This window comes from Arachis hypogaea, chromosome 20 (assembly GCF_003086295.3).
Source record: "Arachis hypogaea cultivar Tifrunner chromosome 20, arahy.Tifrunner.gnm2.J5K5, whole genome shotgun sequence".
NCBI lineage: Eukaryota > Viridiplantae > Streptophyta > Magnoliopsida > Fabales > Fabaceae > Arachis > Arachis hypogaea.
In genome coordinates this window covers 122951967-123024055 of record NC_092055.1, presented here as the reverse complement: position 1 = coordinate 123024055, position 72089 = coordinate 122951967, and the positions used below count along the sequence as shown (strand labels likewise).

The following is a 72089-nucleotide window of genomic DNA, read 5'->3' as shown; positions in this document are numbered from 1 at the left end:
GGTGAAGCTTAATTTTCACTCTAGCATTTTGATTCCTTGAACCACTTCTGTGTTGTAAGCTTAATTGAAAATTTGATACTAAAATATATTAAGCATTTTAAAATAAAAACAACATGAGAGAATGGTTATAATCTATCTTCTGAAAATCGGTTCGGACCGGCCGGTTGAACCGGTTGAACTATGAACCGCTACAAAAAATAACTCGGACAAATGTTAAAACCCCCAATTTCAAAAACCACAATTGAACCATCGAATCGGCCAAGAACTGGTCGGTCAAACCGAACCATCACCTGGCCGAATTTTTGGAATAAGGGAAAAACACAAAGTTCTGAAAACGGTTCGATCCGACTGGTCGAACCGGTCAAATCGTGAACCGAGGGGAAAAGCGGTTCGGACCAAGATTCTGAAAACCAGTTTGAACCGATTGGTCGAACCGTGAACCGGTATAAAAAATGAATCGGTCATATATCAAAACCGAAAAATTCAGAAACCGTCGTTGCACCGTCGAACTGGTCGGTCGAACCGAACCGAGACCCGACCGGTTTTCTAAAATTTGCTCAAAACGGTGCCGTTGGTTAGAGGAACCCTAACCAGTAACTAAAACGCGCAGCACCTTCTTGGCCTCTCCTCTCTCACAGTCTCACTCAGCCACTCTCCTCCTTCCTCTCATCGAGCTTCTCCTCACTCCCTCACTTCCCTCTCTCTGGCCTCTGAACAAACACACTGAAGAACACAGAGAAGACAGAAGAGAAATCGAATGCAGCTTGGAGGAAGCACCGAAGCAGCCATCTCTCGTCGTCGTTCCTCAACGTCTAGCCACTGCCACTGCTACAGCTTTGGCGCAACGTCGCCCTTGTTTGCCACGCATCCACCTCCTTTTTGGCCAAGCTTCTACGTCTATTTTTTGGCCAACCCTTGTTCTGCCCTTTTTGGCCAACCCTTGTTCGAGCTGCTTAGCCCTCTGTTCAGTCCTCTACGCCGCGTGTTTGAGCCTCTGTTCAGCCTCTGTTCCACAGCCTTTCAGCCACCGTTCCACCATTGTCTGCCTCCATTCAGCCATCTCCGTCGCGATTTAAAGCTTCTCCCTTTTCCCTGTACTGTTTGAATTTCAGAACTGCTCCATCCTAGGGTGATTATTTTTCCTTCTTCTTGTTCTTTCTTGTATTAATTATTCAGTTATTGTTTTTCTATTGTTGTTTTCATGGTTAGTATGTTTTCTAGTTCTTATTTTGTTGTTAGTTTGCTGTAGTTTAAAATGTTAATTGTTCTTATTATTTTGATTTTCAGTTTGAATTGATCTTATTAACTTGTTAATTTGATAAATTATTATTTTGGTGTTGTTCTCTACCTTTTGATTGTTATATTGTGTTTTGTTGTGGTTGATTTAATAAATTGTTCATTGAGTGGAAGATGAAAACTTGCCATAGTAAAATTGCTCCTGCCATGTTAAAACTGCTTCCCTCCTTTCTTCTGCATCTCTTGTTAGAGACTTTACCACTGGTGATAAAAACTCGGTTTCTGCCATCTTCTCCTGCACAGTACTATTACATAAGATAACTAAGTAATTAACAACAACAAATATAGGAACTACAAGATCCTATCCCAATTTATTTTTGGGGAGTTTAGATGTACCTCTGAATTAACTTATTTGCCAGTTGTGTTATTTTCGATATTGCTGCCTTGAAATGTTGTAAGGCCTTTGTTAATTTCTCTTTGGCTTAATTAAATATATCATCTCGTGCTTTTATATACTTCATTAAATTCATTGTATTGGCTAACTTTATATTCATTTTGTTCTTCTAATGGGTAATTCTCTACAAAAAGATTATACAGTGGAATAGTTCATGGTGTTAAACATGTGCATTTTATATAGCTTCATATGGAAGTATAATCATTGTTGTCTTAGTCAACACATGGGTCAATGATTAACAGAACAATGTATTTTATTCAATTTGCTTCTAGAGTTGGCGTGTTTGGAGAGTCTTGACATTTCTTGCAGTAAAGTCGCTAATTTTGGCATCAGCTTTCTAAAAGGTACTTTCCGTTTCCTTGTATTATTGTGGTGTTTCAGAACAATCAGGATTTTTTATTTTATAGGTTCAACCTAGCATTTTCATCTTCTTCCATGGATTTTTCTTTGTTTTATGTTTTTATGAGAATATATGGTTATAATTCTAAATGCAGCTATCAACCAATCAGTTTGTCTTTTCCGGGGAAAAATTTCAGTTATATATCCAATCTTCCTTGTGCTTCATTTCTTTGATGTAGACTTCAGTTGTATAAATCATACTTGGAAAAGTCTCTTTGTTTTTCCTTTTGTCCTTGTAATTTCTGAAGTTGATATTGTTTATGTTAGTCAGTAGACATGTTGCAGTGTGAACTATAAACAGTACCGATATACAATACTAGCATCTTAGCTTGCCAGTTTGAACAGAATTCTTGAGTTTCAGTATTTCATAATTATCTATGCTTCATTAATTTTCGATGATGTCCTGGTTCATTTCAGGGTTGCAAAAGCTTTCCTTACTAAACTTGGAAGGGTGCCTTATAACAGCTGCATGCTTGGATTCTCTTACAGGTTTAATTGCTTGATATACTTTTATGCTTATTATGTTGCTAATCTAGAAAATTGGTCGCTTTATTATATTCCCTAGAAACAATACAACTGTACAACTACTAAACCTATAAACCAGCCAACATATTTAAGGATATCCTTCAGTGGTGCCATTGTGAGAATGGTTGAATTCTTGTCTTCTCTCTCTGGAAAATTTAATTTGTACAATTTGTAGAGTTGAAGTTCAACAAAAGCAAGAAAAAGTTGCCATAAACAAGAATAAGAAGAGAAAAAGATGATACTTTTATTTGCAAAATAAATAACTTGAGTGGTTTATACACTCTACTGTACAAATGTTATCCTCAATTATCAATACAACCTAAGATATTATCATATTGCAAGCTCAAAATTGCTTCACCAAAATTAATAATGAATGAAAGAATGATTAGAGAGAACTCAATAAGGGCAACCTCAAGCAGGAAGATCATTCTAACATTACAATGCACCCTTGAATTCTTCCAATTTGCCCTCGAACTGCAGGAAGATCAAAGAGTTCTAGCAGCAGTCCCACTGCTTCCCTCCTCTCTTCTGCATCTCTTGTTAGAGACTTCACCACTGGTGATAAAAAATTCGGTTTCTGCCATCTTCTCCTGCACAGTACTATTACATAAGATAACTAAGTAATTAACAACAACAAATACAGTCAATTTCACAAGAAATGTTGCCTTATTTTCAGAATTCTACCTTTGTCTCATCTTTGCCCGAAGCCATATTTCGTAACAATTGAATGATGTTAAGCTTCTCTTTTCCATAATCATATTCATAGAAAACTGGATTTTTTGGAGGAAAAAAGAAAAGAAAAGAATAATCAGTTACACAAGTATTAAACCGTAACTGGGAAACACATGATAAAGGAATTAACTTTATAAGAAACTAATGGGAAATTGAGAGCAAAAAAGGAAAAATCAATCACACATTAGTCTCTAAAATTTGAACTATTAGTCTCTAAAATTTGAGTTAGGTAATTTAGTATTTTTAATGATAATGTTTAGGATAAAATAAATTTTTATGATACATATGTAAAATTTTAAAGTTAAAAAATAAAAGAGTTTATTTATTATATTTATGTTTATTATGAATTTTTTATTTATAAATTATTTTATTTTAAAATATTTTATAAAATTTTAAAGAATTTAAAAAAATAAATTATTCTTCGTTATAAACATGTTTATTATAATTTTTTTAAGTTTTAAAAACTGTTTTAACATTCTTATGCACTAATAGCTCTTAGATTTCATAGAATTTGATTGACTAATAATTTTAATAAGAAAAAAGTTTAGTTCATTATGCCTATTCCATTCTCCTAGCATTTAGTTAGTACCTAACTTGTTAAAATTTTAAGTTCAGTCATGGAGAATGATGGCAAAGAGTCGTATAAGGATGGTGATCAATCTGAGGATTTAAGTGTTGAGTATGAGTGCAGTTCCGATGAAAGTGATGATATGGTAGATGTAACTGTAGATGAAGCAGAGGCAGATATAATTAATGCTGATGGTTTTGAAAAGTTGATAATTGATTTGACCATTGAAGACATATGGGAACTGGTGTTTGATACAGAATATCAAGTTTGTGAATTTTATGCCAAGTGCTATGGATTTGTGTCCCAAAAGGACTTGAAGACGGTGGATGCTAATGGAAACATTAATACAAGACAGTTGGTTTGTAATAAAGCAGGAGAAAGACATTGGAAGCACCTTAAAAGGGACAATCGGCAAAGGGAGCATAAGGCAATTACTCGTGTCAACTACAGGGCGAGGATTTGATTCATTCGTCACTATAGAACGGGTAAGTGGAAAGTTAGTGTCTTTGAGAGTGAACACAATCATCCACTGTGTCCACCTAAGTACAGACATCTCATTGCCGTGAATCGTAGGCTTGATGAGACCGATAAAACACAAGCAGACAGCTTACGAGCATGTGGTATTAAAACTTGCCACATAATGGGTTACATGGTTTCCCAAAAAGGTGGATATGATAAAGTGGGTTTTACCAGCAAAGACTTACATAACCACATTAGTAAGACTAGGCGTGGCAAAGTGAAAGACGGTGATGCATTTGCTGCGTTGGCCTATCTATTTTCTAAGGCAGACAGTGACCCATTATTTCTAGGAAAGTTCACCTTAAAGGATGGTAGGTTGGATAATTTGGTGTGGGCTGATGGAGAAAGCATTGTTGATTACGAATGTTTTGGCGATGTACTGGCTTTTGACACCACTTACAAGAAAAATGTATACAACAAGCCCTTAGTCATATTTTCAGGGACCAACCACCATGGCCAGACAACTATCTTTGGATGCGCTCTGCTCTCAGATGAAAGGTCCGAAACTTTCAAGTGGGCACTGAAGGAATTTTCGGAAATCATGTCAGGAAAACTACCTGGAGGCATTGTTACAGACGGAGACCGTGCTATGAGAGAGGCTATCTTAGAAGTATTTCCTGGTATACCACACCACCTTTGTGCATGGCATCTCCATCGTAGTGCGGTACAGAATATAAAAAAACAAGCATTTTTGGGACGATTTTAGTGTATTATTGTATGGACAGTTTGCCGTACAAATATTTGAACAGAGATGGAACGAGATCATATCCAAATACGGACTTGCCGAGAATGAATGGGTCCAGGGCATTTATAATGATAGAATGAAGTGGGCTACCGCATATTTGAGGGAGCACTTCTTTGGCCGCATAAGAACTACATCACAGCGTGAGGAAATTCATTCATTATTGAAGAACTATGTTGACAGTAAAACCAGTCTCCTTGAATTCATGCATAATTTAGTGAAGTACTAAGGCATTACCGAAACAACCATCTTACTGCTGACTTTAAAACCTTTTATAAGTTTCCTGTTTTGACTACGTGCTTGAAAAGTTTTGAGAAACAAGCTGCTGAACTTTATACTAGAAATATTTTCAAACTTGTGAAAGATGAGATAGAAGCAGCAGGTGCCTTAAATGTGACTGAATGCCCAAACAGTGGAGACATTGTTGAGTACAACACGAGTGAGTATTTTAATCAGCAATGGAAATTTAAAGTATCTTACAATAAAGACAAGGACCTATTTGCGTGTGAGTGCAGGCTATTTGAGACTCATGAATTACCGTGTTCCCACATCTTTGGGGTCTTGAAGCATCGCAATGCAAAATGCATCCCTACATCTCTTATCCTGAAAAGATGGACAAGAGATGCAAAGAGTGGTTTTATATGCTCAATTGGCGAGCAAGACACTGCTGATGATATAGTGTCCACACTTAGATGCGGTGCAATGGCATCTATTTGTTGGAAGCTTTGTGATATTTCTTCCAAAAATTCAGCCGACTATAAGAAAATCTCAGGTGAGTTACTTAAGCTAATTTCGAAGGTGCAAAATAAAGGTGATGCACAAGCGAGGCTTTCCCCCACGTCAGCGCTAATAGGTGATCCAGCTATTGTGAAGTCAAAAAGGGCTCCAAGAAAGGTTCCAAAAGGCCAAAAGAGGCAAAGATGTTCGCATTGTAAGTCAAGCAGGCATTTCCTTAGGACATGTCCATTACTCGCCAAGGAGGACTCCCCCGCCGAATACTCAAATGCTGAAGATGAACCAATGGTATTAATATAATGCCTTGCTTAAGGATATACTTTATGCTTACCTATTATTTTAGTGTCTTTCGTAGAACTATTAAATAATGCTATATTTTGAGCAATTTTTAAAAATTTTTTAGCAGGTTGAAGAATGTGATGCCAATAAACAGACTCCCGTTTAGAACACAAAATCAGTAGAAAATACACTCGTGCACAATAACAATAATTTTAAAGTAAGCACTTGTCCATGTTATACCATCTATCAAATTTATTGTCATTTCAATTCAAATTTGCAACATATTATTCTCGTAGTGCTTATATTGTTTCTTATTATTCTATTACAAAAAATTCAAGGGTTGTGGAAGCAAAAAGTCTGTATCTAAATTGACAGAGACACCGAAGATTAGAGCAAATGGCAAAAAAAAGTCGACAGAAGGTAACATTTCGCATATCTAATAATTTATATTAGATAATTCAAGAAGGAAAATTAAAGTCTTAATTTGAATTTAAATTATTTTAATCCAATACCATAAGTGCAACTGAGAGTTTAAGGGTGAGTGAGGCCAACACTTTGAGAAAATTCTTACTCGACTCTCGCTTGTCTGACTAGTTTCTTTATTTATTTTTTTTAAATTCTGTATCGTAATTATTTAAAAATTATGATTTATGTTTAGACCGAAGAAATCACTCTAACTCAAGAGACATTAAAAGATAAGACCAACACATTAGGAATAGAAGTGACCGAAGTTCCAGATGCATCCACAACCAAAATACCAGGATTGCCACAATATCCTATGCATCATTATCCAGTGGTCCTTCCTTATCAACCTTATGGTGGAGTCCTCCCTATTCCTTTTCATCCTGTTCCAAATGGCATGGCGTACTTCAACCAATATCCTTCTACTGCCGGAATTACATCATATCCTCAGTTTTCTCATGTCTCGTCGTATTCTAGTGGACCCAGTGATAGCAATACATGGGCTGGACTTTTGAATGATGTCATCAACAACAAAAAGCCATAGAGTTATAATCTATATATTATATTTTTAATTTATGCATGTTAAAATTGCTGATTATATCTCCCTTTCAAGTGCTTGTGCTATCAATTTATAAAAATTAGGGCTGGTTCCACAGGATTAGATTTACAACATAGGATATTTTTTATTATTTTTGTTTTTATTATTTTCTTGTGGGCATATGAACTGTCTAATGACATACGACATTATATTTTGTTTACGTTTGTGTTGGTATTTGTTTGCCAGATTATTTAATGTCTCCATTTGACTAGAGATATAAGTATTATTATTTTTAAGGTTGGGTTTTCTTGACCATCATTATTACTTCTATGTTTTATGATTTTTCCGCTAGTGGTGCTTATTATTATGCCATTTTGACATTATGATTGATTTGATCATAATTAGATAGATTCAGAATCAATACATATTAGCTAATATTAGTATCTTTGATATATGAATTGAGCTCTGTTGGGATTTGAAGTGAAGATTTTTTCTATTACTTTTGTTTTATCTTATTTATTTATTAGCTCTAAGGGATATTTCTTTGCATTTTGATCATTCCCTCTTGATGTGGGAGTTCTAGTGCAAGTGGAGTTTTCCCTTTTTTCTGGAATTTTGAAGTGGAAGTGAGAGTTCGAGTGATTTGGATTATACCCGAGAGAAAGGGCTGGTTGATGCAGCTTTTGTTTAAATAATTAAAAGTTCATTTATGCTCAATTTTGAATATGCTGCCTGATCAGGGAAAAAAGGTAAAGTTACTCAGCTCATATATGTGTCTTTCACTAATCTATTATGTTTCACTCAGTAAATCACTATTGATGTCTTTGTTATTTATGGTTATCTTTCAGTAGTTTGTTAAACTACAATTCCCAAATTCACATATTTTTTGTTTATTAGGCAGTCGATGACAAGCAAAATGAAGCCATCACAGCTGCATCTAATAAGTTGGCCAAAAGAAAAAGCGATCTTGAAGAAAATTTAAAACTTTCACATGATTTAAAAGTAAGTATAGTTTCATAATGATCTTAGGCTTTCTATTTCTTGTATTTGTAATTTTCTTGTTCTGCTACTTACTGAAAACTATTTAACTGGGTTGATGGATTCTCACGCTCATACATAGCTGCTGCCTCTCCAGAAGTTGTTAATACAAAATACTGACTTCATGTGTTGTTGGGCTTATTGAATGCCTGAAATAATGATTGCTTAACTTAAACTTAGAAGTTCACATTTTTCTTGGGTTGGGAATGGTTCTTATATGTGGTATACCTCACATAAGTAGAAGTTGTTTAGGCTGGAAGGATGGATGAAGCATTGACCCCTTAACCTTGTATTGAAACATAATATGTCTAGAATCAAAGTGGCATTTCATGCATTTTCTTAGAGTATAGTCTTGATCTAAAATTAATATTAGAGTGCCCACTAAACTCTAGTTGCTGCCTTGCTTTGATGAATTCATAACTCTTAATTCCATTGATAAATTCTTGGTTTCTGATTGATTATGTCACTCATTTCCTTAATCCTTAATTAGGATTAGGATTTCACTTCATTATAAATAGAGATAGTATTCCTCTCTTGTAAACACATCATGTTCTATTAGACTAATACGTCCATATTTTTTAATAATCTTTCTTCTTCTCTTTTCTTTCTCTTCTGCTTAAAACTTATAGTCTCAACAGGCAACTATATGATATTTTTTCTTGTTCCAGGTGTTAACCAAATATTTTTTGGTCTCAGTAACCGGTGCAGCCACAGTCACAATAGCAGGGATAGTCAAGGAGGCCGTCACCATATTGGTATGAACTATGATTCGATATTGTTCTTATCTTTTGATATGAATATCCAGTGGTTCCTCTTAATCTTGTATGTTTATTACCAGATCCTTTCGGTATCATTTTGTCAAGATTACATTGCTTCAGTATATGAATTAATTTAGTACTATATTTTTTATAACTGTTGCACGTTATGTTCGAATAGGATAGAGGTTTCTTAGTGTTGCGGTTGCTGATTGTAGATTTACTTGCGCTTTCTTATTATATGCTGTTTATGTGTAGGTTGCGGTATTGTACTTTTATGATAAATTTACATGGGTGAAAGGACTCGGTCTCTGCACTATTCTGTTTGGTGTCAGTTTATTCAACCGGTACAAGTAAGTCATTAGCAAATTTATCTTCCAAAATTCTTTTTCCTTTAGTTCTATTATGCTTGTTTATATGTTTTTTCGGTATATTTTTCTATTTTAGATATCTGAAGCTTCAGAAGGGCCATTTTGGTGAAGGCGAGGTGGCAGTGCTTCACACAACAGATTCTGCTGGCAAATATGTTATTCTTAAGGAGATGGATTAGCAGGATATCTGAAACCTTCATAGCAACATCTTTAAAGTAAGTCCCTCAGTTGGACTATTGTTAAGTGATGCATGAAGCTATAATAACTTATTTATCTACAGATATATATAAATTGACTTTCCCTTTTTAATCATAAGATCATTAGTGCTTGTCTTGGTCATCTCAGGGCTTGAATGTTGATGTTATCAACTACTACTGCTATATGGCACTCATTAATACTTTGTCAATAGAGAAATGTACCACTTTTATTGTGCACCTTTCTTGTACACCTTTCGTTTATGATATAAAAGAGGAATTTTTTTTATCTTCTCTCACTTTTTATCAATCACTTTTAATAGGTATATAATAGAAGTGTATACTAACTACTAAGTAGTGCATATAAGATCTCTCAATTGCTATATTTGTGTAGCTCCTACGACTCGCCTGCTGACCGACTTCATGTCATATTTTCAGTAGTTACCTCTTGATTCTTCCATTGGATTTGTGATGTGAAGGTGCTTTCCAAGTTTATCAGACCAAAGGAAACAAATCGCCCAGCGATGATTAACATTTAAGCCCAATCATTCATCACTTCCATTTTAAAATTTTGTAATTGAATATCTTGTATTCTGTTAGTGTTTCATCGGTAGCACAAATTTTGGTATTCTTGACTTGAATTGTCAAGATATATTTTGTAGATTAAGGCAGCAGGGTGTAGTAGATGAAAGGTTCATTTTTGTTTTAATGTATCGAGTTACATGTTACTATTTTTTGTTCTTATGTAATAAATATAACTCTTTGATTTTGTTCATCTAATTCTGAGTCATGTTCAATCTTATAAAAGGGGAGTATAGATTCTGAAAAAAACTCAGTGGGTAAAAAACTCAGTGGGTAATTTTGAGTCATCTAACTCTACTGTTTATATGCACGCTTTTATAGTCCTCTATCATTACTCAATATGATATAAAACCAAATTAACAAAAATGGGTTCAAGATACAAGACTGAACTCACAGATTTGTCTTGAAATAAGACAAGTTCTTGCTTACATTTTCTGTTCAACAGAACAACCAAAGCAATAATTGAGACCAGTTAATAGAGCTCCAACAAAAGATACTGCCACAGTAGTTAATGAAATTTTGAATTGAACCTAAATTTAAATTTCTCATCAAATTTATGCCTGGAAGGAAAAATATACAACATCTTATCGCTAAAATGGAATAACTACATCAACTACATTCCTAATTTTTCTTCATTAGATATATAACTACATGCTTTTTATTAGACTAAATGGAAATAAAGATTGGCCTTATGAAATTGGACCCTATAACATGAGGATGAAAAAAAACCAACCTAAATACAGGCAAATAGAAATTACAATGGCAGTGGGATGGATCCTCTGAGAGATTCCCAAAACTATCTTGGAGATTTTGAAGAGAGACATCTCCCATATGAGACTAACTTCAGCAATGCTCTTGGTTTTCGGGTTCGAATTTTCAAGCGGGACAACTGCCAATGCAATCAAATAAATCAATAATGTGTATAGTAATCAAAGCAAATGCAAAACAAAATATAAAAATATGCAATTTCACCAACACAATCACAATATATGAAGCTGAAGCATAAAAACTACAAACATATGCATTAACACTGCTGTATTTCTAGTTAATAGTCTTGCCTGAAAAGTTTGAATATATTCTTGATGGTGGATAAAATATTATTATTTTTATTTACTTCAAAGGAAAAAGGTTCATGTATGAATTCTAACATTAAGTTTAGATCATGCAAAATATGATTACCTTCTGACGGGTTGCTCTTGATGCTTTCCAGCAAAGTAAGCTCCTTGATCTTGGTTCCAGTTTTCTGCAGAGTAAGAATTTTAGAATCAATAGGCAGTTACAAAAGAGACACTACTAGTTTACCGAAACAGAAAAACACTACTAGTACCCAGGCTAATGGAGATTCTAAGCAAGCTACCATCCTTGAATTACGAAGTGTACACATCGAAAGAAAATGAATAAAGAAGCAACATACAGATTCTCTAGTTCAAGCGTTTCAGCAATAGAAACTACTTTGCATTTCGACCACCCACTTCGCTGGCTTTTTGCCTGCTGGATTACATGAGCAAGAGATACCTTACTTTTTACAATACTTTTACTTTGACCTTGTTCCCTAAGCTTTCTGCAGTCCAAGTGAGACTTAACTATTGGATTTCTTTGGGAAGCTGATGCTTGCCCTATACTTGAACCTTCTACACTTCTGTAAGATGTTGCATGAGCATCAACTTGCTGTGCATCATTCTTGTGCTCTGATGGAGAAGCTGCTTCTTCTATAATTTCACCCCTTGGATGAGCTCGAGCGACACCGACATTGACACCACTTAATTCTCTAATGTGTGATGAACTATCATCAGTAGCAGGCAATGTAAGAGGAAGTTGAACAGCTGAGCCTGCATCTCTAGTTGACTCGCATCTAATTTCTATCGTTACAGATGTTCCGAGGACAAATTCAAATGCTTGTAAAATGTGACCTGTGAACTTCTCAGCCGTAGATTTTGTCATTTGAGAACTAAACATTAGCTGCACAGTTGGAGCTGCACAATATTGCATCCTCTATCATTAGATAAATGGTAACTAATTGTCAATACAAACAACAAAAACAGGATGGAGACACATAAGCAACCTACCATAATAATAACAACAATATCAACACATTAAACAAAAAAGAAAGCTACTTATGAAAGCAAATAAAAAGCTGCATAACTGGATTAAAAATCACTATTAACTTTATGACGAACCCAAAAGCAAGTTTTCAATGCATTTTGCTACAAGGCCCTTCAATTGACTAACATTAAGTGTAATCAAGTACATAAACCAGTTTACCTAATTCTTCACAAAGCAACATGCAAAAATAAACAGCGAGAAATTGATGTTTACCTGCCCCAAAACTGACAGAGATCAGCTTGCCTTCTTTATAAAAAAATTCTCTCAGTCCAGTAACTTGAATCCTCTCAAGAACCTCTAACCACATCTCTTCAATACCTTTATGGTTTTTACTCAATATCTGCCTTTCATTCATTCTACTCTTGTTGGGCATATGGGAATAAGTTTGTTGAGTGGCAGAACCAGACACACTGGGAGAGGCGCCAGAAAGGGAGAGGCGCTGGACGACGACGATTGGACGAGGCTCGACGATGGAGGGCAACGGGGCTCAACGATGGAGGGCGAAAGGGCATTCAAAGAACTTCCATAGAGGAGAAAGACACAGTGTTTGCCGAGTTGAGTGGTTTAGCCTTCCTTCTCCTTTAGGTTCTTTAAATTCCGTGGGTAGCTAGCTACCGAGATCAATGCAGTCAATTATTGCTAGGGTTTTGCCGTTTTGGTGTGCTTCAGAGGGGAAGGGGGCACGAATGATATTAGGAGAAGATGAAGAACATATTGATTTTTTATTTTTTTGATATGTTTTGCTTTGCTTCAGAGAGGGGATGAATGATTAGGGGAATTGGAGAAGACGAAGAACAATTGATTTTTGTTTTTTTTTTATATGTTTTTATTTTGTTGTTTAAATTAATTGAAACTATAAAATTAGGATTAATTGAATTCTAAAATTTGATTAATTTAAAAGGGTATTTTTGTCTAATCAAATAAAATAAGGATGTTTAAGACTTTTTATAAAATTAAATAAAAAATATATTTTTATTTTTATTTAATTAAAGAGATATATTAGTAAAAGTGCTGATATAATATATATTTAAAAAAAATTAAATACTGATGTAAAAAAAAATACCACATAATTTATTACTATTTATCCATATTTTAAACGTATCGGTACGTGTGAATTTATTATCATACCGTAGCAAACACCTAAATTATAATACTCCATTCAAAGTCAAATTCCACTTCCAATTACATTCATATTATTTATTGATACTAAACTAAATGATATAAACGCTCAATTTAAAAAACACAGAGTAGATACCAAAAATATAAGACTAATTTTCGTAACCTAGCTAAAAGAGTGGCTAATAAAACAAATATAAAAATACAATACATATAAAAAAACCTTATAATCTACCCTTTAACAACTCTAACTCATAAAAATACCATATATTTTGTTAATTCTAACCATCTATTTATATTACTCCTACGATGATATACAAGAGAAAATGTCACTTGTTAAGCTTAACAATTTATAATTTCTAATTCAGTAAAAAAAATTACAAGATTTAGTTGATACATATTTATTGATAACACTTTATCTTTGACTTTTTCAAACTTTTTAACTTAATTTCATCTACATGCTTCTTTATATTAACATGTATTAAAGAGAATTTTGTTTTAGTTTCACAACTCGTAAATCTTAACATTACAATCTTTGACCATTTGATTAACTTTTATTTCCAGCTCATATATAAATTAAAAATTATTTTGATTTCTTTACGAAACTCATACGGATTTATGGTGGCAATTAATCCACATCATTTATTATGATAATAATTTGAACTTATTAAATACTAAAAGAATAAATTGACAATGCACAGATCATAAAATAACATTGATTTCAAATATAGACTTAAAAATCAATGACACGAGATTGCATAAATTAACGGGAATAAATTTTTTCAATTGTCAAAAAAAAATAAGAGCGTAAAGTGTAATCTCTAATTTTTTATTATTTTTTTATATTTATTCTTAGTCCTACTATAAAATTAATGGTTAAAAATCATACTTTACTCCCTCAATTGTTAAAAAAAAAATTGAAAAGATTCATTTTCTAAATGAACTTCTTAAATGAAAAGATTTATTATCAGGATGTTTCCTTTTAAAGTGATACTATAAAAAATTTGATTAGAGAATTGATTAGCATGAGATAAGATTTATAGATGCTAGGTAGCCAAAAAATAATTACAATATAAAAATATTATATAAAAATTTTTATTCTCTTGATTAGCAAGTGACATACACATTCTTATCACTTATCCTCTTTATCACTAACCATTTTGTTGCATGCTTTGAGTCATTAATGTTCTTTCCAAAATCAATTTCAATTTCTCCCAAATCAAATCCCTAATATTCTTCAATCACGTTATTATCCATTAAAATACAATAATTCTTTGCCAAAATTATAAAGGTTAAATTAAAATTTTTAACAATTTCTACTATACAACTTATATTTTACATATAGACTATTAAAAAATAAAAAATAAAAAATAACATATAAAAAAAAATTAAAAAATAATTTTTTAAAATAATTATTAACTCGTCATATTAAAATCAATAAATAAGCATACATATGAATATTAAATAAAAATATTAAAATAATTAAAATCATGACCTATTAGTACACACATGAGATAATGTGAAAAATACAATAAGACGTATAGTTTAAAATTTGATAATATTAATTATAAAAATTTATAAATTGTAGACATCATATGTATGAAATTATGAATATTATAAATACAAAATTATGGATGTTATTAATATGAAATTATGGATATTATGTGTATCAATAAAAGAATAATTTATTAAAGAGTATTTTGGTAGGCAAAATTTAATGATAAAAAATAAAATTTTTGTTAATGGATATTTTTTCAAAAAATAATTTATTTTTTCTTAAAAAATAAATAAAGTTAACATTAGTTAACACAAAAAGTTTTAAATGGATTAAAGAGGAGGTTTTTTAAAAGTTAGAAAGGAGGAGAATGTAATTTATAAAATAGAGGGGAGGGGAGTGTCATTTTAGCATCTCGTAGGAGAGGGGAGTGGAATTTTCTCATTAATTTAAGAATTTGACATTTTTTTTAATTCAATTATGATAAAATTTAAAAACATATGTGTTAACTTTATAGTTACTTATGCAATAACTAAAAAATGATATGTATGTATATAAATGTAATATCTAATAAACATGAATTTAATTTTTAGATGTTAGTTGTATGTAATTATGGATGTTATGTATATGAACTTATGAATGTTATGTGTATGAACTTAGTTAGTACAAAATAATTATAAATGCACATAAAAACACAAAAAAAATTAAATCAATTTATTACCATATCTCATCAAAATTAGTGTGCTTTTCCATATTCTCGAAAATTGGTTGACTGACAACAACCTCATCGGGTGAGTCCGTCTGTTGTTCAAATTCTTCAGCACCTTCTACCATAGGTACCGTATTAAGGTCGAATTCAAATACCATACTATTTACAATGATAAAGACGATTTCTTGTAAAATTCTTTGGCCTATCCTAATTGTGTTTGCAATGGTATTAGAATTGTGAATTTTGAATGAAAATAATTGAATTAACGGAAACAAAATCATATTAGGATAGCTTTCAGGTTTTGTATCTCCATTGAATGATGATAAATGACTTAACATAAATAAAAAATCAATTACAATTAACTCATTTAATACAAATTATCATTACCGTTCTTTATAATTATTATTAGTTTTATTGTATTCTTAAATATAAAAATCAAATTATAAAAGTAAATATTAAGTATTGATTACAAGAATGTCTAATAGTAAGGAATATGATATTATAATGGTCCATCTAGTGTTCAGATGTATCTTTGTACAGATTTACAGATTTTTGTTTTTATTGCATCTCCTGTGGACACGTGGTGTTTCTCTCTGGCGGGAAGTAGCTAGCTGTGAGGAAACTGGCGAGGCTCATTGGAGGATTGGGCGAGCCGGTTGGATAGGTTAATTCAGAACAGGATTTCGTTGTAGAGAGTTCTGTTTGTGCCATAGTTGGGCCTTTTAGTTTGATCCTAAAAAAGAGTGGCTGTAACCCAAGAAGTTGGTTCTCTGGGCCAGTTTTCTCCTTTCATCAAAAGGAACCCTATCAGCGTTAACGAAGACCGCCGCCGCGGGTCTCATGACTCTCACTGTCTCCGACAATTGGCAAATGCGTCTGTTTCGGGTGCTCCTTCCTGATCAATGACTTCTCCACGGATGCCAATCTCCAGCTCATGCTTCATAGCCAGGTAGCGGTGGTGCTCACAGACATCATGTTGGTCAGGTGCGCATGTCCCACAGTCAATCGTGCTGCTCGTCCTCCGCCGTGCTTGTCAGTCGAAGGTATGAGCTGCTCTGCCCACTGAATGATCTGCTTTGAGTGTTGGCTTCGAAACGTGTTCAGGTTAGATCGAGTATATGTATTGCATTTGAAACGTGTATTGTGAAGTTCTAGTTACTGGTATTGGCTTGAAGGGGAAAATTTGAAATGCTGCTGATGTTGTGGATATAGGATTAGGAATCCATGATTTTAGTCTGATTGGAGCTTGGGTAGTTAGTTAAAGACTGAGTCACATTAGATCATTCTTCTTCTTTCACAAACTCCTATATGAACAAATTGTTAGATTCCTTAGACATATGTTTTAGTTAAAAATTAGTAAGTTCAATATATTGTGGGTTTGGAAAATTGTTATTGCTACAGATACTACTAATAAGCTAGGCATGATAATGAATACATGGCTGTTAAGAAGGCACTTCCTGTTACTGACCCATAGGTGATTTTCATGTTTTCGTAAGAACTTTGATGGCTCAGATTTTCTCCATGGAGATTGAGTTAAACTGCTAATTCGATGTAGTCATATTGTAAAGTAGTTTTTTTTTTCAAAATGTAATGTCCTTTTCATGTTTGCGTCTAAATATTGGAGCTCTTGTAAAATTGAGGACTTGTAGCACTCTACTAAGCATGGGCACCTTCATAGATACTAGAGACATAGACATGGTAATTTCAATTTTTTGTTTCGTAGCAGACATGCCACAAATATATCATGTAAAGCAGGTCATAAATGATTTATAATTAGATCTTCATATGTTTTTTATATTATAAGACCCCGTTGTTGTTTTTTTATTTTTTAATTCTTGCCGATAAAATGTGGAAAGGGTTTTTACCCTGTTGTCTACAATTCTGCTGGGAAGCTTGTTGAACTTATGGTGCTCTGTAGGTTCTTAATTTTTTTTAACTTCATGAAGATGCGCTAAAGTTGGTGAGCTTTGTCAAGGAAAGAAATACTTTATTCAATCTAATTTTTCATTCTACGAAGAAATAGATGAATTAAACTAAAGCAGTTAAGTAGAAGACAAGATGAGCGAATATTTGTTGTTAGTTTGGTTAACTCTGTATTTTTTGTTTTTGTTTCTGGTGAATGTCTTTATGAATTCAAAAGCCATATAATATGTTTTAATTATATGATTATAACTTCAGTAGTGGTATAATCTATTTTTTTTTATAATGATGCAGTGGTGTTTGCCACTTTTAGTCATTGCTTGATGGGATTCGTTCATGGAGTCATGTAGTTGTCCGAACTTGAGGGTTTATATCGTTCCATGGGTGGTGGGATTCATGTGCATTTTTGTAGGGATCAGGAGATATGGTTAGGAATGTGTACATGGATTGTTGCTGTCGGGGTGGGTGTTGTATGATTTTCACATTGAAGTTGGAGTAGCTGAGATTTTCGTGCAGGGGTGAAGAAATTGTTTGCTCAGTTCAGGATAGATACTCAGGTTGGGTTCTTGTAGTTTAGGAATGTTAAGGGTCTTCGATTAAAAGAATTATATTTTGTTTAGTCACTTTATGTTTAAACAGTTATAATGCAGGTTATGCCTTATTTGTGGAGTAAGATATAGTCTCTTTGGGATAGTTGTGGTTGATGTTTTGACTGTATCAACGGCGCGATTATGAGTTATATTTATCTATTTTGTATGTAATCAGGCTAGAAGATTGCACACTTGTTGCTAATGGATTTCAAGTGCATGTTCAACAGTGAGTGTGAAGACCTCGAGTGATGATAAATGGGACGATGACGAAGGCCTCAAGTGCCATGAGGGCCATGAATCCGGGGAAAATAGTGTAGGGGGTGCCGTCGATGGTAACAGGTCGGCTGGTACAGATGACGTGGCAGAGGGTGGTCTCAGTCGTCCAGTCGGTGCGCAAGACTTCTTGGGAAAAGAGTTTGCAACGAAGGAGGATGCTTATGTTGCCTACAAGGAGTTCGCTAAATTAAGGGGTTTTGGAGTTCGAAAAGGAGATGTAGCTCGTGTGAATGGGGTGTTGATTAGGAGAGACTTTTTCTGCCATCGACAAGGTACAAGACATCCTAAGCACTATGACCGTCCTGAGCGAGTAAGGGAGGAGAGGTTGGAGAGTCGCACGAACTGTAAGGCAAAGTTGAAGATTTACTATGATATGTAACATAGCGTATTGGAGAGGGTTTTTTGATTTACTTATACTCCACAACGACTTCGTTAAATAAGATAATACGATTCTAGACTTTCCCGAACCCACACATATATTTCTTAGGTCTAACAATACAAGATAAATTAAAAAAGAACAAATACAAAGACAAATCAACAAAACAGAACCACAAGTTGAAAATGAATAAAGTAAATCATTTGTTAAATGAGTAACAGCGATTTTTATAATTATTTATGGAATTTTCTCAAGATTCACGTCATTCATACATTAAAAAAATTAAGAAAAATTTACACTCCTTTCTTTTGAAAAATTTTAAAATGACACTTTCTTCCTTCATAATTGTAAAATAAACATTCTCCTCCGTTATGACTTGTAAATAATCTCCTTTTTAATACATTTTAAATTTATTGTGTTAACCAATACTAACCTCATCCATTTTTCAAGAAAAAATTGTTTAATTAAAATAAGTGCAGGATTTTGGCTAGGTCGAGCTCCAGAGTGTCTTTGTGTTGGTGCAGTCATACACCCACAGACGAACTGCGGTATCCGAATTGTCCTTGTGCCATTTAAGACTACAGAGATGTATGAAATGGCATGCTTAGCTTTTATGATCTGTAGCATTTGTTTGGATATTTGAATGGTTCAGTTCTAATATGTTGTATAATGAGATGTAAGGGGGCCTCCGACAATCTGCTTTTATCCTGATGAGGGAGTTATCATGGCGTTTCTTTGGCCACAAAATCGACTGGCGAAGATTGTTTCTTTTGGCGGCTATTTCGACTGTCTCTAGTATTTTCTTTCAGATGATTGTACATAGGTATTTACTAAATGATCAATCTCCTTATGAAAATGATTCATCACACCCATCCTTGAATAGCAGTACCACCAAAGAGGCGATACTTCAGCAGGTTCGACTCATCCTTCCTTACTCTGTTATTTTACTTAATTCATCAAATGAAGTAGTCCAATCAGTCGCATTTGAGTCTGAGAGAGCAGAAACCTGCCTGAATAGTTCTATCTCTAGAAGTAAAAGGGAGGACAAGCTTGCTAATGCAACAAAAAATACAAGGTTTTTTCTCCCTCTTGGTGTTCCTTCTTATAAGCAGGTAGAAATTGGTGAGATCTTGAACCTACCACTTTTCTATAAAGTCACCAATAAGTTGATGCATATATATTTCTCAGAGACACATATAGTTGTTGCCATCTCATGAGGCCCTTTTGTATGCAAAGAAAGATTTGATAATACCCCTTTGGTTAATGAAGGTCCTGATCTCTATGCCCTTTTAGGGTGAAAATATAGTTTCGCAAATGAAGATGTAGTTTCTTGTACAGTAAAAAAACATATATGAAGTTGCATTGTATATAATATGTATATTTAGTGTCCATAAATCAAGATTTGTTTTCAATATGTTAGAAAACATTGCTTGTGAGCCGTATGCCTTGTTCTTTATACATATGTAATATGTGAGCCGTATATCTATGTTCACTTGTGATATTATTTATTTTATGGATTCAGAGGCATTACTTGTGTTATTCATATGAAGTTGATAGCAAAAAATCAGTAAATAGTTTGACTAAATTATTTTCTAATATTGTATGTGGATTTTCACCATGTCCTAATCTCTCAAGTATGCTACTAGTGTCTATAGGTTGGAGTGTTGGACAACTTAAATGATAAATTTAGTTATGAACTTATGATCAAGATGTTTTGCCTTGTTGCCTTGGACACAAAATTCTCACTATTTCACCTAATAATGAATTGAATTCATACCATCTTAAAATTATAATAAAGTTTGATTTTTATTTGTTAATTGAGTAATTGGCATGCCAAATTTTAAATATCATTGCACCTTACAATTAAAGTCTAAGAAGCATAATATTCTATCTATTTTATACTTGTTTTATTTTTAGTTGTTACATCTGTTATCGTATGAAAAATACTTTAATTCCTATAACAACTCCTATCTAAATATGGTTACAAAACATATAACAAAAATTAAATTACAATAGAATTCATTTATTTTTTTGTGATATTAAAATTAGAAAATACAACATAAATATATGTATCAATATTAATATGTTCGGTATATTGTTTTTACTAATTTATTTTAAATAAATATATTAAAAATTAGAGTTTCATATTAAAAGAATTTAAATTTTGGTATACATGAGCTTTTAAAAACATAGTAAACATGCAGGTTTTTAAAGATAATAAAAATAAAAAGAGTCGAAAATATTCCATGTTTACAAAGCTCCATTGATAGTCCATGATCTATAATATTTTTTTAATAAAATTACCTTCTTATTTTTTAGAAAAATGATATCCGATTAACTCAATTCAACTTGTATTCTTACATTGTCTCATTTTTATAACTTCCTATTATTATCCTTAAGTTCAAAATTCCCGCTAATACAATACGTCATTTTCATTCCTTTACAAATATTCTTTTGCGTAGTTAAATAAACATTCAAATTTTATATTATTTTATATATTATCTAATATATCCTTAAATAGGATTGTTAGCAATAAAGGAGGTCCTAACTCCCATGGCCATGCATATAAATGCGGAAATTTACCAACACGACTATGCATGGCTCTTAGCCTATAGATCAGAATTCTCTTCTGAACAAGGTTAATAATGGTAACACATGCAGCTAATAACACACATATGTCATGATCATGTTAATGAAATATCGAATAATTCTTTGTCATCATCTGTCCCAATATGAACTTGAGATTATAACAAATAACAATAGTAAATCTCAATATTCTCCCCTTTTACTAATATTGGCAAAGTCCATATTTTCCTTTATTTCTAACCGAACGACTTTAATTTCATTTTGTCTTTGTAACAACCTGCAGCTATCATGAGATCATCATAATGTAAAACCAACACATAATCATTTAACAATTGAAAAAATTATTTGTCCCATACGAAATCTCTATCCTAATACAACCGTTTTCAATCATAAAATGCGTGTTACCTGCGAATTTGACTAAAAATAAATTTATAGATACACCGAAACATGCACTAATTTTATATTTAAAAAATATAGAAGTTAATTTTTTTTGAGTTTTATTTAGAACTAGTAATTTTTGTATGTACGATGTAATAACTTTATATGCCATTTGAAGACATTTTTCATTTAATTTCCTTCTTCAAGGCATCATAATTCTCTCTTTTATTTTTTTAAATATCACAAGTACTCCTTTATTTAATTTTTCTTTATTTCATTCCATTTTTGTTTATTTAAAATATCCCATGAATTTTGCGAACGCTGACAAAAGTACCCATCAAACAAGAAAACTAATGTTGTACCCATGAAAGATGGGTTCCGTGTGACAATAGTATCCAAACCGTGATTTTTTGTTGACTTTTTAATAAAATTTCTAAATTACCCCTTTTATCTTCTTCTCCAAATTCTAAATTTCACAACCCTCACCCCTCGTCTTCCTCCTCTGCTGCTGCCAGCCACCAGGCATGAAGAATATAAAATTAATTTCCTTTCATTTAATTCTTCAGCTATCACACAATTCCCAGTCATCCTCCTTCCAAAGATCCCATTTTCTGAAGCATTAAAATTCATGAGATTTCAAAGACAACACAAATTTGGAAACCCGGAGGACAGAACATTGAACTTCATCAAAACTTGAATAAACAAGAATAGATATTAAAGCTGTCAAACACACCAGAAGATAAGAGAACAACACAATAAAGAACCACCTTTAACAAACCACCACCCCCAGAAAATCTTCTCAATCCAAAGCAACACCATCACCTTTCCGTTGACTCCAAATCTAAAAAGATAAAATTGATAGCTAAGACACAAAGAGAAAAAGGGAGAAACAACACATACGATCGGCCCTGGACAAGGCTGCATGTGTACTGATTGAGAACGATGATAGAACCTCTCTGCAACTTGTCAGAATGGATCAAATCGTTCTTCTGCATAGCGAGCATGCTTTTCTGAGCCATAAGAGAGAACCAAACGGAATCTCTCGGTATTGTTCTGTTGCGATTGCACAAGTTTGAAGTCCATTACTTGCAAAATCGGCTTCAGATCCTCAGCTGAACTGGAATTCTCGCACATCTTCGTAATCACCGATTCGGTGAGTTTCACCTCCATTTTTGGGAACCCTAGCAAGAAATTGAAACCACGTTTAGTGATGTAAAACGAAACTCCGAAGTTTGGTTAGAGTGCGCTGAAGCATTTTAGAGAGAGAGAGAGAGAGAGAGAGAGAGAGAGAGAGAGAGAGAGAGAGAGAGAGAGAGAGAGAGAGAGAGAGAGAGAGATTTGAAATTTGGGGAAGAAGATAGAAGGAGTAATTTGGAAATTTTATTAAAAAGTCAACGAAAAATTACGGAACCCATCTTTCATGGCTATAACGTTAGTTTTCTTGTTTAATGGGTACTTTTGTGGGTACAAATAGTAGTTTTTCCATTCAAAAATAAAGAGCTGAGTTCTATTTCACATTCTATCTCTATTTTTAGACAAAAATTTTGTAGGCACAAAATAATTCTTCCTAAACAAAAATAAATAGCATTTTCAAGAGAATAAATGAAAACTATTTATGTTGTACACAAAGGGACAAATTAAAAAAAATTAAAATTTTAAATATAGAAAAATATATATATATAATAATTAACAAAAAAATAATACAAACACAAGAGTCCCCAAATATATATATTGGATATGAATATTATTAAATTACTTTTTCATCTTAGCCCATAACAACAATAAAGAAGTCTCACGGCCCATAAATTCAGTCCAACATAATAAACAAATTCAGTTATAATTTTAGTCTTTATTATTATCTTATCTTTATCTTATCTTTATTTGCTTTTACCTTTTATAGGCCAATGTTCTATATATATTTAGTTTTACTTTCATAGTCTACAATTTCAATCAATCAACAATCAATAAAATTTATTCATTTTTTCTTTTCTTTTCTTATTCTTTCACAATTTTATTATTTTTGCGTATTCTTTATGTACTCTTTCTGTTTTATTAAATATAAATATAAAAATTTTTATATTAGTGACTGGGATTTGTTTTCTCATATGGATATAAATAAAAATATTAGATACTGTAGATTAGTCTCTTTGAATTTATTTTAGAAATATAATAAATATTATTGCTCACAAATAAATATATCACAAGGTTAAGAATTATTTTATAGATAATTTAGGTAACTCCATCTAATAGATCTCTTTGACAAATCCATTAAATATTTTGCTTATAAACTGATATAATAGAGATGTTTCTTGGGTCCCTTGACCCTTTATCACAAAAAAAAATACTAATATAGTTGAGACTAGAGAGATCTTAGATGTAGTCGTTCTTATAGTACATCGTCCTCGTCCACTAGTTCAGGAGGTTCAGCAGGTACATTCTCCTCGTCTACCAACGTTGTCGAAAAAAGTGCATTCCCATCCCCAATGCGGCGTGTTCCACAAGCCCAGTTGATGACGTCCTCCGCAGTGGTACCTAGGCTAATAACAAATTTCAACTCCTTTCTATCCGAGAAAATTACCTTTAATTTTGGTAACACGATGCTTATCTGAATAAATAAATCAATCAATCAATAACGATTAAGAAAGGAAGAAAGAAAAATAAGTTATTTTTACTATTAAAGAGAATAAATTATTATATTTTATATATTATATATTCTTTATGTACTTCTACTAAATAAAATTATAACAAATAAAGTTATATTTATTATTGATAAAAAAAATAATATAGGTAACAATAATAAATAAATAAATTAAAAAAAGAAAACAATTCAGTTAACGAAGATTACCGTAGAGAGAATTGCAGTAAATTTGATTGGGAAGAATGAAGGAGATGCGGGTATATATAAAAAAATTTTAGTTGATTTTTTCTTTAGAATTCTCTCTGAACAAGGTTAATATAATAGTAACACATGCAATTAATAACACGCACATATTATGATCATGTTAATAAAATATCGAATAATTTTTTGTCATCATCTGTCCCAATATGAACTTGGGATCATAACAATTAATAACAGTAAACTTCAATATTCTCGCCTTTTATTAATATTGGCAAAGTCCATATTTTGTTTGCAACAACTTGCTGCGTGTCATGTGATCATCATAATGTAAAACCAACACATAATCATTTAGCAATTGAAAAAATTATTTGTCCCATATGAAATCTCTATTATAATACACTAACTGTCTTTAATAATAAAATGTATGTACTGGAATACTAAAGATCCCTGGAGTGAAGACTAAAATGATGGAAAGAATAATGACCAAACTACTAGTTGGTACATATATAATGAAGAAAAGAGTTTGGAATTAATTGAGACGAGAAATGGTAAAATAAATCAAATAAAAAATTAAATAAATTTCTTTAACATATAAAAATTTGAGTCAAACAAAAAACGTTTTAATAATAATTTTTAAATTTAATTAATTAAAATTCAATGTCAACATAATTTTTTTTTGCATATTTTTTTATTTAAAAATAATTTTTATTTTATTCAAGTACTAGAATAAAATTCCTTTCTAAAGAAATATATAATTATTAACTAAAATAACTAAATTTGTATAAAATTTATAAAATTGACCTGAAAAATTTTGATAATTTTAGTTTACTTATTATTAGTTTACTTACTATTAGTTTAATGAATGAGAGTTATTGAGTAGAGAAGTTTTTGTGTAGTATTTATAAAAGTAGTTTGTTAATAAGATTTAAAAATTGAATTATATTGAATAAGAGCTTAATTGAAAAAGACCGTTAGTATTATTTAAATTACTTAAATATAAATATTAATGCAGTATCATGTATACTATGAAAAATAGTTCAATAATAATAATAATAAAATAAAGGGTCGCTCTATAATAAAGATGTAAATTCATACAGATTTACAGATATTCCTCTTAAATTCACCTTAAAATGACACGTGTGTAGCTATCTTTTTTAGAGGAGCACCTCACTCAACGACCCAACAGGAGCATCAGCTTGTGGAGCCAATTAGTGTTATTACTTATTACTATCCGTTAAGGTAGTATGGCTAGGTGGACTTTTTGTTTGGATCGAATATTCATGGACTTTTTAATTGTGAAAAATTGGAATTAATTGTTAAAAGGCAGAAAATATTATTTGTTTTAGAGCAGGAAATAATAAAAAATTTTTTAGCCATTAAAATTATGCGAAAAAATATTTTAAATATAAATTTTTATATTTGCTTCAAATTAAATAAAATAAAAATAAAATAAATTACAAATATTTATAAATTTTTACCATAATTGTTACATATAATAACAACGTAATAATTTTAGTATTATATCTAAATTAGTTTAAATTTAATTATTTTAAATTAAAAAATTAAAATAACTTATAATATTTTTGTTTTTATTTATTGATAATTTATTATTTATTAATTTTTTAAATTTTTTAATTTCAAATTTATAACTTAAAAATAAACAAATTAATTTTTTAAAGATATTAAAAAATTCTAAATCCTAAATCCTTAAAAAATTAATCAAAACTTTAAAGAATCATAAAAAATTTATTATTTGAAAAAATAGAAGTTCATCTAAAGAAAGATTAAAAATTATTGCAAATAGTATCGAAAGTAGAGGAGTTACTTAACAATGTCAACTTTTTTATAAGTTAATAGTTTATGTTTATAGTAACTAAATTAGTAGTATCTATATAATATTAATTTTTTAAGAGGATATAATATATTTGATATTATTTTAATATCAATTTTTATTATATTTCATCGCCAAATTTTATTATATTTGATATTAATTTTTTATATAATGTTTATGTCAACTTTTATTATTTTTCATCCCTGACCTTTTCTCACATACAGAATTGTCTCTAAAGTTCAAGGTAGTTTTAAAATTGTCATTTTTCAAAAGATTAATACTTTAGGTGACAAAAATGCCCCTCTCTTTTTTCTCACCAAAACCCCCCACCACCCCACCCCCCATTCCATCACCATCTGCATCGCCCCATCGACTATCATCTCATCACCATCTGTTCATGTATCAGACAAAAAAATCTAACCTACATAAACAGCTATACATAGATCAACACCAAAACAACAATTCATCACCTAAACCATTGTCCCTAACAAGAAACAAGAAAATCATCATCGTCAAAATTCAAAACCATCAACACAGTTTAGAACTAAAATTCTTCTTCTTCCATTAGCAAAACTCATATCCAATTACAATAACCAATAACCCCCAAATTCATCTTCAATTGCAAGAGACCGAAAATTCGTAACCCTAATTACCAAGAACAATGAACGAAACTTAGATGAATTGCTTGTGACCGCCCTTCCATTGAGCTAAAGGTTTTGATCCCTCTAAAAATATTTATTGTAAATTTCACACACAAGTCAGAAGGAAGAAAACAACCATGCAATTTTTTCCAATTTTCGTTCATAGCTGACGTTCTTGAAAGGTTACACTACTATCTTGTGGTTTGTTTTGAATGTACTGTCTAAAGAAGAGATATTGCCGAAGGACGCGAGGAACACAACAACCACCACCACCACCCCGACAACGACAATGAACCTGAGTTCAACGGGCCAGACATGTCGTTGCGACTTGCGAGAAGACGGCGACTCGCAGCAAGGCTACAGCGCAATCCGTCGCGAGTGCAACGTGCTGCGAGGCGCGACTGAAGGCAACGACGACGGAGATAATGATATTTGAGTGAAGGTATAATTGTCCAAAACACGATTATAAAACTACGTTCAACGTTAGGTATGATTTTGTATGCAACAAAAAATTGGCAATCAAAAACATTTTTCACCTAAAGCATAGGGTTCACAATTGTAATTAACCCTTCCTCTAACTACTATCATATTTTTGTTAGACTAATATAAGATAGCAGTAACAATGCTTGGCTATTTAATTGTACTCATAAAATTCAATTTAAATATAAATTTTTATAACTTTAAAATTTTTAATTAATTATTTTCTTTCCTAACTAACCACCCATCTTTTGTAGAAGTAAAATTAATAATCCAAATTTTGTGTATATTTATTTCGTTTGAACTATAAATAAAATATGTAAAATTCTAAAAAAATATAAATACTTCTTAAATTAAACATATTGATAACACAATATTTATTTCATTAATTTATATATAAAAAATTCATATAAAACAATATTTAGCATTATTTTCAAAAAGTCTAAATAATTCAGTCAAAAAATACTTCATTAAATCATTTTAAGCTACTTTATTTTTAATTTCGATAATATTTTTATTTATATTGTTATATTTTTTCACGAATTTAACTTAAAAGGTAGATAAAAAAAACAACATGACATAATATATGTTCATTTTTCATCTTTTTTTCTTTTACTTTAAATCATTTCAACCCTACTTTATTTTTTACTTGATCCTCCTTAATTTTTATTTTACTTCAATAATTAAATATGCTTCACATCATTCATGTATATTTTTAATTTTTCTATTTTATATATATTAAATTTTATTTCATTGTATTCTATTTTTTTTATTTTCATTGTGTATTTTTTGTTATTAAGAAACAAAAATCACCTCAATACTCTGATCAAATCAAACAAAGACACTGTAATGTATCAGTTTCATTCTATAGGCAATTTTTTTTAACCGTTTCTCTTTTGTATTTTTTTAACTCTATACAAGGAGAAAAGAATAACAATAAAATGTTATAGAAAACCCATTTTTTAGGAGAAGAAATCCAATCCAATCAATCCTTGCGTTTGGACAGAGGTTATGTGAGGCGCCCTTACACCAGTTGCAAGCCAGCCATAAAGAGCCCCTCTAAAACCAACCTGTCCCGTTATTTTTCCACAGCTTAATTCCTTAACCACGTGTTTCTCAGGCATTTACGCAGAAAGAATAAAGGAATCTCTGTATACATATTGATTTGTATATTATAATTCTCCTATTATAATTAATGTCATTAATAAGTAAAGTTGATAAAAATATGATAAATAAAGTGATAGTAAAATAAGATAAAAAATAAAATTATTGTTAAGTTATATAAATGAAGTAAATTATAAAAAATTTTGCTAATTGTTACGGTGGGTAACCAGAGATTGGTGGGCCGGATGACGTTGGTAGGCCCAAACGTGTGAGGGAGGAGACTATCGCGTTTGCCCGAAACTCAGTGTTCCTCCGTCCGACTTGCACGTGTGAAAGAATGGGGGGTGGTACCTGCAAAGACACTCCGATGCCTAAGTTAGCAAGGGTATAAGCAGGTTTAGAATGTATTGGACTTAGTGATACCTGAGGGAAGTCAGAGTATTTATAGTGGTGAACCAATAACCACCGCTGAAGTAGTGCCACCTTTTTAGGCGGATAACCGTTCCCATATCTTAGGGAGGTTAAGATATGGCTCCTTGAAGTGGTTAGAGAGTTTCTAGGGGCAGTTACTCATTCGAATGAGTGTTATCTGCCAGCTAACCCTCGTATCCGACTTCTTTGGAGCAGGTCGTGTTTAGTACCGACTTCTGGGACGAGGGCTGGTACTGGAGGAGGGCCAACCCTTTGGGTTGGGCTTCTTTGCTTAGATCTTGGGCCCTATTTATTGGGCCAGGGTATGAACAGTGCCCCTACTCGAGCCCAATTTCTTTTTAAGAGTTGGGTTCGAGTATTCAACTCGGGGTTTTGGCCGATTTGCAGGAGGACCGACGTGATGGTTTAGGAACCGACGTGATCTTTCTTGACCTTTCGGTTCTGACAGTTACGTCTAATCAAGCGTCATGTCCGTTAGGGGTGTGCGTAGAGATTTAATGGCCTTGGTAACGGTGCATCTTCATTAATGACTGCCCCCATTTTACCATTATGCCCCTAACGTCTTTATAAATACTTTCCCTCTCTTTCGTTGTTTCGTTTCTGCAATCTTTCAAATTTCCCTTGCATTTGTTCGTGCTGTATTGTTGCGTTTCGAAGGTTCTTACTTCCTCCTGTCTTGATTTCAGACTCAAAGGTTAGTTTTTTCCCTTCTGTGACATGTTTTCTATTTGCGTGCCTTTATCTTGTAGGTAGATTTGGTTTGTAGGCTTTAGTTCCGTGCCCCTTCCCTTAGAGACCGTGTGTTGATTTTTCTTTTCTTTTGTAGGTTTCTTGTCACCCCCTTTTTTAAGAAAAGAAAATGGCTTCCGTAGATGCTCTCTCCCAGTGGGTAGACGTTACGGTTCTAGGGGAGGAGCCCTCTGTTGACACTGAATTTATCACCCACCTTCGTACTCACTATAGAATTTGTACTTCTGAAGAAGATGAGCCCAAGTACGAGTTGGTAGTCCCGGGTCCAGAAGACCGGGTTTGTTTCGGGAGGGCTGACGAGACGGCCCCTCATTTCTTTTTTATGTATGAGAGTATGGTCACTCGTTTGGGCGTTTTCCTCCCTTTTTCAGAGTTTGAAATGTCTGTATTGCGTCATTGCCGAGTGGCTCCCACCCAGCTTCACCCCAACTCTTGGGGTTTTCTAAAAATTTATCAATTTATCAGTCAGGCTCTAGAGTTTCCGACTTCTCTAAGGATTTTCTTTTACCTTTTCCATATGACCAAACCCTTCAGTGGGCTAAATAATAAGCAACAGTGGGTGTCCTTTCGAGCCATTCAAGGTCGGAGGCTTTTTACCCTTTTTGACGAGTCCTTTCACGACTTCAAGAACTACTTTTTCAAAGTGCAAGCTGTAGAGGGTCACCACCCCTTTTTCCTGGATGAGCATTCCTCTCCCCGATTTCCTTTATATTGGCTGGAGGCCTCCCCCTGCGAGAAATATGGTCTAGATGACCTAAATGAGGTCGAGGTAGCCATTGTGGGGTTCCTCCGAGAAGTGTGGGGGAGGGCCCCATACTTGGATACTAAAAAATTTTTCCAGGGGTCGCCGGCCTTTGTCCAGCCACAATTAGGTAGCTTTTTGCACTTCTTGCTTATTTCCGACTTGCGATTTCTTTTACCGACTTTGTCTGATTTTAGCTATCATTTTGTTTTTGCAGAGATGGCAAAGAAAAATGCTCAAGAGTCTTACCAGAGGGTTCAGGAAGCCAAGGCAAAGTCTCGAGCCAGGTCTGGAGGTGTTAGAATGGTTGTCTCTCCCCCTCCTCCTCCTCGGAACGTCGGGACTTCCTCTCAACCTATTGTAATTTCTTCCTCTGCTTCTTCTCTGCCGCCCCCTCCCGTCCGACCTACTCCTGAACCAGAGCCAAAGAAGCGCAAGACCTTAGAGTCTGGCGCTACTGGTGAGGCGGACGCTCTTGCGTTCGTCCGAAAGAACATCTATCCTCATGCTCGTATGAGTATGGATGATGTCTCTGTTCGGCACTACCTCACTACTGTGGTTGAGGAGAGTCTCAAGACGGCGGGGGTTTGTGGCAAACTCTTGGATATATTTGAGAAGACTCCCATCAGCTCTTTAGGGACGACCTCGAGGGTCGAGGAGCTGGAGGGTAGGCTTCGTATATATCAGGAGCATGAGAAGGAGTTGGAGGGGAAAGTCGCCAAACTGACGGAGGAGAGGGACAGCCTCAGAGAGAAGGGGAAGAAGTTGCAAGCCCAGTGCAACATGGAGATGGATTTGAGGAAAGCAGCGCAAGCCAGCTACAACAGTTTGTTTGCTGATCTTGTGTCTGTAAAGAATGACTTGCTGAATGCTCGGAAGGCCTATACCGAGTTGGAGGACTCTATTGCGGATGGTGCTGACGAGGCTTGGAGGATTTTCAAGGAACAGGTCGGAGTTATTGCTCCTGACTTGGACCTTTCTCCTTTGGACCCTGATAAGATTGTAGTTGATGGTGCCATCGTGGATCCTCCTGTCCCCGTGGTGGAGTCTGAGTCTGATTTAAAGACTCGGGGTCAGAGGATCATAGAGTCCCCTCCTCGTTCCAAGGATGCTCCGAGTTCCTCTACCGCTCCTCCGACTTCCTCTTCGACTCCTGCTTCTGGTGTTCCCCTTGACTCTGCTGGTGGTGATCCTCTTGAGAAGTGATTTTGGCTATTGGGGCCCGGCCTGTGGGCCCCTCTTTTTTAAACTCTTTATTTATTTTGGTAGTGTTTGAACAATTTTTTGGCCTTTTAGGGCCGTAAACAAAACACTTTATGATACCCCTTTTTATAAGGGTTATTGTAAGTTAAAAAATAAGTACCCTTTTTTGGATAAGGGTTCTGAATTTTCTTAAGGCAGCCTTGCTATTCTTTCGTAGTTTTTCCTTATCTCTTTTTGTTATTCCTAGTACTCAATTTTGTTTTATTGAGTTTTTCGTGACTTAGGCTACTTTTGCGATTCATTTTAGCTTTACTCGGCTTCGTTTTCCGACCTATGAGTCGGATTGCTTCCGAGTTTATCATGATCGACTTCTATAGCCTCTTTACGCCGACTTGTACCTCGTCGTTTTATCCTGACGACCATCTAGGTCGGTTCATGGGATTTTCACGTTTTGTCGAGCTTAAATCGGCGCGTTTCGTAGAAAAAAAATAAAAAGGGAATTTAAAAGAGATATTTAAAATGAAAAAGATCTTTATTAATTGAGGAGGTACCTTATTGCTACTAAGGGCTTTTGATAATTTATTTCCCTTAGCCCCTACTATGATGCCTCGTTAAAAACCCTTCTCCAGAAAAAACCCTTTGATTTTGGGAAAAAATCATGAAGCTGGGAAAAGAGTACATCAGGGAGTAGAGTTCGCTTCTTAGCTGTAGTACCTTTTCATATTACAAGCATGCCATGACCTTGGTAACTCGGTGCCGCCTAAGTCGGTCACCTTATAATAGCCCTTTCCTAAGACCTCCTCGATCTTGTATGGTCCTTTCCAATTAGCAGCGAGCTTTCCCTCCCCAGATTTGTTGACTCCAATGTCGTTTCTGATTAAGACTAAGTCGTCAGGGGTGAAATTCCTTCGAATGACTTTTTTGTTGTATCTTGTAGTCATCCTTTGTTTTAGCGCTGCTTCTCTTATTTGAGCTTCTTCTCGGACTTCAGAGAGCAGGTCGAGCTCTTCTTTGTGCCCCTGTATATTCCTGATCTCGTCGTGGAAAATCACTCTTGGGCTTCGCTCATTGATCTCTATTGGGATCATTGCTTCTACGCCATAGACTAGTCGGAAGGGCGCTTCTCCAGTGGCGGATTGGGGTGTTGTTCTGTAAGCCCATAGTACTTGTTGGAGCTCTTCAGCCCAAGCTCCTTTCGCATCTTGTAATCTTTTCTTCAGTCCTGCCAGTATGACTTTGTTGGCTGCTTCGGCTTGCCCGTTGGCTTGTGGGTGTTCCACCGAGGTGAACTGGTGTTTTATTTTCATACTGGCTACCAGGCTTCTAAAGGTGGAGTCAGTGAACTGGGTCCCATTATCTGTAGTGATGGAGTAAGGTATCCCATACCTTGTGATGATATTTTTGTAGAGGAACCTTCGACTTCTTTGTGCAGTGATGGTGGCCAGTGGTTCTGCTTCTATCCACTTTGTGAAGTAATCTATTCCCACTATTAGGTATTTAACTTGTCCTGGCGCCTGGGGAAAAGGACCTAACAGATCCATTCCCCATTTTGCAAAGGGCCATGGAGAAGTGATACTAATGAGCTCTTCTGGGGGAGCCACGTGGAAATTTGCATGCATTTGACATGGTTGGCACTTTTTCACAAATTCTGTGGCATCTTTCTGCAAGGTTGACCAGTAGAATCCTGCTCGGATCACTTTCCTGGCCAATGACCTGGCTCCGAGATGATTCCCGCAGATTCCACTGTGTACCTCCTCCAACACCTCGGTGGTTTTTGAGGTCGGCACACACTTTAGCAATGGTGTTGATATCCCCCTTCTATAGAGAACATTTTTCACCAAGGTATAGTGTTGTGCTTCCCTTCGGATTTTTTGGGCTTCTTTTTCCTCCTTAGGGAGGATGTCGAATTTTAGGTATTCGACTAAGGGGTTCATCCATCCGAGGTTCAATCCGACCACTTCAAGGACTTCTAGTGTGTCTTCCATTTTTACCACTGAAGGTTCCTGGAGAGTCTCTTGAATCAGGCTTTTGTTATTTCCTCCTGGCTTGGTGCTTGCTAGCTTGGATAGGGCGTCTGCTCTGCTGTTTAGATCCCGAGTTATGTGCTTCACCTCGGTTTCTGCAAAGCGCCCCAAGAGTTCCGAGGCTTTCTCCAAGTACCTTTTCAAAGTTGGGTCTTTTGCCTGGTACTCCCCACTTATTTGAGAGGTCACCACTTGGGAGTCACTGTATACCATCACTTTCGTAGCACCGACTTCTTCAGCCAGCTTTAATCCTGCGATCAAGGCTTCGTATTCTGCCTGATTATTTGAAGCTGGGAATTCGAACTTGAGGGAAACTTCTATCAGGGTTCCCCTTTCATCTACCAATATTATGCCTGCGCCGCTTCCTGTTTTATTGGAGGATCCATCCACATAGAGTTCCCAAGTAGTCGGTTTGTCCTCTTGATCCCCTGCATATTCGGCAACGAAGTCGGCGAGGCACTGGGCTTTAATCGCCGTCCGAGTTTCATACTTTAAGTCGAACTCGGAGAGCTCTATTGCCCATTGTACCATTCTTCCTGCAATATCCGTTTTTTGGAGGATTTGCTTCATGGGTTGATTCGTGCGGACTCTTATTGTGTGAGCCTGAAAGTAAGGCCGTAGCCTTCGAGAGGCTATTACTAAGGAGTAGGCGAACTTTTCTAATTTGTGGTACCTTAGCTCAGGGCCCTGTAGAACTTTACTGATGAAGTAGATTGGGTGTTGCCTGGCCTCCTCTTCTCTTATCAAGGCTGCTGAGACAGCCCTGTCTGCCACGGAGAGGTATAGGATGAGGTCTTTTCCGGCTATAGGTCGGGTCAAGATAGGAGGCTGGGTCAAAAACTTTTTGAACTCCTGGAACGCCTCCTCGCATTCGGGAGTCCACTCAAACTGATACCCCTTTCTCAGTAGGGAGAACAGCGGAAGGGATCTTAGTGCTGATCCTGCCAAAAATCTGGAGAGAGCTGCTAGTCGGCCATTCAGCTGTTGGACCTCTCTCAAACAAGTCGGGCTTTTCATCTCTAGGATAGCTCTACACTTGTCGGGATTGGCTTCAATCCCTCTTTGTGTTAGCATGAATCCTAGAAATTTTCCTGCCTCCACTGCGAAGGCGCACTTTGCAGGATTTAGTCTCATCCCGTGCAACCTTATGGTGTCGAAGACTTGTGAGAGGTCAGACAAGAGGTCGACTTCCTTCTTGGTCTTTACCAACATATCGTCGACGTATACTTCCATTAAGTCTCCTAAGTGAGGGGAAAACACCTTGTTCATCAGCCTCTGATATGTGGCCCCTGCATTTTTCAATCCAAATGGCATGACCACGTAGCAAAAGTTAGCTCTGGGCGTGATGAATGATGTTTTTTCCTGGTCTGGTTCATACATCGGGATTTGGTTATATCCCGAGTAGGCGTCCATAAACGACAAGTATTGATAACCCGAGCTAGAGTCTACTAGGGCATCAATGCTTGGTAGTGGATAAGGGTCCTTGGGACATGCCTTATTTAAGTCGGTGTAGTCGACGCACATTCTCCATTTGCCATTTTGTTTTTTGACTAGCACTACATTGGCTAGCCATGTTGGGTATTTGACTTCTTTGATGAAGCCGGCTTCTAGGAGCGCCTGTACTTGTTCTTCTACTACTAGGGCTCGTTCTGGGCCGAGCTTGCGTCTTCTCTGTTGCACAGGTCGGGACCCTGAGTAGACCGAGAGCTTGTGAGACATGAGCTTGGGGTCTATCCCAGGCATGTCGGAGGCCTTCCAGGCGAAGAGATCGGAGTTATCTTTTAGGAGCTTAGTCAACCCTTGTCTTAAGGTTTCCCTTAGGTTGGCTCCTATGTGAGTATTTTTTCCTTCCTCTTTGCCGACCTGAATCTCCTCGGTTTTTCCCCCGGGCTGGGGTCGCAGCTCTTCTTTAATCCTTGCTCCACCGAGCTCTATTGTGTGAACCTCTTTGCCTTTTCCTCTCAGGTTTAGGCTTTCGTTGTAGCATTTTCTTGCTAGCTTCTGATCTCCCTTCACCGTTGCTATCCCTGCTGGGGTCGGGAATTTCATGCAAAGGTGGGGTGTCGATACCACCGCCCCGAGTCGATTAAGGGTAGCTCTGCCGATTAGAGCATTATAGGCCGACCCCACGTCGATGACTATGAAGTCTATACTCAGAGTCTTTGATTTCTCCCCCTTTCCAAAGGTGGTGTGGAGGGGCAAAAATCCTAGTGGCTTTATTGGCGTGTCACCTAGTCCGTACAAGGTGTCGGGGTAGGCTCTCAACTCTTTCTCGTCTAAACCTAGCTTGTCGAAGGCGGGCTTGAATAGGATGTCCGCCGAGCTTCCTTGGTCTACTAGTGTTCTGTGTAGATGGGCATTTGCCAGGATCATGGTGATTACCACTGGGTCGTCGTGCCCAGGGATTATTCCTCGCCCATCTTCCTTTGTGAATGAAATGGTTGGGAGGTCGGAGGACCCCTCTTCAACCTGGTACACTCTCTTGAGGTGTCTCTTACGAGAGGATTTCGTGAGTCCCCCTCCTGCAAACCCTCCTGAGATCATATGGATATGTCTTTCCGGAGTTTGCGGTGGTGGGTCTCTTTTGTCCATATCATCTCGCTTTCTTTTTCCATGACTGTCCGACCTTTCTATGAGATATCTGTCAAGCCGACCTTCTCTGGCCAGCTTTTCTATCACATTTTTAAGGTCGTAACAGTCGTTTGTAGAGTGCCCATATATCTTATGGTACTCACAGTAATCCCCGCGACTTCCCCCTTTTTTATTCTTAATAGGTCTGGGGGGAGGCAGCCTTTCGGTGTTACAAATTTCTCTGTATACATCCACTACAGGGACTTTCAATGGAGTATAAGAGTGATATTTTCTTGGCCTATCAAGGCCGAGCTCTTCCTTCTTCTTCGCTTCCCTCTCCCTCTCTTTCGTTGAGGGAGGGTGCCCGAGTCGCAAACTTGGGTCTCTTAGCCTAGCGTTTTCTTCCATATTGATGTATTTTTCGGCTCTTTCCTGTACATCATTTAAAGAGGCGGGGTGTCTTTTTGATATGGACTGTGAGAAGGGACCTTCTCTAAGACCATTGACTAGCCCCATGATGACTGCTTCAGTGGGCAGGTCTTGAATCTCCAAACATGCTTTGTTGAACCTTTCCATATAGGCCCGTAAGGACTCTCCGACCTCCTGTTTTATTCCCAGGAGACTTGGTGCATGCTTTACTTTATCCTTCTGGATGGAGAACCTCATCAAGAACTTTCTTGAGAGGTCTTCAAAACTGGTAATTGACCTCGGAGGGAGGCTGTCGAACCACTTCATCGCTGCTTTTGACAAGGTTGTCGGAAAAGCTTTGCATCGCGTAGCGTCAGAAGCGTCGGTCAGATACATCCGACTTTTAAAGTTGCTCAGATGATGCTTTGGATCGGTGGTTCCATCGTAGAGGTCCATATCGGGGCTTCTAAAGTTTCTCGGAACTTTTGCCCTCATTATGTCCTCGCTAAACGGATCTTTCTCTCCTAAGGGAGAATGTTCTTTATCGTCGTGGGAATCCCGACTTTTGAGGAAGGATTCTAATTTTAAGAGTTTTCTTTCTAACTCTTTTCGTCGCTCCATCTCCTCTTTTAGGTTCTTTTCAGCTTCCTTTTGTCGTTTCCGCTCCTGTTCTAGCTGCTCGAGGCGGCTATGGATTAATCCCATAAGCTCACTAGTGTGGGAGGGTCCTTCTTTTTCTGATTCGCGCCCCTCCGAGGAGTTCACCTTCGGATTTTTGATTCCGGAGGTGCCTTCCCTATGTTGATCATTAGCTTCCTGGTGGAGGTTCTGATCTGCTTCATTGTTTCCGGTGTTCAAATTCTCTTGATCAGAATCTGTCTCCACATGACCTTCTTCAGGGGATCTTTTCGCCATCACTGGTTGATCTCTCGGGTCCCCGGCAACGGCGCCAATGTTACGGTGGGTAACCAGAGATTGGTGGGCCGGATGACGTTGGTAGGCCCAAACGTGTGAGGGAGGAGACTATCGCGTTTGCCCGAAACTCGGTGTTCCTCCGTCCGACTTGCACGTGTGAAAGAATGGGGGGTGGTACCTGCAAAGACACTCCGATGCCTAAGTTAGCAAGGGTATAAGCAGGTTTAGAATGTATTGGACTTAGTGATACCTGAGGGAAGTCAGGGTATTTATAGTGGTGAACCAATAACCACCGCTGAAGTAGTGCCACCTTTTTAGGCGGATAACCGTTCCCATATCTTAGGGAGGTTAAGATATGGCTCCTTGAAGTGGTTAGAGAGTTTCTAGGGGCAGTTACTCATTCGAATGAGTGTTATCTGCCAGCTAACCCTCGTATCCGACTTCTTTGGAGCAGGTCGTGTTTAGTACCGACTTCTGGGATGAGGGCTGGTACTGGAGGAGGGCCAACCCTTTGGGTTGGGCTTCTTTGCTTAGATCTTGGGCCCTATTTATTGGGCCAGGGTATGAACACTAATTATAACTAAAAATTTTTAATTACCAAACTTTTTCATTCAGAAATTACTCATAAATACAAATAAGAAGCTAACTCTTTTCAGCAGCTCAAATTTCCATTCATGAATTATTTTTACTCCTCAAATAGTAATAAATAATAGACCTTTGACACTGTATCACTTTTTTTTTAAGATTTAGATTCTCTAAAGTTTGAATTTTACTTTAAAAAGTAAAGTGTGAACTTTTACTATTTATTTCATAAGTGGGACTAAGAAAAAATATAAGAGAAAAATTATTTAAGGATGAAAAATCATACTTTACCTTCTAAAGTGAAAATTCAAAATTTAGAGGATCCAAATTCTTTTCTTTAACATGATGTTCATTTAATTGGAATGCACTATTATTAATTTATTATTACTAAAATTCTAAGGTTATTACTTATCACATTAACATGTAGTAGTTTGGACCCTAAGAGTGTTTGACTTATTCTTCGCGTGCTGGTTACATATTAGATCTTAGATCTTTTCTTTTCTTTTTTTTTTTCTTTAATTTCCCAGATACAAAAAACATTCCCTGTTTCCTATGTTTTTGTCGGTAACAAAACTGATCCATTCTAGTATTCCCTTCTCAACTACGAAGCCATAGCACAAGATCCAAAGTTCTAACTTTCGGTGGTTAATCTCAATGGGTTTGCTTCAATTTCTTCTTCTGACATCTCAAGAGGTGAGGAAGTTAACTCGTTAATAGCTGCATTTGGATGACACGTGGCAATCTTCAAAACTATGCTTTTTCCACAAACCTGAACTTGATCATGGAATTTTTTAGCCCATTGATTTTAATTGAAGTCCAAAGATTTGAACTTTGAGCAGCATTTGATGATGGGTGTTCAATGAAGTTTCAGTTCATAGCTTCCCAGTTAAGTCTTGGTACCTTTTTTACATTTTTGCAAATTATAAGATGAATCTGGGATTCAAATTCCTGTGTCATGCTGAAACCAAGAGGTTAATTTCATTGTTAGGAGTGATAGTAGTTATAGTTTTAGTGGTTCAGTTTTCTGAACTTCCATATAGTGAATTTGTTACTTCCCTTGCTGGCAAGATTACTAGTTTCTCAATGGATGCATCTATGGTTGATTCTAAACTGGAGGGTAATATTGATAATACACACCCAAATGGTTCAACTCCTGCATCCCAATTAGATCAAGATAGAAGTTCACTAGTTCACAATAATGGCAATGGTTCATCCATCAATAGTGCACCTTCTAACCATGCACCAGCACCACAGAGTATGGTGGCATTGTCAAATCAAACATCGCTAAATTCAGAAACAGATTCAACAAGTCCAATGATGTCTGTCATGTCCAATTCAAGTTTGGCGAAAAAAGACACGACAAAGGGTGAGAGTTCTGGTTCTTTGCTGGGTAATAATTCAAAGGTTGGTAATGGCAAGTATGTGACTAAAAAGAATCCCAAAGGGAAGCCCTCTAAAGTAGTTTCGATATCCGACATGAACTTATTGTTGCAGCAAAGTCATGATTCATCCCAATTAGTGGTATGTAACTGAATGATGGGTTGAAAAATCAGTATTGTAGATTGAACTTCACCAGTAGATTTCTTATTCGTCTCGATTTTGAATGTTTTTAGAAACCAACAAGGTCTTCAGCTGTTGATCAGGAAATATTTCATGCAAGATTTGAGATCGAAAATGCACCTATCATCACGAATGATTCGAGACTTTACCTACCTCTCTACAGGAATGTCTCCATGTTCAAAAGGTATGATGAATAATTGTCAATGTGATTAAATGGCCTAATTCTGGTTGAACTATTAATATCTTATTACATCTTAGATTGATTTAAGTTGATAATAGATTCATTTTGTTATTATGTTAGTTTTTATCTTTGGCTTATGAATCCGCTCACCTCATTATATGCAAATGATCTTAGTAAAGTCAGTAACATCGAATTATTTTATTGTCCGGATCACCATTCTAGTACCATCATATATCTTTTTCTGTCTTGGTTTAACTGATATCATTCAAATAATCATGACTGTGTAGGAGTTATGAACTAATGGAGAAGATGCTCAAAGTTTACATCTACAAAGATGGAGACAGACCGATCTTTCATGAGCCCTTACTGGATGGAATATATGCATCTGAAGGATGGTTCATGAAACTAATGGAGGAAAACAAACACTTTGTCACTCAAGATCCCGAATCGGCTCACCTGTTCTACATACCTTTCAGTTCAAGATTGTTGCAGTTGACTATCTATGTTCGAAACTCACACAATCGTTCGAACTTAATCCAATACATGGCAAAGTATGTGGACATGATTGCAGGAAAGTATCCATTTTGGAGTAGAACTGATGGAGCAGATCACTTTGTCGTTGCTTGCCATGATTGGGTATGCCTCTTTCCACACATCTACAATATTTCCAAATTTTGTTCTTGTATTCAAGATAATCAATGTAGTGTCTGCTTGTGTTCTCTCTTACATTGCAATTTGCATCATTGTCTTGCTCATGTTCATGCAAATTCTCATTAAATATGATAACCACAGCAACTATAGGGGTCATCCGTGGAATAAGGGATGGTTGCTAATCGCTCCGATCTTAGAGCAGGATTGAAAAGAAAGCACAGAGGAAGACCTTAAATAAACATATTGTAATTTGCATCATTGATAACTTTTGATAAGTAGCATTAGTAAATTTCTCCCCAAATTCTATCTTGTTAGTTATGGATTGTAGTATTTCATGCATGATGCCATGTCTACTAGCCCATGTATGATTGAATCATGAATTTCTGTTGAAGCAGTTTGACCAGTAAATTGAGTGGGAAGGGTAGTTTTAACAAGCACCATTTCTCATCACCAGGCTCCTGCAGAGACAAGAGGGCGAATTCTAAATTGCATCAGAGCCCTCTGCAACGCGGACATCGAAGTAGGATTCAAAATAGGCAAGGATGTTTCTCTTCCAGAAACATACATAAGATCACCCAACAACCCTGCCAAAAACATAGGGGGAAACCCCCCTTCCGAGAGGCCTATCCTTGCATTCTTCGCCGGCGGATTACACGGCTATGTTCGGCCAACTCTGCTTAATCACTGGGAGAACAAAGAACCTGACATGAAAATATCAGGTCCATTGCCACATGTGAAGGGCAATGCAAACTACATTGAGCTAATGAAGAGTAGCAAGTTCTGCATTTGTGCTAGAGGGCATGAAGTTAACAGCCCCCGTGTCGTGGAGGCGATCTTCCATGAATGTGTTCCGGTGATCATATCTGATAACTTCATACCACCTCTCTTTGAGGTCTTGAACTGGGAATCTTTCGCCGTGTTCGTCGCGGAGAAAGATATTCCGAATTTGAGGAGCATTCTGCTTTCAATATCTGAAGAGAAGTACTTGGAGATGCATAAGAGGGTGAAGAAGGTGCAAAAACATTTTGTGTGGCATTATAAGCCTGTAAAATATGATTTGTTTCATATGTTGCTTCATTCCATTTGGTACAATAGACTTTTCCGAATAAGCCACTCTTAAATTATAGCAAGTATATTTTTTTGTAGAGAGCTCATACTTTGTTGAAATTTGATCACTTGTTTATCTTCTTTTATTTGGAATTTGATCAAAGTGTGAAAGTGCTGATTCTGTTATAGCAGAAAAAGGAAAGACAGGTGTGGTGTATCGATGATGATATTTGTTTCACAATATTTTAAGGTTTTTGTTTCACAAGACGAATATAAAAATCAACTATTAAATTAATCATAATATAAATATACAAGTTTATATTTATATATATTACTTTATACATTTTTTTACTAAATAATTATTTATGAAAATAATTTAAATTATGAAAATAAAATAATCAAATCGATCATACAAAATACTCAAACTTTTTATAACAGTTCAATCAAATATTTTCAACAACACCAAATATATATCTCTCGATGTAGTTGATTTTTTATATTTATGTATCAGTATTGTTTTTCATTATTATTGAAAATTTAAATATTTTTAAATATTATTATCCTTTAGAAAGTAATATCTTAAGTCAACTGTCATGGCCTTGGACACACTCCAACGCTACCCTGACACTCGAACTTACTCAACCTCTTGAATTAATACAAAGTCAGCCTAACCTTTAGTATTTAGCAAGAAAGTTAAGAACACAAAAGAACACAAGAGAAAGGAAGCTTTGGTGAAAAGAACACTTTATTATTCAAGTGTTTGTTACAAATGACTTTTACACTCAAACTCTAACTCTCTTCTCCTATTTATAGCCATCTACCTCCTTAATGGATGGTTAGACTTAAATCTAATTAACGGTCCAGATTAATAATCCAGAACCTTCATTACAAATATCTATCCTACCACAACTTTCTAAATACTTCTAGATTATTCCATACTACTCTTCATACTTCTATATACATCCACACTCTTTTAGATTACTCTATGGCTTTCTAGAGTCTTCTAGAATCTTCTAGGGTATTTCGGGACCTTCTAGGATATTCTAGAACGTTCCGGAATCATCTAGAGCATTTTTAAACACTCCAGAAAATTATACAAACACCGTTAAATCTAACATTCTAAAATTTACTGTGACATTCTCCCCCACCTAATGTGCAGACGTCTTCGTCGTGTTCTGTTCATGATAGCACTCTAGGTATTCTTGGAATTACCACAGATCTTCACGAGCTTCCCAGCTAGTTTCGATTATCGGGAGTCCTTTCCACTTGATCAAGTATTGGATACTTGGTGGTACTCCTCTTCGTCGCACGACGTGATTAGCTAAGATCTCTTCGATTTCTTTATCAAAGGACCTAATCACCACAGGCAGAGCACGACTTGAGTCACCTCTACTCGGATCATCTTGGTCTTCATGATATCGTTTAAGCATACTCACATGGAAGACTTGGTGGATCTTCATAGAGGGAGGGAGTTGTACTTTATAAGCAATCTTCCCAACACGTCCAATGATCTCAAATGGCCCTTCGTATTTGCGGATTAAACCCTTATGAACCTTGCGAAAGGCTTTGAATTGTTGTGGAAGAAGTTTAATCATTACCTTATCTCCCACTTGATAGCTTGCATGTCTCCTCTTCTTATCTGCCCATTTCTTCATCCTCTTTGCAGCTTTGTCGAGGTAAGAACGAGAGATATCTGCTTGTTCTTCCCATGATTTAATCATATGATAAGTTTCAGAGCTCTTCCCTGAGTAAGAGGAAGAAAGAGAGTGTGGTGTAAGTGGCTGTTATCCGGTCACAATCTCGAATGGACTCTTTCTTGTGGACTCGCTCTTTTGCAGATTATATGAAAACTGAACAATGTCTAGGAGTTTTATCCAATCCTTCTGATTAGCGCTTACAAAATGTCCCAAGTAACGCTCGAGTAAGGCATTCACTCTCTCAGTCTGTCCGTCGGTTTGAGGATGGAAGCTTGTTGAGAAATGAAGCTCCGACCCAAGGAATTTGAACAGCTTTGTCCATAGTCGTCCTGTGAAGCATGGATCTCGATCACTAAAGGTAGCATACTTCGAAAATCGATCCACTACCACAACAATAGATCCAAACCCCTCAGACTTTGGTAAGGCAGAGATGAAATCTAAAGACACACTTTTTCACAATCGCTCTGGCGGCGGCAGAGGTTCTAACAATCCATTTGATGTCGTGTTTTCAATCTTATCTTGTTGGCACACAAAACAAGTCTTTACATAACTCTCTACTTCATCCCTCATTTGAGACCAATAATAGGAAGATTCAATAAGTGCCAAGGTCATTCGTTGGCCTTGATGACCAGCCCATTTGGTGTCGTGGCATTCCTTCACTAGCTTTCTCCTTATATTTTTTCACTTAGGAACGTATAGTCTTCTCCCTTTGGTGTAGAGAAGGTCGTCTTCTAGTCAAAATCGTTTAGTCTTACCTTCTCTAGCCAATTCCACCAATTTCTTGGCTAAGGGATCATGATGCAACCTTTCCTTGATGGTATGCAAAATATCTCCTTCGACATGGAAATAACTGTCATCCTGTATGGTGCTGAGACAAGTGGTTTCGCTCCTACCTCCAATTCAATCTTGTGGTCCACCTTCATCCTAGGTGGTAGTTGTTTCGACAACTCGAGAGGCATCACATCCTTATTTCCTTCAAGGACTTTCTTGATTTTAGGAAAAATAGCTTCTCCTTCGAATGTTGACTCCACTTGTAGTAGAGCAAAAGACATCATTTCCTCCTTCTTAAACCCTTTCTTGAGTTGCATAGCAAAAAGCATCGATTGTCCTCTACCTTTAGAGACTGTAGGGACCATGCATGGAGACCCTTTTTCCATGACGCATACTATGTCATAGTATAGCATAGGTATTATATTTGTCTTCTTTTGTAAATCGAGTCCGATGACTATTTTGAAATCATTCATGGGTGCTACTGAGAAATCCACAAGGCCCTTTCAAGAATTAAGAGTCATCTCAACCTCTTTTGCCACTCCCTTAAGGGGGTTCACCCTTGGTATCCACGGGTTTGAACGAGCCATTCTTTTCGATGATCTTCAACCCAAATCTCTTTGCTTTATTAGGCATGATGAAGTTGTTGTAGCACCAGTGTCGATTATAGCCATGGCGAATTTTTTATTGATAAAGGCTTTGACATACATTAAGCCTTTCATTTCTGCAATGCTTGCCTCTTTGTCCTTCACGGCATTCATGAGTTGGATAGATCCAACACACTTAGTTACTTGAGATTGAGCCTCTCATTCTTCGGCGATAGATGTCAGAGTCCCTAACTTAGGACAGTCCTTTATTTGGTGTGGTCCCTTGCACATAAAGCATCCTCCTTTGGGCACGAAAACTTTCTTTTTTTCCTCGTACTCTTTCTTTGAAGAGTATTTTCCTTCCTACTTGGTTGAGAAACTCTTCCCCTTGTCTCCCCCACCTTTAGTAGAACTAGGTTTGGAGGAAGACTTAGATTTAGAGTCTCCTCTATGATACTCAATGAGTGATTCGGCTACCACGATGACCTCATCGATATCCTTAACATCCTTCTTTGTAGTTCTTGCTTTGTCCAAGGTTGGAGTTGGGGATTTGAAGCGTAAGAGTAGTGAATTCCGTCCTTATGTAGTCGTTAATCGTACTCTTGCACTTTAACTCCCTCAACTTCTTCCTTGCTTCATAGACCATATTATCATGAAAGAATTATCTTTTTAACTCTCTTTTGAAATCTTTCCATGTGGCTATCTTGCAAGTACCATTTTTCATATCTACGCACTTTCTCTTCCACCACAAAGTAGCATTCTCAAAAAGGTAGAGAGCTAAAGTGCATACCTTTGTTGCTTCTTCGACCAACTCTTGGCCTTCAAAGTACATCTCTATTTACTATAGGAAGTTCTCCACCTCTCGAGCGTCCCTCACACCCTTGAACTCCTTTGGCTTTGGGAGATCAATCTTTGTCGTCTCCCTTATAATGGTTAGTCGATATTTTGCCTCATCGAACCAAACTCGAACTTCCTCAAATAACTTCAAGGAATTCTCAAGCTTCTCTTTGATTTGGAGCATACTTTCTTTGAAAGCATCTAGTTCTCCTAATACGTGAGTCTCGAGGGTCTCCTTGTCATGTTCTATCCTTTGGAAGCGCTCATCCATAAAGGATAGAACATTCTCCAACATAAAACTCTCTTCTAAAAAGCTTACCTCTAGGCTCACTTGAAAAACGGGCCTTTTTGCCTCCCCATTGAGAAGGAATAGCATCCCTTCCCTTTTGAGACTCAACATACTCCATGGTTATACCAGAAGTCATACCCACAAACTATTTGTGCTCCCTCTCGAACCTTGCTCTGATGGCAAATTTGTCACGGCTTTGGACACACTCTAACACTACCGTATCGGCACTCGAACTTACTCAACCTCTTGAATTAAGACCAAGTCAGCGTAACCCTTAGTATTTAGCAAGAAAGCTAAGAACACAAGAGAAATGAAGTTTTGGTGGAAAGAACACTTTATTACTCAAGCGTTTGTTACAAATGATTCTCACACTCAAACTCTAACTCTCTCGTCCTATTTATAGCCATCCACCTCCTTAATGGATGGTTAGGATTACATCTAATCAACTGTCTAAATTAATCATCCAGAACCTTCATTACAAATATCTATCTTATTACAACTTTCTAAATATTTTTAGATTATTCCATACTACTCTTCATACTTTTATATACATCCACACTCTTCTAGATTATTCTATGACCTTTCAAAGTCTTCTAGAACCTTCTAGGGTATTCTGGGATCTTCTAGGACATTTTAGAACGTTTTGAAACTGTCTAAAATATTTTTAAACACTTCAGAAAATTATACAAACACCGTTAAATTTAACCTTCTAAAATTTACTGTGACACAATGCTTCCTTTTTTTTTATGTTTCCTTTTGGTACCCAACAGGGGTGCTCATGACTCAGTCCTGTTCCTTTTTAAATTTTACTTTAAAATTATTTTGGTCCGACTTAGCTGTGATTTAGTTAGACTCGAGATTTAATAAATAGCTCGACTAATTTATTAAATCGGGTTTGGGTCATCCAGACTCAGTCCGTTGAACCTACATAAAAAAATATACATTTTGTTCTCATGAAACTTTAAATATGTATTATGATGTGTAATTGACTTAATTATTATTATGTCAATGTTGCAATATTATGAAATAATTGTTTTAAAAAATTTAGAAGTTCAAAAGATGTGAGATCCAAATTTTGGTAATGTTGTGATACACCATAAAAAAGTATATGTCTTTTAACTTAATTCCAATCTTTCTGTTTCGTTTTTAATCAAACTTATTGAATTAGAAATAGATCAAAAATTATAAAATTAAAATTTATAGACAAATTTAAGTTTAAATATAGATATCAACTTTTTAATAACAATTTTTTTCTTCTTATAAATAAATGTTATTATAATTTTTTGACATAAAATTTATCAAGATTCGAATTTTATCGGATCTATAACCAATTTTAATGTGATTCGAAAATAATGTGATATTACTAAATTTAGAATTGGATAAAAATCTCAAAAATAAATTCGATTATTATTTAAGTTCAAGTCCCAGTCAAATCACATCTGATTTTACTCGGCCCCATATGTATTCTTAGTACACAGTATACGTTCAAAATGGTGGCTAAATTTTGTTCAGAGGAAGAGAATTGGTGTGTAACATTATATTATTGAAATGGTTGGTATATTTTCGGCGATATGGAGTTAATTTTTTTTAAATTGTTATTATACAAATCAGACCGTCAAGTCTATTGAAAAGAAAGAAAGAGAATGAAAATTGAGAGTTTGATTTGAATAAAATACACAAATTTAAAAGTTAGATTTGTGTATTATAAAATTTTATAAAAATTTAAGTATATAAATCTGAGACTCAGATTTATTTATTATAAAATTTTTAAAAATTCAATGCATAAATTTGAAGATTAAATTTATGTCTTTCACACTCTTATTAAATATATTATATTCTAATAACACTATAAAATACAATTTTTTTTAATATCAAAATTAAAAAATATCAAAATATTTTCTCTTATTTTGTAAATTATTTTTTAATAAAAAAATTGAAAAATTGGTCTTAGTCAAATAAAATAAAAGATTAATTTACTGTATTTTAATATTTTAAATAATAATTTATTTATTAAAATTTTCTTTAAAAAAATTGTAGACCAACTTTATATTTATATATAGACACCTTTCCATTTTTGGAAACAGGAGAATATTTAGGGGAATACTCATTAGTGAATAGTCATTACTCTTACGAGTAAAAAATTAAAATAAAAGCAGCGTAAGCATGTGAACTGTAAGAAACACGTGTTCCGACCACCCTAACCGTGAAATTCAGTGAAACAACAGAGTTTGATGACCGAAAGAACCAACGATACCAACAACCTTCCAAATCCCAAGAAAATGAAATTCATGTCCCCACCTTAAAATCATCGCTCTTCTCTCCTTCCTCAACTACTTCCCAAACCAAATTCATTACCTTTTACTCCTTTACTCTCCAAAGTTACCGTCTTTTCCTCTTTCGGTATCTCTCTCCACAAACACGAAGGATAAGAATAATGAGAAGCGGAAACAATTGGAGAGAAATCCAAAATTGATGCTGTGTTTGATGTTTCTGCTGAATGAGACACTTGAAATTGTAATTTGGCTTCGTTCATTCAAAGTCAATCAAATCGGATCTAATCAATAATAGGGTTTATAGTTGATAGTTGGGGAATAAGGGTGTGTGTATGTGTGTGTGTGTTTTTATGGCTACAGAGAACAAAAGTGCTACGGTGAAGCTCAAGGGAATTTCACAAGATGGACCTTCCAGGCCAAAGGCTACTGATTCTTTAGCTCTCAAGAAGAAGATCGATGGCTCTATCAGAAGCCCACCTGATTCCAAGATGAAATCTGTAACCACTGTCACAAAATCTGAGGTAATCATTCTTCGGAAAATTTGATTAAAAATTGCAACTTTTTATTGATGTTGAGGCTATTCTTAGCGCAATTTTGGCTTTGGAGGCATATGGGTGGTGTTGTTGGATTCAATTGTTATTTGGGTTGCTTCTATTTGTGGGGGTTCTGGAAATTTCATTTGCTGGATTTTGCCACCTTGTGGAAATCAACAGATTAGATTGATTGAGTCTTGATTTTTCATGTTGCTGATGCTCCTTGAGGGAGGGAGTTAGTTCATAGTTCATGGATTGTTCCTGTTAATTTGTGTTAACGGTTTACATGAGTGTTGAGCTGTAGACTGTGGTTGATTACAATAGATTATTTTGTGATGATGGAAATTATAGAATCATAAAGCATGGCCTTTCTATATATCAAATTCTATGTGTTGATTTCAATTGTGATGGTATTGATTTTATTTTACTTTGAATGACATTTGAAGGTTAAATCAAAATCAACACCATCGTCGTCGTCGTCCAAAACAGTAACGAAAACAAAGACGACAACTACCAGAGTAAAGAAAGTCTATAATCTTCCTGGCCAAAAACATGATCCTCCCGAACAGGTTCTGATCTTAACCCATAGTTGATTCCTGGAATTTAAAAGCCAATTTATAGATGCGGTATTGTGATAATCAATGTTGCCTTGTCCTTGATGTTCTTTTTGTGCCTTGTGTCAACAGAAAGAGCCCTTGAGGATTTTCTATGAGTCATTGTCAAAACAGATTCCAACAAGTGAAATGGCAGAATTTTGGTGAGTTTAATTTCAGTCATGAGCTCCAAGGTTGATTGCGCCTGTGTATTGATTAAATAACAGCTTAGCATCTGTTAGTGTAGAATTCACACTTGTATTTGAAAGGTCACTTTATTACTGCGTATAGCTGCAGGGCACAATCCATTTAGTGCTCCATGACCATAGAATAACTTTTTCAATCTTTGTGTTGAAGTCATCTTCATTTAATTCTGTTGATAATATGATGCTTTGAAGTATTATGAGCCTGTGCTGCTTGGATTCCCCAGACACATCTGTTAGAATATTCTAATTGGTTTATAGGACGATATTATATATTAGCGCATGTTTAGCATAATATAATCTGCTCTATGTTTAGATATTTGCCTAAGCCAATACTCAAACAGTATAACCTTATGTTAGGATGACCACCATAATTGTGCTGTTTTGTAAATGAAACGTGTAACTGCCTTTGCTGTTTTATCGAAAGCTTAAGAGTTTAATTTCTATGCACTAAATTGTTATCAAATAAGAATGTAAGAAACTGCGATGTCATTATGTGTAGTCACATGAATTTAAATTTAAAACATAGCATGGCATATTCTTGCATTGCTATTAGATTGCAGTTTAAGTGCACATCACTTAAACTCAAAATGCATACCTTAAAGTAACTAGCTTTGCTATGGTCCCCGTCTGTACAAGTGAATTCCTCATTCCTCTCCCATTCATGTCTAACATTGGTGACTTGTGTATGATGATGTAGTTGTTTTCATAGATTGAAAGATGTTGGAAGGATCTTTCCTTTGTTAATGGAATCCCTTTTGCTTTGGCCAATAAGTAGTCCATTTTGCTTTAATCTTTTCTCAATTACAAGATTTATTGGCTATATTAATACCCTAGGAAAAATTAATTTAATTGGATTGGTCAACCTTAAGTTACATTTTCATCTTTAACTGCTAAGGTTGGCATTAGTAAACGAAATCCTGTCTGGCATAAACATTCTTCATTTAGTGTACCGCTGTACGAACATATTATAGTCTACAGAGAAGTTATAACAAGTATAGTTCAGAACAAAAAAGGCTCGGTGCCTAAGCATGCTGTGGTAACGCAGGATTCGGAGAAGGGTCGCACCCAAAGGGTGTAATGTAGGCAGCCTAACCTGATAATTTTATCCATGGCTGATTCTACGTCTTGAACCCGTAACCTTGATGTCACATGGCGACAACTCAACCATTGTTGAACATAAATTGCTAATTGCCACAAGAAGCAGCAAGGATTGATGTACAAAGTTTTTTGCACAGGACTTGTGCGAAAATTTGAATGAGTCTTTAAACCTTTTGTGTTGTTTATATTCTGATAGGTGAAAACTTTTTCATCGATTGATTAAAGTGCTGTTTGCATTCATTTCTACTAGCAGCATTCTTATAGGATTTTCAAAAGCTATGAAAAGGAAAGTGCTAAACAACATTACTCTTACAAACATCCGAGAGATCTCGAATGCTACTTCTTATGAAATTTACTTGCTTGCTGAGCTAATCAATGCTATTATGAAACTATCAGTCATAGGCTGTCTATGAATACTGAATACCATACTCCTTTCTCGTGAATGTCAATATCTGCAGTTGATTCCATTAGTTATTCATGGTAACTTTCATTTTTGTGTTTAGATGAGTTCATTGAATGAGTATACATAACAAGTGTTTGCTGTTGTTATAATCTTTCGAAAATGCATATGATGCAACTTCGCGTCGATGCCTTCGATTGAAAAGGAATCCTTGTATTTTAGATATAGCCATGTCATTAATCCCACTTTACAAAAAATAAGATACTGACTCAGTCTTCCGTAATAGGGAAACATTGATCTCAATGCTTCTTTGTATTGATAGGTATAAATGATATATGATCATTTGTTTTTCAAAGTGGTTAAATTACACCAACCCCTCTTGGGATTTTTACAAGAATAGTTAGTGTTATATTGACAAATTAAAATACAAGGGTACTAAGTGTAATATTATCAAAAATCTCAAGGCAATTCAATATATGTTTTGTATAACTCCTGAGTATTGTTTTCTATCAAGTTCTCAAGTGTTCTAGAACTGTGGTTTTCTTCATTTCTGTGTTGGATTAAGACTTGCAAAGAATTCACAAGGCAAGGCATGAATACCTCAATATGCAGGTTAATGGAGCATGGGCTGCTATCACCTGACAGAGCTAAGAAAGCGTTTGACAAGAAGCAGAGGAAGCAAAAGGAGCAACGGACAGGAACTCCCGTTAAGCCGTCAAAGCCACCATCTAGAACCGAAACTTCACAGAAGCCGCGACAGCCACCGTCAAGGAATGGTGACATAAAAGCCAAGAAAAGAATCATCGATGAGAGCGACGACGATGATGATTTCGTTTTAAGCCATAAAAGAAGAAAGGGGTAAGAAGGAAAAGCCTCCTAATGTTTTATTTAACTTGTGAACAAAGCAAAAGAGGAAAAGAATAAAAAAGGAAGAAAAGTTGTAAGGTAGAAATTTTAACAATTGTTAGATTAAAGACATTCTTTATGTTTCAAACTTTACTGAGACAATAATGGACAATGGTAATAGACAATTCGACAATGCAACTTATGTGTCTTGAAGAATCTATTGTCATCTAGAATTTGATATTTTCTGGTGCCTTTACTTTCATTCTCCCATGTCCATGATTGCCTTCTTGAGCTTCCTCATTTGCATTAAGAGAATTTTCCAGTTCCTACATTTTTAACAGAATTATAGTAAGAAAATTGATCTTCAGAAACAGAAAGATATCTTGGAACTTTTGGGTTTGTATTGATTTCAACTCTCCTTTAAATTGAGAAACGCTATACGTGTAATCATTTTATCTTGTAGATTGAATGGGGTGTGAAACTCACATGGAAAGAGTGTATGTCAACTCAAAATATGACACCATTATCTTATCTTATATGAAATTCTAAAGTCCGATAAATAGTGATATCAAAAATCCAAAGTGGATTACTCCACAACTTCATGGAATTACAGAAATATCACGCTTTAAACATTCAAGCCGTTTTCATAAAAACAAAAAACAATAATCAATAGAAGTCCACTATAAAAAATTCTAGCAGAAGTCATATGGGGGAGGAATATTAAGTACAATCATTCATTAAGAAAATGTGCAAATATAAGAAAAAAAAATAATTGGAGTTTAAATATAGTTGTAATATGACAATAATCAAACATCCACAACCACATTAATAAATTTATTTTTATTAAGGGCTAGCAGCTTATTTCCACACTTAATTTACTAACGGAGAATTTAATCCATGTTTATTAAGAGAACTATATCACGTTATGGGACTTTAATTAGGTTAACACAAATTAATCAAACTTTTGGTAATAGAATTTTCATACTGGTTGTTCAATTAAGAACCCCAAATAAAAAACATGAAAGTTACTTAACTTTAATGTTATAATAAGACCTCTAAAATAACTTTTAATGTTAATCATTTATTTATAGTTATGTTAGTAAAATTAAATATTTTTTTTGAAAACTAGTAAAATTAAATCAAGTTGTATGCAAATGCAAGTAACAAAGTTTAGAAAGTCAAAGTCAGAATTCAATTTGAATTCAAGGTCATTACAAGTTTACAATTTATTGCTAAGACTACAAATTTTTTATAATATCAACTTGCACAAATTGAATTCAACATCAAAGACTCCACAACTTACATCAGCATGCGTTATAATCAATTTGGTGTCACTGCCATTACCAAATTACAAAGCTATGAAGATATAAAGATGACGTTATCAAGCAAGTGGTATTATCAAGTAGTTACAATGCAAGATTGGTTGGCTACATACACCGCCTTTGATTCTTAGCAATTAAGAAATATTATCTTGATTGAGTAATCTTGCATTCTTGCCTATAAATAGGCTTTAACTCATCTATTTTAAGGATGTGTTCCATAGAAGTTAAATGAGTATATATGGTTTTAAGATTTAAGCGATGCTTTTTTGTTCTTTTCTTTTATACGTGCTGAGTTTGAGAGATAATAAATATAGTAATGTCATTTATATAAGTGAATAATTTTCGAATCAATTAAGTGTAGATATTATATTTATATTGGTATTAGAGTTGGTTTAATTCAATATTAAGTGTTTGAGAGTTTGTAAAGTATGAAAGAATTTTTACATAATTATTGTTTGTTTCTAGATTTAGTATGATAAAGGCTTTTAATATTGTGTGATCTAATTTTAAATTAGATGAAAAATTTGATTATAGTTATTGGGAAATTTTTATGTATACTTATTTGAAGGTTCAGAACCTGTAGAATTTTATTGAACTAAGATTGTAAGAAAGATAATATGTTGTCCAACAGAAGAGAGATCAATTGGCACTATCACAAATTCATCAAGGTGTAGATTATACGGTGTTTGGCAAAGTAACAAATGCCAAAAATGTAAAAGAAGCTTAGAACAAGTTGAAGCTATCATACAAAGGTGTAGATAAAGCCCAAAAAGCAAATTTAGAGTCCTTGCGAATAGAATATGAAAGGTATGAAATGTCTAACTTAGAAACTATTGAGCAATATTTTATGTGTTATAGATCTTGTCAATAAGATGAGAGTCTATAAAGAAGATATGTCCGATAGTAAATTGGTAGAGAAAATTTTTTCGCACCATGCCGATAAAGTATGATTATGTGGTGACTACAATACTGAAGTCCGACGATATGGATACCATGATAATTGCAAAATTACAAGGAACCATGGAAAGTCACATTAATAGAATATTGGAGAAGTAAAAAAAAATCAATCGAAGAGGCTCTGAAAAGTTGGATGAATTTAAATAATGTTGCAGAATCAAGTCGTACACAAGAAGGACGAGATCGAGGTTTCAATTATCAAAGTAGAGGTAGAGGGAGTTTCAGAGGAAAGGTCATGTCAATTATAATAAAAAAAAAGTTGTAACAATTTTATACCACCTATCAAAAAAGAGGTGGAACAAATTTTAGGCTTGTCAACTGAGGAAAAGGTTGCAGCAATTTTTATCAATAAAAAACTATTTTTACTGCTTTCATTGTGAAAAGTATGGACATGAAGTAACAAATTACATATTTAGAATGATAAATATTAAATAACAATCAAGCAAATGTTGTAGAAAATCAGCATTGGAATACTGATTATAATCCATGTACTCAAACTTTAATTTTTACAAGTAATTTATGTGCTGAAATGAAAGTATATAGTGTTTGAACAATGCCTATAGTAATCATATGTCTGATAGAAAATAATTATTTTTTTTATTAGATGATTCAGTTAAACTATTATATTAAAATTTGGTAATAATACAAAGATCCATATTAGAGAAAAATGGTGAATACCAATTAGATTGAAAGAGGATTCTCGACGTTATACTTCTGATATTTTCTATGCTTCTGAATTTGATTATAATTTACTTAGTATGGGACAGTTATCTGAGAAGGGATATAAGATGATAACTTATTACGAATATTATACTATATTTGACAAAAATAGAAGGTTCATAGATAAAGTAAAGATGACTTCAAATAAAATATTTTCATTAAAAATTCAACACATTAATCCATCTTACAAGCTGGTTGTGGCATATGCGGTTTGGGCATTTTTATTTTTCTGGCCTAAACTATCTATCAAGAAAAAGGCTTGTTTATGGTTTATCACGGGTTTATATTTCTAATTGTCTTTGTGAGATTTGTCAACTAAAAAAGAAATACAGAGATTCATTCCCTACAAAAAAAAAGTCATGGAGAGCCAGAAAATTACTTAAAATTATGCTTTCAGATCTTTATTCTATAGAAGTTCCAAGCAAATAGTGGTAGCAGGTACTTTATCCCTTTTATTGATGATTTTAGTAGATACACATGAGTATATTTTCTGAAGCAAAAATCAAAAGCATGTGATACCTTCAAGACATTCGAGGTGTTGTCGAAAAACAAAGTGGTTGTAAAATCAAAATTCTCAAAACATTCAGAGGAACAGAATATCTTGCACGTTTAGATTACTTTAAGCAACATGAAATTCAACACCAACTAACTAGATATACTCCTCAATAAAATAGAATTGCTGAAAGAAATAACAGAACCACCATGGATGTGATCAGATGCATGCTCAAGTCAAAACAAATGCCTAAAGAATTTTAGGGGGAAGCAATCACAACAGCAACATATTTTAAATAGATGTCCAACAAAAAGTGTTCATGATAAAACTCTTGAAGAAGCTTAGAGTGGAAAACGATCTTCCATTCATCATTTCAGAGTCTTTGCGTATATTGCTTATGTCCACATACCAGATCAATTAAGAAAGAAACTAGATGACAAAGGCGAGGAATGTATCTTTATCAGTTATAGCACAAACTCATAAACATACAAGCTATATAATCCAAAATCAAATAAGGTGATCATCAGCAAAGATGTGACATTTGATGAGAAAGGCATGTGGGACTGAAATGGAAAGACAAAAAAGCAGTAGGCTGTAATTCTAAATACTTATGTTGAAGAAGAAAAAGTACAACCAGACATTGTTTTACAACCAGAATCTTTTAAAAGATCTCAAAGAGAGCAAGCTACCTGATAGATTGACGGATTACTAAGTTGGCAATGATAATGATCCATCTGATGAAGAATCAATTTTACTTTATTTTCAGATTGTGAGCCAATGAATTATAAAGAAGCTTCTAAAGACAACAATTGAAAGAATGCAACAGATGAAGAGATTCATGCTATTAATTAAGAAAAATGACACTTGGGAGCTAACAGATTTATCTGCAGATAAAAAGCCAATATGAGTAAAGTGAATTTACAAAGCTAAGTACAAACTCAATGGTAAAGTTGATAATTTTAAGGCAAGATTAGTTGCTAAGAAGTACAAACAAAAGCCAAGTATCGATTACTTTGAAGTATTATTTTCTCCGATCTTGTTATTAGATTAGCAATATTTGTATGATTATTTTACTTTCGGCTCAAAATAAATTGAAGATACATCAAACAGATGTTAAATTTGTATTTTTAAATGGCACTTTAGAAGAAGTGTATGTTGAGCAACTTGCAGGATAGAGTAAATTACCATTTTTACCCACGAAAGTTTTAAATGCTGATAAATCTATCCATAAAAAAAAACTACCAATCCTACACATGGTTTCGTACAACAAAATGATCAAAACACTAAAAAATCACCTAAAACCCTCAAATTACCATGAGAGCGGCGATTCTGACATAAAGGTGTCGTCGTTTCACTACCGTCCATGACACATTCAAGGTCGTTAAGAATTGTGGATTTCTTCAAGTGGTGCACGTGGGACGCTTGCTTTCTACCAGGAGGTGATGCAAGAAGGCGTGGAAGACTAGATCCAGTCCCTAGCGGCAGGCAGTGCACCGCCGAAGTTCCCTTTGTCTTTGAAGGTGGGGCTTACGGTTGGCAGCGGCAGTGGTGTTCGTAAAGATGGTAAAATCTATAAAAAGAATAAAGGGAGGGTTGAGATTTGGGGGAATGGTGTTGATATTAGGGTTAGAAAAATGGTAATTTGGGATTTTTAGGTGATTTTTCAATATTTAAATAATTTTGTCGTACGAAATCCATCTTTCATGGGTACAACTATAATTTCTCTTTTTTCATGAATAGATTTGTCAGCATTTAAAACTTTCGTAGGTAAAAATAATAGTTTACTCCTGCAGGATATGAAATTTTTGGAGAATAAAATAAAATTTACAAGTGAAGAAAGTTTTATACAGATTGAAATAAGCACAAAAAACGTGGTACAAGAAGATTGATTCTTATTTCACTTAGAATGGTTACAGAAGATGTCTATTTGAGCATATTCTTTATATCAAGTTCGTTGAATCTAGAGATATCTTGATCGTGTGCTTTTATGTTGATGATTTGATCTTTACCGGCAACAACTTGAAGATAATGATAGAAGGAAGACTATGATAAAGCATTTTGAAATGAAAGATATGGGGTTGATGTCTTATTTTCTTGGCATCGAAGTTGTTCAGAAAGATGATGGAATCTTCATTTCACAGAAGAAATATGCAAATAATATTTTAAAAGAATTTCAGATGGAGCATTCAAAACCAGTTCATACTCCAGTAAAAAAGAAGTTCAAGTTTCTGAGAGAAGATCAAGGAAGAGCAATGAGTCCCACTTATTACAAAAGCTTGATTGGAAGTATGAGGTATTTGATAGCAACCAGATCAGATATCGTATTTGGAGTTGGATTACTAAGTAGATTTATGGAGGAGCTTTATACCAACCATTTGTAAGCAATAAAAAGAATTCTTTGATTTATCAAAGGTACTTTAGATGATGGTATTTATTATGAAAATAACAATAACGTAAATTTTGTTGGCTACACTGATAGTGATTGGGTCAAGATATAGAAACAAAAAAAAAACCTTCAGAATTTGTATTTCATCTTGATTCTGATGTAATTTCGTGGTCATTAAAAAAATAATTAGTATTCGCTCTCTCTACAACAGAAGCAAAATATATAGTAGCAACAAATTGTGCTACACAAGCAATATAGTTAACAAAAATTCTTGAATAATTAAACTAGAAATACAGTACTCTAACAACGATATTTTGTGAAAACAAATCAGTTATTGTACTTTTCAAAAATCCAGTATTTTATAGAAGATTCAAACATATATTGATATTCGATTTTACAAAATTAGAGAGTTGATAAATGAAAATGAAGTATTAATTGAGTATTGTCTTATTGAAAAATAAGTAATAGATATATTTATAAAATTATTGAAAATCGAACTATTTTATAAATTAAAAAAAATTATTTAAAATGATTAATTCTACAAATTTATTTTAAAAGTGACAATATTAGTAAAATTAAATCAAATTGTATACAAATAACAAAGCTTAGAATGAAAGTCAAAGTCAGAATGCAATTTGAATTCAAAGTCATTACAAGTTTACTATTTATCACTAAGATTCTATAAACTTTTTGTACTATCAACTTGTACAAAATGAAATCAAACAATTAAGACTCCATAACTTTCATCAGCATGCACTATAATAGTTTGGTGTCACTAGGGCTGGCAATTCATACCCTACCCGCGGGTACTCAATTTGATCCAATCCGTTCGGGTAGGATATGCTATCCAATCCGCTGCGGGTAGGATAGGGTACGATCCGGGTATGCTTGCGGATAGGGTAGGGTACGGGTTTAGGGTGTACCCTACCCTACCCTACCTGTATCTCATATATAACACATATTTTATAAAAATTAGGTATATAGTGAAGGAAGTGAGAGTTGAACCTACAATCTCCCTTATATAATGACTTACAATAAGTGAACAACCACTAAAACTAGTTAGTTAATTTCGTAATTTAGAGCATTAGTTTTTTATTTTTTATGTTATTAATATGTATAAAATTCGAAATGATTGAATTTTATATTTATTTTAAAAAGATTTGATATTTCTGCGGGTATGGTAGGGTAGGGTAGGGTTTAGAATTTTAGGGTGCGATTAGGATTAGGGTTGAGAAATTCTCAACCCGCAGATAGGATAGGGTAGAATTTTAATAAAATTTTCAATCCGCGGGTAGGGTTAGGATAGGGTCTAAACCCTACACTACCCTACCCATTATCAGCGCTAGGTGTCACTGCCATTATCAAATTATAAAGCTATGAAGATGACGCCATCAAACAAGTGGTATTATCAAGTAGTTACAATGCAAGATTATCTGGCTATATATACACTGTCTTTGATTCTTAACGATTAGGAAATATTTATCTTGATTAAGTAATCTTGCTAATAAATAGGCTTAACTCATGTATTTTAAGAGTGTGTACCAAAAAAATGAAATGAATTATGGTTTTAAGATTTGAGTAATGTTTCTTTTAATACAGTGTTAATGAATTTAAAAAATGATAATATAAATTTGATAATATTATTTATATGAATAAATGATCCTAAAATTAATTAAATGTGGATATTATATACTTATATTTTATATAAAGAAATTGAAAAGAAGTTGTGTTGTGTCCTTCAACTTCGAGGAGCTTGCGACAAAGCATCTTATCAAATTTAGAATAGCATGAGTTTCGGGGGATATAGACAGGAAAACTTGTGCAAATATTCGTACTTTCTTATTTGCATCCATGGCTATGTTGCTTAAAGATGAACTAATAGTACATTTTTGTTCATTGTTTTGAGCATTAATTGGAAGAAAACATCATCATACCCGGTCCCACACAATGCGGACAATGCATACAGAGTACGTGTGCCAAGGTTTTAAATTCGCATTTGTTATGATCATTGGAATTCATACGAAGATTATAATTAAAATGTAAACAAATATTATATTAATTAATTTAATTAAATAAATTTATCAAATAATTTATTTACTCGAATCTTACATTTTCGTATGAGTATTCTATATATAAACTGACATAAGAACAATAATTGTAACTCAATTATCATAATTTAAAACCTTGATATTGTAAAATCATCATGAGGGTTCATAAAATACCATGATGGGTAAAATATATTTTTTGTTTTTAAAATTTGATAAAAATTTTAAAATATTTTTAAATTTTATTTTGTTTTAATTTTATCAAAAAAAGTTTTCGATTTGCATCAAATATATTTTTGACGGCTAATTTTTCAAAAAATTTAAGATCGATTCAACAACAATTTCATAAGAACAACCCCTCAACACAAGCAAATCAAGCATAATTTTCATGCATTATTGTTATATTAGTCTTAAATTTTTTGAAAATTTTGTCTCCGAATGTATATTTGATGCAAATCGAAAACTTTTAGGACAAAATTGAAACAAAATAAAACTTAGGAGTATTTTTAAAACTTTTGCCAAACTTCGAGACAAAAAATATACTTTATTCTAACATTATTAAATAACTCAAAAGATTTAATAGTGCGATAGTGTTACTTATTCCTCCATGTATATATGACAATACAAGTGACAGAAAGCAAAGATGAAACAGCATCTTTCTCTAAGGACTCTTAACTTTCTCAGTTCATGAGGATGGATAAAAATCTATAGGTCTTACCACTAACTATAGCCAGCCGAAACATCATTTCATGGGTTTAGATAATTTTTTAAATATAGAAATACAAAAATAATAAACCCAAATATTTGTTTAACTGTGGTGAAATAAAGAAACAGAGACACAATCTTTCTATCCAAAAAAAAAAAAAAATCAGCATTTTTCTCTTTATCTCCATATTCTATTTCATAGATAGAATCTAAACGCAACCTTTTTAAATAAAGCATTTGAACTTGTATTTTTGTTATAATATATAAGATAACGATGTTTCATTATGGTAGGCCATGAACATTTAATACTACAGCAGCCATGAAAGTGTTACAAACGTTGCAGTCACTTTCTTTTATGTGTTTGTGACATAAATAGCCATTTTAGTACCCATTAATTTGAGCTGCCATTGAAGCATAGCTTATTGCATATCATATGTATGCGGCATATATAAATAAATGCAATAGCATTATTATATAATTCTCCTACCACGTACCCACAAGGAAATAATGATTGATATTTGATACCTTCTCTTTGTTAATTTAATTGCTTGACATAGAACCATATATATAACTAATGCAATACAAATTAATATGATCAATGTTTTAAATCATACGTAAAATTATATGAAACTGTATATATACATTTGTCTTTATAAGTGAGCGAACACATGTGACATATCAAATAAATACTAATAATTTTACACGTTTAAGTTGGGAAGTTTCCTCCCAACAATTTCTCAATCGCAATAAATATGCATGATGGTGCGTGCGTGGCCAAGCAATTCTTCATTTTTTTTTTAAGGCGGAGGAAAATTTTAGGACTCAGTTACTTATTAAGGTGTGGGAAGTTTCCTCTCAATAATTTCTAGCTCTCAATAAATGTATATATGCCATGATCAAGTCCTTGATGCTAATTAATTAATTAATTAAGGTGGTGCTGCTATATGTAGGGTTTTTTTTTTAACGCTCAAGTGTAAGATTTTCTAAGTGTGTATTATAATCTGCATTTGCCACTATCGCTCAACGTTCATTGTCATCACTACTCATTCGTTACAGAATATAGTGCAGTCCGTAGTTTAAATTTTTAATTGTGATTTGTAATCGTATTATTCAACAACCGGTTGTATATATTAACCAAGTTGAGTTAGTTGAGTGATTAACTTATGATTAAGCAAGTATTAGGAGTTTGAATATTGTCTTGTACAACATACAACAATCAATTGACAGTAACAAATCCTTAAATAAAACTTTGACCCTTGACAGATTAGTCTTTAATCTATAGGAATCCTATAAGAAATAAAAAAAATTATTGCAAAAATTTAAATCAATAAAGAGTTATATAAATAATTATATCTCTATTAATAATTTATTAGACTTAATTTACCTATATTCAAAAATTCATTTAAAATATGAAGTTACTTAATATTTATAAATATAATTAAAAAATTAATAAAAAATAAAATTAAATACTGAGTGAATATTTTTACTAAATTTATAAAAACATGCACATTACACATGATAAATGTTTTTGACAATTTTTTTCTTCAGTAAAAGTATAATTTTCATTTTTGGCCAAAAAAATTTTACTTTTTCATGCTAGTATTACCCTTGAAACAATGTATATTGTTGATAGACGTGAAATTGTAACAACTAACAAGTTGCAATATCTGCAATCATGACAATACCGTAAGAATCACAGCCTGAATTTAAAATCCTAGCTCAAGATAGATGTCGTAAATGAACCACATTGGTAAACTCAAAAACAATAATAATGAGTGTGTTCTGTTCAAAAATAAAGTGCAATAATATAATGCATGTGTCCCATATGCTCAAAGATTATTAAAGGTTCATTGTTTTCTTTTCAAGCCAGTCACCACTGAACACCACAACAGGAATCCTGGAACAGAATTCAGATTTGGTAGCAAAACCTCAAAAGATCTTTTCAGGTTCGCCTTGTCGGGCACTTAGCACAAATGTCTCATTGTTAAGCTTCTTAAATAAACCGTACTCTTAATAAACAAAAAGCAGAACAAAAACAAAAGGAGCATTTTGTGGCTGCACTTCAATGAAATTTTGAATTGCAACGTGGAGACTGAAAATCATACCTGGGATAATAAAATTTCAGTAATTATTTATATGAAAATATATTTATGTAAAAATAATATTATAAAACGTTAAATAATTTAATATATTTGACTAAATATATTTGATCGAATTAATGTTCTTATGTGTATGAGTGACCGATGAAAATCTTTGTAGAGTGAGAACAATGATCATCGTACGGGCTCCGGAAGAAGGTGTCCACGTCAACACAAAAATACAGCTCATTTTCTTAGGTACATTTTTATCATCTTCTTAGAATTTTCTTTAGCTTTTGTGAAAACATAGAAAAAGCACATTCAAAACATATATACATCAATCCAATCCATGGAGGATTTTAATTTTCTGTCGTTATGGATTCAAAGGCTTAAAAGTTTATTTGGGCCGAAACAAAGATACTTAAAGTGGATAAAACAAGGGATACAATACAAAAGAAAAAGTTTGAATAGTATCTATCAAGCTAATCTCACTTAGCTTAGCTTAATGAGATAAGATTTTGTTATTACTTATTAGCATACATGTTAGGCAAAGAATTATGTCTAAACCACAAATTTAACTAGAAAATTACCATTATTCTTTTCGTCCAACAACCAAAAAAAAAAAAATAAAATAAAAATTATTATAATAATTAGATCTTTAAAAATTTCAATTTCAGTAATTCCTAAAAAAATATTACTTAAATTCTTTAAAATAACAAATACGTAAATTTTCGTCTATGAATAGTACGAAAATTTATTATTTTTCGTAAACTAATCTCATCACCTATTTTATATTTATTATAAATCCTTCGTTTCAAAAGTTATTATTTTTATATTGAGCTTCTATAAACATACACATCTTTATAATTAATGATACACGTAAATATTATCATTAAATTTTATATAATGAATCAATGAAAAAATATATTGTATTTATCTTTTACAATTTTAAAAAATTTAATTAATATTTTTTTAAAGATGAATTAATCTAAAATTTAAATTTTTAGAGATTTAATTGTTATTTTACGCTAAAATAAAATTGAATAAAATGTTAGCTAAAAGAATTAATTCTCAAAGAATAATTTCATTATTGATTCCCACAATGGCACCACTACTATATATAAGCTACAAGGAAATTTGTTACGTGTCACAAAACTATAGAACAAGGGCCTAGATGAATTTGACACCGAAATGTCTCTTCGATGTGTGGGGTTTCTCCATTTATCACAGGTAATAAATTAAATACTTAAATAACCCTTTCAATTTGCATGTGTGCTGATGTGCCAAAGTTGTAAAGTTATTAACGATGTATAATAAATGAAAAGTTTTCAAGTATATTAGCAATCAGATATTTCAGTAATTTTTAATTATTTATTTTAATTATATATATTATATATATTTTTATAATTAAAATAAACGATTAAAAATTATTGAACTATCCATATATCAATATATTTAAAAATTTTCTTTTTTATGTTTACATTTATTTCCATCGTATATTATACTACATAACTTAATTATAATAGTTACTTTATTCTTAGAAAGATTTCAATAATTATTATTAGTAAACTTTTCTTAGTAAAACTTAAATAATTTTTTTAACTATGTAATATTGTTTTAACAACATTAAACTAGAGCGATTACTGTCGTAATTAATGCTGCGTTTGTTTACGAGAATAGAATAAAATAAGATAATAAAAATAAGATATAAAAGATAAAGACATAAAATTTTGTATTTTTATATTCTATTTAATAATAAACTAAAATAAATGATGAAAATTAAATTTATTTTTATTTTTTTCATTCAAAAAATATAATAATAAAAATATAATTATAAAAAATTAACAAAAATAATAAAAAATAAAAAATAAGTTGTGTCTCTTATTAGTGTTTTTGTATCTTTCTTATAAGGATGGATACAAAATACATTAATTTAGTGTCTCTGAATACATTGTCTTTGTTCATATTTCCTCTGTAAAATATGATTTTGTGTCTATATCTCTATTTCAGTATCCTATTTCTGTAAACAAACGCAGCCTAATAATTTATATTTTAAGAATACATAATTTCGGAAGATAATAGGAAAAATTGTATATTCGTATGTCTTTAACTAATAAACTCATTTAACTAATAAACTCAAGAAAAATAATTAGTGTAAGGTTATACAGCGACTGCATTACTTTGCAATTTCTATCTAATAAACTTAAGAAAAATTGTATATTTGTATATTCGTATGTCTTTAGCTAGCTTGCAATTTCTATCTTAGACGACTGCATTACTTTGCAGATTATTAAAAGTGCATCACCTCGTACTCCATGAATAGTAAGTGTTTTAGATTATTAAGAACACTATATTTTATTTGTTTTCATTATTAATTCAAAGATGTAAGGCAGCAGCAAATTATTTTTTTTATTACAGCTGATATGGTGTGTTACCAGGAAAAAAAAAAAAAGTGTTTTGATGTTTTATGAGTGTATTATGCAATCTAAAAAGGGAGTCACTCAGATAAAGACGTCTAAAACGTCTTTTTTTAAAGATGTTTTTCAGTAATTAAAATTTAACATATATAATCGATTAAATCATGTTATTTTTGTCAAAATTAGACTAGACAAATTGATTTAACCGAAAAAATAGGGAATCAAATCTTGAACTGGTCTAAATTAATATTATTTTTTTTATAAAAAATGACTACAATACCTTTATTATAGAAAATAATTAAAATACTCTTTTATATATATATATATATATATATATATATATATATATATTAAAAATTCTAAATCCTAACCCTACGATAGAAAAATAAAGGACTAAAATTTAGGATTCTCAAAATTAATATATATAACAGAAATATTTTAGTCATTTTTTATAATAGGGTATTGTAGTCATTTTCTATAAAAAATATTAATTTAGACCAGTTGAAGATTTGATTTACTATTTTTCGGTCAAATCAATTTGTTTAGTCTAATTTTGACAAAAATAACACGATTTAATTGATCATATGTATTAAATTTTAATTATTAAAAAACATCTTTATAAGAAGACATTTTCAACGTCTTTATCTGAGTAGCTCCCGAAATGGCACCTAGCTAAATTCTTTCTTTTTATTTAAAAAAGAAAAAACAAAAATTTCACACATCAATTTCAAAAAATTTCATCCAATGATTTCACTTTTTATTTTTCTTTTTCAAAAAATAAAATCTCGTCCTCCATATATAGCTTGGTCCAGATGGTGGGATTGGTCCCTTATTATTACCAGATGAACCCCTTAACATCGTAGAAGCTCCACCACCTATTCCCTTATTTTTTTGCTCCATAAGTAAATAATTTTTGTAGACTTGCTGAGACTCCTTCATCCAGCAACAGCAGTAAGATTATGAAACATCAAAGTGAATGTATTGTGATTCTGATATTATGTTAGAAAGGTAATAGAAAGAAAAAAGATTTATGTGTATTTAAATTGTATGAAATAATATAATAAAAAATTTTCATAAATGTTAAGAGAATCAAAATAATAAAAACATAATATTTTATGAGAAAGTCTATGGGACCAGCAGTTTTATTAAAATTTGGCCAACAGTTAACCATTAAAAGAGAAATAAGTAATTCTACACCATTGGATGTCATCTTTTACCATTAAAAACACATATAATGGCTAATTGATGGTTAAATATCACAAATTCTACTGGCCTCTAGCACTTCTCATATTTTATAATAAATATTCAGATATGTTAAATAATTTTAATAAAAACAGAGAGATCCTAATATATTCTAACAAATATTTTTAAATTTCACGGAAAAAAAAACACATGTAAAAAAATTGCCGTAAGGCGGCGTATCATTTAATTAGAGTAATGTTAGGTAACCAATAACTTTTTTGAACAACATAAACAACCACTAATCAAATCAAAACATACTACACATCTAAATTACCTACCTAAATCTTAATATTAGAATAATCATTTGCACAACTAGTGAAATGAACATCCGATATATCCATTGTTCCTATTGTTTAGTATTTTCATTATTTACCTATATTTTTTCTTTAATTATTAACAATTTTTGTTTTGATATTTGAACTTAGGATAAGTAAAGTAGCTAGCGATGATTTAAAAGAGTCACGTTACATCTAATCATCACGTATGAAATTAAAATTAAAGTGGTAGAAATGACCACAGGGATATTGCTTCATCATTTACAAGTGGCAAATAATAATAATAATAATAATAATAAATAAAAATTATATAGTACAGTATCGTATACTATAAGGGCAAGGTATAAAAACAAGGGTCCAAAACCTAAATCATTGCTGGCTCTGACCTTAGCCTTAAAAGCACACACATGCATAGGTTGGCGATCCATGTACATGTTTTGTGTTAATTTATTTCAGCGCAAATTAAATGTATTTTTCTTCCATTTTACAAAATATAATTGATCCAAGACGTAATCAAAATGTATGTCTAAGTGGTCACATACAACTAACTACCTATTATATGTATTATTTTGGTTATTTATGTTAATTAATATAGTTTTTTTAGAGTGACAAATTAAATATTGTAAACAAAAAAGAATAATATATTTACATGAGAGTGTTAATATAATATCCACACACACAAAAAAAAAAAGTCAAAAATCACTTCCCCAATTTCTCTTATTTAATAGCCAACCCAAAGAGGTGATGAGAACCTCAAATCAAAATGGTGTAGGAGACATTTTAACGTGTGGTATAGTAGTACCCTATAGATGGGGATGTCCATGAACATGAAATGAATTTGGTGTTGGAAATTTGTTTGGGTGCAACTCACTCTTTTCATTTGATCGCTCATTATGTTGGGATCAGATGAGATATAAGTCAATTTTGTTTCTGTTATTATTATTTTTTATTTTTTACTTTTTTATAATAATTGTTTTTTCTACCATTTTTGAAGTTTCAAAACTAGAGGCTTTTAATGCAATAAATAATTAAGATTTTAAAAATACTCATAATATCTGTAAATGTATAAAAAAAATATTGAAAATCTACCACTTAAAAATTTTAAAAGTGTCTTTCATATTTATTAGCAAAACCATGCTCCTTTTAACTCAACTCAAAATGGATAGTAGATTTGGTTTACTTTGATGAGCTTGACATCAATAAATTAAGGAAAAGTCTAGGGACCAGCAATTTTATTGAATTTTAGCCAGCATGTAACCAGCAGAGAAAGGTGAGTCATTGGATGAAATTTTACACCAATCTCACACCATTAAATCATCATTGATGGCTATTTGACGGCTACTAATCACAAAAGTTGCTGACCCCCTAGCATTGCTCATAAATTAAAGCTAAGGTGCTTTTATCCCTTGTGTTTTGAATTTTGTTTGGTTTAATACTAGTATTTAATCGAAAAGTCTTGAAAAACAAAAATTTTTAGCCAAAAAACTATCAAAATTTACTATTTTAATTTTGACTTTATTTAATATACCATGTAATACATAAATATGAAATAAAATAAATTTAGGCTGGTTTGGCTGATTTTTTTCTCTTTAATACTATTGATATTTAATTTTTAGCTCAAAAAAATGTTGCTTTTAGGCAAAAGAAGATCAAACTTTATTGATAGATGAAAAAAAATATTACAAATAGATCCAATATCAAGAATATTCAAGAAGAATGAATATGATGAAGAACCAAACAATGAAGGTTCGCTAGAGAAGTAGAAAATCAAGAACAAAGAGAAAAGAGAGAGTGATATTGACTGAATATATAGTTTGTATATGCTATTAAGTGTGTTACATAGAGAGAACGATATATTGCTATTTTATAGCTGAAGTTTGGTGACAGAAAGCTATTAGATAGTAACTGAATTTGAATGAGTCAATTCTTGTTTCTTGGATGTTGAGTTGTTATTATCCTTTACATCCCCCCTTAAACTGAGAGAAGGCTTTAAAGCTACTCTCAGTTTGTCACGAAACTTGGAAAGTAGAGTGATTGGGAGAGGTTTAGTGAAGATATCAGCTACTTGGTCTATGGCTGGAATATTGGTGACAAATAGCAGTCACTTGGTCTCTTACAAAATGAAGATCTAGCTCAAAGTGCTTGAATTTACTACGCAAGATAGGATTGGCTGCAAGCAAGCAAGCACTTTGATTATCACAATAAATGGTAGGAGAAACTGGTATTGGTATGAATAACTCTTTGAACAGGTTTTAAAGTGAAGCAAGTTCAGATTGTGCTGCAGCTAATGCTCGAAATTCTACCTCGGTTCTAGATCGACTGACTGCGTGCTGTTTGTTGCTTTTGCATTCTATCAAATTATTGTCTAAATAAACACAATAGCTAGTGATTGAATTTCGATCATGACAATCTGCTCCCCAATCTGCATCAGCAAAGCAGAGAAGTCTAAAGTTAGTACAACTGTTAAACATTAAGTCTTGATCAACGGTACCTTTTATGTATTTGAGAATTCATTTGATAGCTCTCCAATGATTGATGGCTGGGTTATGCATATACTGGCTTACCTTACTCACTGAATATGTGAGATCTGGTCTTGTAAGAGTCAAGTATTGTAATGCTCTAACTTTGAACTTATACAACTTGGGATAATCAAATAGGTCTGAATCATGTAAACTCAATTTTGAAGAGGATACTATTGGGTTGGTACTGTATTAGCCATTAACATGTTAATACGAGTTAAAAGATCAATAATATACTTTTTTTTGTGTTAAAATAAGTTGCTGGTTATTAATAAATATAGCTTCTAAGTCAAGAAAATAACTAAATTGACCAAGATCATTGAGAGAGAAAATAGAGTTTAGTTTGTCAATGAAAAACTGTAACTTTTGAGGATTATTCCCTGTTAATAAAATGTCATCAACATAAACACATAGTAGAGTAATAGAGTTTGATGTATGTCTTACAAATAATGAGGGATCTGTTTTAGTATTGTGAAAATCAAACTGTTGCAAGGTGGCTGATAAGGTTAAAAACCAAGATCTTGGTGCTTGTTTGAGGCCATATATGGCTTTCTTAAGGCTACAAACTAGTTGAGTGTTAAGAAACCTTGAGGCTGTTCTATCAGGACTGTTTCATGCAATTCTCCATTGAGAAATGCATTATTAAAGTCAAATTGGCACATTTGCCAACCCTTGGATAGTGCTAAAGAAATCACAACTCTAATAGTTTGTCACTTAATCATAAGAGAAAAGGTTTGATCAAAATCTGTCCCTTCTGATTGAAAAAAGCCTTTTGCCACTAACCTGGCTTTATATCTAATTGGATGGCCTTGTGGATTCTTCTTTATAGCAAACACCCATTTACTGCCGATGATAATAGCATTTGAGGGTGGCAATACTAATTCCCAAATTTTGTACCTGGTTAAAGCTGTATATTTAGATTCTATTGCTATTCTCCAATTTTGATGTTGAAGAGCTTACTATACAGTATTAAGTGGATGATGAAGAAAAGAGGGATCCTCTTTAGAGTCTAACAAGTGAGTGAGATTAGCAGATGTGTTAGAGTGTGCAGATTTTGATCTTGTAGTCATTGGATGAAAATTAAATTTCGGTGGTGGGTTTGAGGAGGTGGTGGTGAGGGAAAAGGGAGTTGAATTTCAATGTTAGAGATAGGGATCTGTCCAGAATGTAAATTGTGAGATTGTTGTGAGGCTGATGGTGTATTTGTAACTGGTGTAATGGGAGGAATGAGAAGAGTAGGTGCTGGTATAGAAGATGTAGGAGGTGAAGATGAGATATGTGATTCTGATTGAAAGCTTGGAACAACAACAAATTGGTGATTAGAGTAAGTATCTCTAAAAGATTCAGAAGTAGAATTAGTAATAGTTTTAGTAAAATCAGTTGAATATGGAAACTTACCTTTATCAAAAACAACATTACGAGATAAATAGAACTTACCATCAGGGGAAAGACATTTGTAGCCTTTATGTTGAGGATTATATCCCAAAAATAAACATAGATGTGATCTATAATCAAACTTGTGTTTATTATAAGGTCATAAAAGAGGATAGCATGTACACCCAAATATCTTCAAAAAATTATAATCTGGTTGTTGATGATACATCTTCTCAAAAGGAAATTGATTTTGTAAAATAGGGGTGGGCAATTTGTTAATCAAGTAAGCCGCAGCAAAAAATGCATCATTCCAGAATTGTAACGGCAAGGCAGCAGTGGCTAAGAGAACAAGACCTACTTCAGTGAGGTGTCTATCCTTTCTTTCAACAGTGCCTTGTTGTTGATGAGTATAGGGACAAGACATTCTGTGAATTATACTATGTTGGGCTAAAAAAGTCTTAAAATCATTAGATAAAAATTCAAGACCATGATCAGTTTGTAGTGCTTTGTGGAGAAGGATTGGTTTCTGGAATTCGAGATGGTGATGAGTCTGAATCAGGGACAACAGTTTCAGCGACTCGAGAAGGAGAGTCCGAATCCAGGGCCACCTAAAAACCAGTAGAGTTTTCAGCCTGGTTTGTTGAAGAAGCATGTCCAATATTTAAAGTTTGCGTTAGAGAATGATGGGTATGTTCCTCTATTAAATCAACTACTTATGTCCCAATGAAAATTGGAAAAGCTACTTGGAGAGGTTCAGCAGCTTGAATTGATGAATGAGATGCTGGTAGTCCTGAACCTTGTGGATGTTGTTGAGGTGGTTAGTCGGGTGCAAGTGATGAAGTGATGGATTGAGCAGCAGTAACAGACTAAAATACAACATACATGAGTTAAGATTTATGTTGATTGAACCGAAATATATTTAAAAATAATATAATGTTACCGGAACAAGTCTTGTTCTTCGAATCAATTGGGAGCCCGAATTTGAATCAATTGTATCATCAGAAGGTAAAGACGCTGCAAGGAGATTCTGGATGGATGGCTCACTGTCATCGGAAGAACTCTCGCTCGATGGCTGCAACTGTAACTGATAAAAGATTGAAGTCAAACGGATTGTAAGTGGATGTGGTTTTCGAAGAATTTTAGTTTAAATATATAAGTAGAAAGTAATTACCCTTCTGGAAGTTTTTGAAGGACTTCTTCGACTCTTTTTGGGAGGTTGTCGTGAAAAAGCTGTAGCTTCGATTTTTCTTTTTAAAGGCCTCTTGGGAGAGTCTTCTGCAGCAGGGACCACTCAAACAACAGAACGTTTGATCTCTTCTAAAGTACAATTGTACTTAGAGTAGTAGGTGGTCCACCAATCGAAGCAGGATTTTGTAATGTATGAGCTTCGTTCGTAAACAAGGTGATTGTAACCCTCCCTTTGTTGTTGATTCTTCGAGAGGTAGATGTCAAGCTCTTTCTTTGAAGTCAAAGTGATATGGCAAAAGGGTTTCCTGTTTCTGGGGAGTGGAGTTTGGATGGTTTGTGAGAAGCCTAGATGTCTAGCTGTGTAGTGAGGGGGCATACAGAGTTGCTTTGAAACGTTCTTTTTTATGCTAAGGTAGCCCTTGGAATCACCTGGACAGCTAGTAAATTGGTCCAACTCCTATTAGCAAGTTCGCTCTCTTCGGTATCGTTGGGGAAGAGGAGGCGTTCGAGCTAGGTAGGACCACAATTTCGATGCAAAAAGGGGGTGAAATTGAAGTCCTCATTATGGAAGTCTTTACAAGAGTGAAAAAGGAAAAAGAAAGCCC

The 72089-nt window shown here is 33.8% G+C and overlaps 2 protein-coding genes across 2 annotated transcripts; both read left to right on the top strand.

Annotated features, from left to right (window-relative positions):
* The first annotated feature begins 38643 nt into the window (after positions 1–38643).
* Positions 38644–41738, top strand: LOC112784073 (probable glycosyltransferase At5g03795). The gene is made up of 4 exons (XM_025827185.3): positions 38644–39718; positions 39811–39941; positions 40226–40574; positions 41044–41738. The coding sequence occupies exons 1-4, from the start codon at positions 39125–39127 to the stop codon at positions 41707–41709; spliced, it is 1740 nt and encodes a 579-aa protein (XP_025682970.2). The 5' UTR covers positions 38644–39124; the 3' UTR covers positions 41710–41738.
* A 6158-nt stretch (positions 41739–47896) lies between these two features.
* LOC112783423 (uncharacterized) lies at positions 47897–51961 on the top strand. Its single transcript, XM_025826365.3, has 4 exons — positions 47897–48608; positions 49067–49189; positions 49307–49377; positions 51530–51961. The coding sequence occupies exons 1-4, from the start codon at positions 48420–48422 to the stop codon at positions 51777–51779; spliced, it is 633 nt and encodes a 210-aa protein (XP_025682150.1). The 5' UTR covers positions 47897–48419; the 3' UTR covers positions 51780–51961.
* The last annotated feature ends 20128 nt before the right edge of the window (positions 51962–72089 follow it).

Bases quoted from the DNA above. Each gene is read 5' to 3' on its own strand.
- LOC112784073 (XM_025827185.3), top strand. From the start codon at position 39,125: ATGAATCTGGGATTCAAATTCCTGTGTCATGCTGAAACCAAGAGGTTA. The intron at 39,719-39,810 runs GTATGTAACTGA...GAATGTTTTTAG, and splicing joins ATGATTCATCCCAATTAGTG to AAACCAACAAGGTCTTCAGC. The intron at 40,575-41,043 runs GTATGCCTCTTT...TCTCATCACCAG, and splicing joins TCGTTGCTTGCCATGATTGG to GCTCCTGCAGAGACAAGAGG.
- LOC112783423 (XM_025826365.3), top strand. From the start codon at position 48,420: ATGTGTGTGTGTGTTTTTATGGCTACAGAGAACAAAAGTGCTACGGTG. The intron at 48,609-49,066 runs GTAATCATTCTT...TGACATTTGAAG, and splicing joins CCACTGTCACAAAATCTGAG to GTTAAATCAAAATCAACACC. The intron at 49,378-51,529 runs GTGAGTTTAATT...CTCAATATGCAG, and splicing joins AGTGAAATGGCAGAATTTTG to GTTAATGGAGCATGGGCTGC.